Raw genomic sequence first — 72,089 nt, forward strand, 5'->3', positions numbered from 1 at the left:
ACTTAAATCTATCAGGAATTACCCGTTTAAACCTGGGAGGAATAACATCAAGAAAGCGTTCAAACCCTCAAAAACATGAGAAGTCAACAGACCTTTTGTTCTCAACATGTCCATCCTTTACGGCACGATTGCTTACATTGTGAATTTATCTGTTATTCATCCCCAATGATTCTCTGCATGGCCAATCATATTCGGCTATGAGGCTTTATTGCACATGCTAAAGACATTAACTTAATCTAAAAAGCTAATGTTTTACTTTAGTTATTAACACAGTTTCCTTGATCAGGTATGAAGCTGAAAGCATTTTTCACAATCAAAGTGTAGTTTTTATTCCAAAAAGCAGCATTTGTGAGCTGAAGCTTTACACATCCTATTCTCAACAACAGAAAAAAAGAGTTTCATCCTCCATAATTTAAACAATTATTTCACAAAAATAACATCCATTCAATTAGTCTCAAACAGGTAACAAAAGGCTACAAAAAGACTGGAGACATCTGCACAGAAATAAAAACATAGAAAAGTCAGTGTGGCTGGACTGTACACATAGGTTGTCCTCATTCTGTCCCATGTCCTCCTCTTCTTTATGCTTCACTGCTGCACCATCAAGTGAACTTATATGTGTGACTGTCAAGGAAACTGACTAAACACAGTAACACAACACCACACCACCATCCGGTCACTCTACATCACACAGCAATCACCAAAACATTTCTCGATGGGTTCAAACGCAGCTGCAGTTTCTGGCCTCTATCTGGTAATAATATCCACATTAGTATTACCAGACAGGGGAGGGGGCTCCACGCCGCTTTGGAAAATACCCCGATGGCGTACTTTTATTGATGCCAAACGATCGACACGTGTGCATTAGTTCATAGATAACATGACAATAAGTGAAGACCTGTGCAATCTAAGGCAGACTTATTAGCAGTTTGGCCTTTAACTCATGATGAATCCACAAATCTCCCAATAGTGTGTTTAGTCCGCACTGCAGTGAAGATGACATGTCACTAATGCGTTTGTTTCCCACTGACTACATGATTCCTGCCTGGAAGAACAACTCTACAGCTTTAATTTGGGATCATTTTGGGTTTAAAGACTGAAAGTGAAAAACTGTTGTATCATTCAGCCAGACAACATGTCAGCAAACTAAAGTAGTTACTGTGAGACTGTGTCACTGGGTGTAAAGGATATGATTCATAGTCAAGTTTCTGGGTGAGAACTCCAGTCAGAATGAACTCAGCATTGTGGACATCTGGAAAACAGAGAGACCACAAGAGTGCTAATGAAACACAATGTCAACTTTATGAAGATATGCTGTAAAAAAAATAATAAAATAAAATAAAATCAGGATAAATACAAATGGGCTTTGGGAGAGCATCTTACCAATGTTTTTCAAGAAGTATTCCCTACAGAGGTGAAGGTCATTGTCACAGGAAATTAATATGATCTCCGGAAGGTTCTGCAACCAAATGCCAACATGTGGTTACTAATTTATAGAGAAAAAATGTAATAAAAGACTTCTGTCAAATATATAAATGTCTGTTTCTTTTATTTTGTACTTGAAAATGAAAATACATGAAAATAAAGGCTATTTCTGCCATATTGTCACACAAGAACCTACCACCTCTGTGGTAGGGTATAAATGGGACATTTATGAGTGCATAGAGACATGAAAGAGTTGCAGCAACGTTGAGCACCTTATTCTGATTGTGCTCCATGATCTTTCTGTATGAGGGCTGCTTGGTTAGCAGCTTTCCTGCAGCGCTCTCCAGAATGGACTTCATTGTGCTGAGGCTTGGACAGATCCCTGGTGTGAGGTAGAAGTACTTCCCCTGCATCACCGTGTCACAGGAAATGGAAAAAGAGACTCAACCATTAATCATCAGAACAATTAGTACACTGGTATCCAGTTAGTCCAGCTCAGTTTAAATATACCAGTTCAGTCAACTGACCCACTATATATAAAGGCCTAATGTATTTAAATGTTGTTGTGTGATCATCAGCACGAGTGACTCGATATCAATGACTTTTTAATAGTTGAACAAAAAGGTAAAATGAGTTTAACACTTCTTGCATTTAGATGTTTCTTCTGAATAGGGCTGTGCAATATGACAAAATATATCAGATGACGATATGAAAACATCTGTCGTTTCAAATTATACGCTATCGTTCGTTTCATGGTGTTGCAAAACACACTGTGTACAGCAATATTTTTTCATCGGGGCACAGAGAATCCCAGCATGGCCAGTGAAGATGAGGCAGAAACAACTAGCTCCAAACAGAACGACCAGTCAAAACAAATTGAGGACCTTATTTCTAAACGAGGGGCTACTGCTGTAGCATGGACATGGTTTGGTTATGAAAAGTCTGACACAGACCAGAAAACTGTACTATGCAAATTATGCCGCAAACCGGTCCCCACCTCAGACTCAAACACGACAAACCTCTTCTACTACCTATGCAAGAATCACGTGAAAGAGGATGGAGAGAGTTTACGGATGAGAAACAATAAAAAAAGAGCCGTGAGGTGCTCAAAATAAACCTTAGACTCAAACACTTTTCCCCGCAGCACGGCATGTAATAAATACAAAATTACGAAATTAGCGGCCGTTACAACTTATATCTAAAAATATAGTTTCATGCATCGGTCAAAACACTCGACTCCAGGTACAGGACGCCGAGCTGAAAACACTTCACACAAGTCGGGTTCCCAGAATATATATTGTTATCAGGATATGAGATTTTGGTCACATCGCACAGCCCTACTTCTGAGTTCTCTAATTGGCATCAAGAAAAAACTGTTTTGTTTTGGTTTTTTGGGAGAATGAGTTGTCATGAACAGAGCAATTATGTTGTCAGAGGACCTTAAAGAGAGGTGCACTTTGGGCTCTCTTTAGCGACTCCTCCAGGCTGAAGCCAAACAGCACCTCCGCTTCTGCATCCCTCAGAGTGTAACTCTGCTCATCTGTAACACACACAAACAGGTTTGCTCCTGTTAATAAAACATATACAGGTAAAAGCGTACAGCGCAAGACCAATTTTAATCTCTACAAAACACAGTTAGGTAAGAAAAAGGAGGGGTGGGACGCAAACATACCCACAAACTTCTGACTCCTCCAGCTTTCCTCCAGCCACTCTGGGGTGACTATGTGTTTGACCACAGACATGGCAGTGAGGAACTTGACGGTGCGAGTCACCTTACTGGCCACAAGGTGAGTGACTTTCTGACTGCTGTCTGCAAGCTCACCACCTAAAGCATGTAACCTCTGCAGGAGGAAAGAAGGGGACAAATTCAAATAGCAGGTGAGGCTGCAGATGTGCTTTAAGAGTAACTTCAGCGTTCTCACTAAGTCGAGCTCCAGTCTCTAACAACACATTGAATGTTTGAGCGTGGGAAGGCTGCTTTTACCTTGGTGTACTGCTGTACTTGCATAGGCTCAAAGCCTGTGAACATGACCCGAGGAGTGGACTCTGGAGGAAGCTTCTTACTCGGGGACTGGATCTCTTCCAGTCTTCAGAGACAGAGACAGAAATGCAAAGTATCTTTAGAACATGGCAGTCTGGAGGGTGTGCGGTCCAGCTCTGTTCTCGTGCAGAGAAGTGACAGGCTAGACCCTAACCTGCTATACCGACCTGGCCTTCTTGTTTGCAGGTGGGTTTGCTGAGTCGCTGATCTTCTGCTTCTGCAGCAGCTGGAGGCTCTAAACACCAAACAGACACAACAAAAGCACATTTAGACGAGACTGTACACTGTTCATCTGTTGCTTCTCTCTCTTCTATGAGTGATTCAACTTTTAAAGGACAAACGCACTAAAAAAACAAATCACATTCACACAGATATTTTCCTGTGAATAACTGCCCCCAACAACTGCATAGGTGTGTGAGGTATTGTGGTTAAAGCTAGAAATGTGTGGCTGAGATGATCTTATTAGTAATATCCTTTGACGTAATGTCAATCCAAGAGTCGGAAAACTGTCTGGAGCAGAGGATTCAGAGCAGGCTGATTTCAGTTATCAATGGATGACAATTAACTACACTGAGAAGGTTCTTGACATTCCAAACAAAAAAAATGTGAAGAACATGGTGACACAAAAACTCACCGCCAAAGCTTCAGAAGAGACTTTGATTGGTGTTCTCCAAGCAGCTACAGAGAAATGCACAAGGTAATCAGGACAGTATCTTACACTCACACCAAAGTGTGGCCATTCCGAGTGATAAAACATCAAAACCAGAGGGCTCTTCACTCTCCTTACAAAGCAAAAGGAGCCACACAAAATCAGAGCTCTTTGTGACTCCAATCAGGTTAGACTATCTAAGCATACCCCACAGAAGAGAGGGGTAGTAAGAGATAGTAAGAGATATTAGGTAATATCTTTAAGCCTTCATGTAATTGCTCACTACGTAACAACTCTTTTACAGTGACGGCGTACATACCAAGCAGGTTCTGGACCAGCTGTGGATTAGGCACCAGTGGTTCAGGATGTGTGTAGATGGAGTATCGGCTGTGCTGGATTTGTCTCAGTGCTTCAAAGTTGCCCAGCAGTATATCACACAGCCACTGGGCATTCACACAAGGGATCTTCCACTCCTTGGCCTTCTCATATTTAAGCCCACTGGGTCTAAAGTGATATTAGCAAGACAACCATAAAACTGAAAGTGTGCTTGAGAAGTGAAGGTTCTCAAGCACACTGAAGGTTCAACCTTCACACAAGAAGGTTCGACTGAAAAATGTTTAAAAGAAAATGAGACATTTCAAACAAGTTGCAACAAAGTTGGGAAATAAAAGAGTGAAAATGCTGGACTAACAAAACAAACCATCTAATCTGACTAAAAAAGGTTAATACTTAGGATAAAGAGTCTTGAAGATAGTCCTTCACACATACAAATAAGGAGTACACTCCAAGAACGACATAAAACCAAAAGTAAGATTGTTCTTGTATAGTTTGAGTTCTATGGATATACTGCATGCAGTACAAAAGAATACCCAAAGAAGAACTCATCTACCCAACCCCAACTCTTACTCTTTGCAAATGAGAACAGTGTTACTGCGACAAAGATATCCGGTGTATCTGGCACCAGCCAGGTAGGCCATCAGTTTTAGATCATCTCTGTCAGCATCCATAAAACCAGTCACTGATATGATCTGAGGAAAGACGGCAACAAACAGAGAGCTGGAGTAAAGCTCTGACAAGCAGAAATACTTCCTGCCAATTGGAGTGCAGTATTTTGAAGTTCATTAAGTTCACCAAGTACAAAGATTGTAGAAAAGCTACTGTTAAAAGAAAAGGCAGACATACGTGCTGAGAGCAGGGTTTGGCTCCAGGAGGGAAGGCAAAAGGCAGATGTAACGTCCGGTGAGGAGGAACCATCCTCTTCTTCTTCAGCACAGTGTTAAGCCAGTGGGCGGTTACACAGCGTTTCCCCTCTCTGAGTGCCTGGCAGAGGAAACGTGCTTTTGGTTCAACTTCAACCAGCAGAAGCTCAGTATTTATCACAACATTCAGTCATACGCTTTCTCCTCTAGCCTTTGAAGCGGGTAATATCTATTCAAGGGTTTGTCTCATTCCATCACAACAAAGCATCAACATTTAGGTGATACTAAATGTTGCACTCCAGTTAAAGGCCAATAATGAATGAGTATGAAAACATTTATGATAGTCACACTGGGATTCCACACTCCATAAACTCTGTGTCTGTTCTCATGGGAGACATCCTTACCTGTACGTACATGCTGCTGACCTGACTTTCACACAGGAGATGTGTGCAGCGGCTGGTTAGGGTTGGATCAACTGAGCCTCCACATGCCTGAATGACCTGACGAAGGAGATCGGTAAACAAACACTGATCTCTCTGATGCTCAGCATTGTTTCCTGTCTTTCACCCTACTTGGGTATTCACACTCTCTCTCAGTGACTTACCCTCTTCCATGTAGCAAGGAGCTGTTTGTCAGCCATCTGTTCTGGATAGTCGGCAATACCAAACACACAGCCCAGGAGGAAGCCATCCTGTGGGACTGGGGAAAGAAAGAAATTACTGTCACTGAATCACAGACTGAAGATAGTGCAGGACTGACAGCAGTTTCAATCCTGCAGTTATAAAAGACCCAGCCTTCTATAGAAATTCATCATCTCAATCAGCAAGTGTTCTTTTCTTCTTAATTAGACTTAAAAGACTTGGACAGGTTCAGTCTGTGGTCACACAGACTTTGTGTGACTTGTGTTTTAGTGCGTTGTGTGATCTAAACTCATCCATTAAAGCACAAGTCACGCAATAACACAAAAAAATATCAACGAGCAACAGATAATCAGTCACTCTGTATTACTTGGAGTCTCCCATGTTGGAAAGAGCGGCGTGACAGCAGGCAGGTGGTGAAAACAGCTGCTGTCCTCTCAGCCATCAAAGCTGGCTCTTTCTCCTGTCTACGACCTGTGCTGCTGCTGACCGTGAGCACAGCAGCACATCAGTTTCTGTGTGGCCATTACACCACCTATTAGTTTTTAACCCAGTGACTATAAATGACCTTTCACCTCTGCTGGATAAAATGAAAATCACCACTTGTCTAAATGACATACTACCTGCTGGGCTGTTTAAAAATGTTCTCTCTGCCATTGGCTCCTCTACTGTAGAGATATGCAACGCCTCTCTTTTAACAGGTGTGGTCCCGAGGCCCTTTAAGCATGCTGTTGTTTTTCCGATATTAAAAAAGAGCAGTTTGGATCCAACAGAGTTTAAGGTCCATCTCCAAGCTCCCGTTATTGTCTAAAATTCTGGAAAAAGGAGTTTCAGATGAACTTGTGGCCTTTTTAGAAAAACACGAGATATATGTCAAATTTCAGTCTGGTTGCCACTCAAAGGAAACCACATTACTTAAAGCCTCTAGTGACAGAGTCACGGTTATGGTTTTGCAGGACTTTGAAACCGTCGATAATACCAGCCTGATAAACGGGCTCCGGGATGTAGTCGATGTGTCCGGTCTGGATCTGGAGTGGTTTCAGTCATACCTTTCCAACAGATCTTTTAGCATTTTTGCAAATCAGTTTATGTCACACTCTAAGAACCTGACTTGTGGGGTACCACAGGGTTCAGTTCTCAGACCAATTTTTTTTCTCCTGTACACGTCACCTCTAGGACTTATAATTAGGCAGTTCCCTGATGTGTCTTATCACTTCTACGCTGATGATATTCAGCTCCAAAAGTTGTTCTCTTTAATTAAATGCTTTGTTTAGCTTCCATTGAACAGTGGCTTGCAGGTAGGGCTGCCACTAGGGCTGCACGATTTTGCATTAAATGAGAATCACGATTTTTTTGCTTAGAATTGAGATCACGATTCTCTCACGATTTTCTTTTCCAATATAAATATTTATTGCACTTATTAACTGCACATCAGCTTCGTAACAGTTGAGACTGAACATAAAAACAATAAATAAACATAAAAACAATAAATGCCTCACATTTTGTGGTTGCCGCAAAATGTTGTACTGCTTGAAATTCCGTCTCTTTCTATGTAAAATATAACAGGATACTGGAGTAAATTCTCTACCATCTCACACTTCTGTTTTATCAGTTCACTGACATTTATTCAGCTGTATGAAAACTATAACTTTAATCTCAGCCAAACCAATTTACCGAGGAACAAATAAAACAAAAAAAAGCCAAACAATAACATCTTTAAATTATCTGAGTGACTTATATATCATGTTTAACCTGAGTAGCGAAAGACCGCGGTGGGTTTGAAAACGATGTGCCGGGAGTTCGCTGTTCTTGCCGGCTCTAGTGAGCCTTGAACCCTCTTAGCTATCCGGAAACAGACCACTTTTGCAAATATGTGATGTCTTGATAAACCGAGCAGATATTTGAAGTTTACACAGCTACATTCTCGCCTGAAAATATGTTAAAAGATTATTTTGTGACCCAGAAAGAGTAATAAGAGTAATATTAAATCTAAGTAGCTGCCGCCATTGTTGAAAACTGGAATTGGCTGGGCCGCGCTATGAATTCTGGGATAGGTTGGGCCACGAAGGATACGCCCCACCCATCCTTCAAATCTGGGGAAATGAAGGATGCATTTTTCGGCCGCGTTTGGGGGAGTCTTCGAATTTGGACAGGCTTCGCTGCATCGCTGTAACGTAATTGGTCTACAAATGCGGTCTCCGAAGGATGCGGCCGCTAAATTTGGACACTGCTATGAAACCGGACACTGCTTCTTCTTCTTTGGGGTTCGGGGTCCAGCTGGCATCCCTGGACATGCAGTGCTGCCATCTTCTGTTTCAGTCCGTTATTACACTCTTAAATCCTACTACTTATTCCTGCATCTTTCGGGATCTTACAAAGCTTCAAACGACGCGTCGACTATTAATCGTCGACGTAATTGTGACTAGTCGACTAATCGTGGCAGCCCTACTTGCAGGTCAACTCAGAGAAGTCCGAAACAGTAATTATTGCTCCCGACAGCTAAATATCTGTAATCAAACAGCATCTTGGTTCTCTTGGCTCCTCTGTTCAGCCGAGCCTCAGGTACCTCAGTGTTACTTTTGAGTCTACCACATCCCTAGAGCAGTGGTTCCCAAACTTTTTCCAGCCACGTACCCCTTGAGACATGTCAGTCTCAGCCGCATACCCGCTGCTACCAACGACTCTCAGTGTCTATAAATACATTGCAATACCGCATGCATAAAATTAAATACTGCAGTAGATTATTTCTCACCACCAAATGAATTTATTAATATATTTTAGTAATGACAGAATTTAGTGTGTGTATAGTGTATCAAAAGATTTATTAGAATTCACCGTTTTGTCGAGAGCATAAAGGCCAGATATGAACTTTCATTAAACAGAACTTTATTTAATGTGATGATGTGCTTGAGCAGAGGCACACAGCTCTTCAATGTTTGGCTCAATTTGGAAAAGGCTGAGTCTTAAATCGTTTTCCACACAAAGTCTTGCTCTGTATTTTGTTTTCATGTTTGTTAAAGCAGAAAATCCCCTTTTGCATAAGTATGTGGTGGCAAAAGGCATCAGAGTCTTGACAGCGCGCTTAGCCAGCACAGGCTGTTCAGTGCGCAGTCCTATCCAGAAATCCGCCAGGGTCTTTTGAGCGTGTTCAACTTTTAGAGATCCATCTGTGGCGATCTCAATTAGGCTCTCCTGGTCAGACGGTAATAACAAGGTAGGCACGGGGAACGGGTGACGTATCCAATCATTTGAGCCGTCCGTCTCTGGGAAGTATCGGCGTAACTGTGCCGCCAGCTCCTTAAGGTGCGCATTACATTCACGCTTTACACTTTTTGATAGTGTGAGATCATTTGAGCACAGAAAATCATGCAGCACGGGAAAGACTTCAGTGTTGTTTGTGTCCATGCAGTTCTTCCAAAGGTTTAACTTCTTTATCATGGCCTCAACTTTATCTTGAACATTGAATATAGTTGCAGAAACGCCTTGCAATCCGAGATTGAGCTCATTCAGACGAGAAAATATATCACACAGATAAGCCAGGCACGTAAGGTACTCTTCATCATGCAAATGTTCAGACAGCTCAAAGGGATGGTTACTGAAGAAAACTTTAAGTTCATCCCTCAGCTCAAAGAAACGGGTCAGCACGTTCCCTCTAGATAGCCAGCGAACCTCTGTGTGGAGTAATAATGTCTCATGCTCGCTGCCCATCTCTTTGCACAACGCAGCAAATAAGTGGGAGTTCAGCGGCCTGGCTTTCACAAAGTTAACCATTTTTACACTCGTGTCCAAAACATGTTTCAAACGGACAGGTATTCCCTTTGTAGCAAGAGCCTCTCGGTAGATGCTGCAGTGTACCCAAGAGGCATCTGGCGTGACTGCTTGCACACGCGAAACCACACCTCCGTGTCTCCCAGTCATGGCCCGTGCACCATCAGTACAGATGGTGACACATCTTTCCCACACGAGTCCGTGTGTTCACGAATGTGTCCAGCTTTTGAAAAATATCTGTGTCAGTTGTCCTTTCTTCCAGCGGTTTACAGAACAGCATGTCCTCCTTGATAGTTCCTTCATGAATGTAGCGCACATTTACGAGGAGATGCGCCAGGCCAGCCACATCCGTGGAGTCATCCAGCTGTATTGCATAAAATTCACTGTGGAGTATGCGCAGAAGTAGCTGCTGTAAAACATTTTCTGACATAGCATTGATGCGCCGTGAGACAGTATTGTTTGATGATGGAATGGAATGGACTGTATCGTTTTTTTGCCTTTTCCCCCCAACATTGTCCCCACCATATTTAATGCAGCAGGGAGAATGAGGTCCTCCACAATAGTGTGGTGTTTGTTGGTTTTAGCCACTCTGTAACTGACCATGTAAGATGCTTGTAGTCTGTTTTTATTCATAAGATCTGGCACTTGAATGCAGGTTTTAGTTGTTGAAAGTGATTTTAGCTGTCCCTCAAAATATTCTCTTGGTTTATTTTTCAAATGGGGATGATTCGTCTCTAAATGTCTGCGCAAAAGTGAAGGTTTCATTGAGTTCTGAGACAATACTTTTGCACATTGTGGCCAGGAAAATCCACCAATATTTATACACGTGAACCCCAGCGAAATATAATTGTCATTATATTTGCGCTTCTTTCATGAGGTTGTATTACAGTCCAAGCTGTCATGTCTCCCACTTTGATGCTCCGCATCAGACACTTCACCACTTTCCACATGACTGGCTCCAGCTATGCTAGCCACTTGGCTAGGAACCACAGATACATCCGTGCTAGCATCCAAATCTGACGAACACATTGTTGTTGAACAATCACCTGTGCGGTCACTGGAAAATGCATCTTCAGATATGAGCTGATTGGTTGTTGTGGCCGGTGTCTCTGTGGTAGGGCCTTTTTTTCTTTTTAACCACTTGTCCATTTTCGCGCTGCACTGAATGCTTGGAGGCAACTTCAACTGTTAGGTGTCAGTCATTTAGGCAAGTCACGCCCATGTATTTTGTCAGAGCTATGTTTTTGCTGAACACCAGAGGGTGGTATATAGTCATGTATTTAATAGCTACACAAAACTGCATTAGCGCAAATTTCAGCTTTTTAAATTTGTGATCCCCACTCCAACCCCGACCCTCGCGTACCCCCTACAGCCACTTGCGTACCCCCGAGGGTACGCGTACGCTAGTTTGGGAACTACTGTGGTAGAGCATGCAGCTACTTTATTGAGGGCCCAATAAAATTATATTTGGCTCATTCCATTTCAAGTCATGACATCGAAATAAAAACTTTATGGGCCAAAGTTTGGGTATAGACAATGATTGTACTAAAATTTTAGCTTCAAATAGCACAGTGGTGCAGTTGTTCCCTCACAGCAAGAAGGTTCCGAGTTTGAATCCACTACTGAATCTGTGTGGGTTCTTTCCAGGTACTCCAGCTTCCTCCCACAGTCCTGAGATGTGCACCTGAAGGCCCTTCACATCAAATACGGCATGCGCTGTGCTCACCAATAACTGCGCTCTGCTTGTACTTGATGCTGAAATACCAGCTCGTGTACGTATTACTTCTAGGGTGGGCTATTGTAATTCATTATTATTGGGCTGTCCCAAAACCTCCAATGAAAAGCCTTCAAGCTGATCCAAAATACTGTAGTTAAAGTACTGAGAAGGACTAGAAAGAGAGATTATGTTTCTCACATACTGGCTTTTCTTCACCAGCTCCCAGTTAAATCCAGTATCTAATTTAAAATAGTTTTCATCACATACAAGGTCTTGAATAATCAGGCCCCATCTGATCTTAAAGACCTCAAAGTATCACACCACCCCAATAAAGCACTTTGCTCTCAGACTGCTGTTTTACTTGGATTTGGAATGGTCTGGTTCTGTGTCTGCTCTACTGGAGCACTCAAAGTGCTTTAGTAGAGCATATAGCGTATATAGCGTATATCTCCAGTACGTAGTTCCCAACTGCCCTGCTGAAATGACACAAGGCCTTCCCTGAAATAGCCTCAAACTGTTATATACCTTTCAGCATTCATAGTTTTAGCCATTTTTGGCCCCCCATGACATCTTACTTGGGAACTGTAGCAAGCAGTAGGGCTGTGCGATATGACCAAAATCTCATATCCCGATATAAGAATTCTATCGTCCCGATAACAATATAAATCACAAAAATGTAACATTTTCTGTAAATTATGTGAATCTCGGGCAGCTCGACTTGCGGGAAGTGTTTCCAGCTGCGCGTCATGTAGCTGGAGTCAAGTATTTTAACAGATGCATAAAACTATACATTTTTAGACATAAGTTGTAACGGCTGCCGTTTTCTTTGTGAGTATTTATTACACGGCGTGCTGCGGGGAAAAGCCTGTTCTAACGTTTGAGTCTAAGGTTTGTTTTTTAGCACCTGGGGGCTCTTGTTTTGCTTCTCATCCGTAAATAATCTGCTCTTTCACGTGATTGAGTTTATTTTGAAAAGTTTCAACAGGATCTTGAGCTTTATTGTGAAGGGTTTATGTGGAACATAAACAAGCGGACACGCGATGGTGTTACCGTCGTTGTTGCTAACCGCAACGCATAAAAACAAGCGCTTGTCCGTCCGTAGTGTGGTTAAATTAAATATAAGAGAGGGAGAGAAATTACGAAATTAATATAGCCGCTACAGTGACCATCAAAACGATGAAAAAAATATTGCTGTAAACAGTTTATTTTGCGACACCACGAAACAAACGATAGCGTAAAATGAAATGATAAACGTTTTTATATCGTCATCCGATATATATCGTTATATCGAACAGCCCTAGCAAGCAGCATATTTAAAAGGAGCTCATTTATTGGATGAAGGTGTACAATTTCTCAGTTTAAACTTTTGTTATGTTATTTATGTTTTGTTGTGAATAAAAAAAATGGCTCATGTGATTTCAAAATCTTTCGAATTAAAAGAAAGTCCCAACTTTTCTGGAATTTGGGTTGTATTCATTTTTAATAAACTCTGGCTCTCCTCCATAATGTGTCTTTTGTCTTGGGTTTCCCCCCTCACCCCCAGCCGGTTGTGGCAGATACCTGCCCCTCTCTGAGCCTAGTTCTGCCAGAATTTTCTTTCTGTTCAAAACGATTTCTTCCTTCCCACTGTTGCCAAGTGCTGGCTTAAAAGGTGCTCTTTAACTGTTGGGTCTTTTCTCTGTATTATTGTAGGGTCTTTACAATATAAAGTGCCTTGACGCAACTGCACAATATAAATTAAATTCAACTGAATTGAACTAAACTGAAAAAAGATAAATTTCTTTAATAAAATAGCCCATTCACCCCCCTTAAGAACCTGAAATTTTCTCTTACCATAGAAATGAATCAGGATCTGTAATTTGTGAAAGATGCATCAAAAATCAAAAGTCTGAGTAAAAATTATTTTTTTAAAAAACAAACTAAAACTAAACTGTCGTGTACAAACTTAATATGATTAAAAGTGCAAACAACAATTAGTGAATATCTGAATGGTATATTGTGGTAAATGGACGGATTCTTATATAGTGCTTTTCTACTCCCGGAGCACTTTATACAACATGCCACATTCACCCAATAACACCCATTCACACAAGCACTTCCTTCTATGCTTTTGTTTACTAACTAACATTGAAACAACATCCCTGGGGAGCCAGGGATCGAACCACTAACCTTCCGATCAGTAGATGACCTGCTCTACCTCCCGAGCTACAGCCACCCCAGTTGTGTCACACAATGATGCAACATTAGACACATAGAATTTCACATCAAAGTTTTCTAAGTCACAAAAATGAACAAAATGCTATTTTAACTCTTATTATAACTTGGAAAACATATGTATACTTTTCATATTCAAGGCCCACGTTTTAGACGTGCACATTGCCCTGCAGCAGTCTTACAACTGAGTTAAACGTTAAAATGTACTAACTGGTATTAAAAACTTAACAATCTAGCATATTCATAAAATTATTAAAATTCTTGCACTATTACTACTAATCCCTTTTTCATTGCTCTTAATTGTTTGACATTTCTTTTTATGACAAAAAATTATTCCCGTACTTTTAAATGTTTTGATCTTTTAAACTTTAACTTCAGACTCAGACTCCTACAGGGCAGTAGGTCTAAACAAAATTATTTTTTCTCTGTTGTAATTTCTCAGTCATTTAATTTTCACACTTTTCAATGTGTGGAAAAAAGGCCTGAACATGGATGGTTGGGTCGAAAATGATTTTTTTTTTAAAAATGTGATCATTTAAATACAATGAGTGAAGTTTCACTCTGGCCTTCTTTAGTTCTAGCAGCATAAATGTGACCCTAGCCCACAGTAATCAAGACTTAACTCACTTTCTTGGCCCGGCTCGTGTCCAAACAGCTGGGAGACGTGAGGAGGCTGCTGGAGCTGTGGCTGCAGCATAGCTGTCTGCTGCTGCTGCACGGCCTGCTGGTTCTGATGCTGGTTCTGCAAATGCTGCTTTTGTTGCATCTGATGGTGCTGTTGCATGAAGTGCTGCTGCTGCTGTTGTAGATGCTGTTGGTGCATCTGCTGTTGATTCTGCTGTAACATCTGCATTCTTTGCTGCTGCTGCAACTGCTGCAGCTGTTGTTGCAGCAGCTGTTGCTGCTGCAACTGCTGTAGTCCAGGCCGTAAGGGCTGCTGGGGTCGCAGCTGCTGCTGGGAGAACACATGCTGCTGCTGTTGCTGGGAAAACATCTGCTGTTGCTGCATTTGTTGCTGCTGCTGCTGTTGTAGGAACTGCTGCTGCTGTAGAGGCAACTGTGGGAACCCCTGTTGTTGAGCAGCCTGTGGCTGTTGTTGTTGGTGGTGTTGTAGCTGCATCATCTGTTGTTGCTGCTGAAGGTGCATCATGGGGTGCTGTGGTTGCTGTGATAACTGCTGATGTTGCTGAGCGGCCTGGTTTGACTGCTGCTGTTGTAGTAATTGCTGCTGCTCGGCTGTCAGGGGCTGACTGGTCAGTTTGGCCTGATTGAAGAGAAGAACATTGGTGCTGTTCAGGGTCTGAGCATGACTCTGATTCGTCTGCTGCTCCAGTGGCTTTGTTTGATTAGCAGGCTGGATAATCTAGAAAAGAGATGATCAAATGAAATGAGAAAATGAGAATTTGCTGGGGGAACAGCAAATTGAAGATGTTTTCAAAAAGAAAGCCATGAGGAGCACATCTGGAAACATGCCCACTGTAAGAGACAACTCAAGGAGCATGACCCCCTAGTGTCAGGTTGTCTAGAGTCAGACTTTCCACTAGTGATGGGTAGATGGGGTCTCGTGAAGCGTTTCAGCACATTCCCCAAACTGTATCGACACTGTGTCGACACAGTTTTGCTGTTTTGCTCCATACTGACACCTGCTGGACCTTAAATATCATTGCAGGCAACTTACTTGAGACTCACAACAGACACTGATTCAATGACCTAGTCATACTTGTACACTGTAAGGTATTGTACTTTCCATGGAATCATTTTATATCTTTTATGTTGCAAATATTGTAGACATCTTTAAAATATATTGTGAATGACATTAAGTGAAAATTAAAATGAAAGTATTGTGAATGTAATATTACCCATTTGACTCAGTTTATTATAAATTTCTATTCAGAAAAATAGGTTTATCCAATGTTTTTGCATTCAGTCTATTGTGGGGTTTTTTTTTTTTTGTTTGTTTTTTTTTTGGACACCATTTCCCCAGCTTTGGAAAACTCACAGGCACAGATGAAGCTGGGGTACACAAAAGCTGTAAAGCCAGGTGGAAAAGGTTCTGATAAGATGTCTTCCTATTCCCCCAGTACGTTAAAGGATCCTCTGATCTTGGAATGTTCCTCTCCGACACTCTCCACAATACTAAGGGGTTGGCAGTCCTCTATAATAAAATTCAGGACTGCCTGGTCCAGAGCAGTCTTCCTAGATGCTTGATTTGAAAATAATAAAACACATATTACTAAAAAAAATGATGATAAAGCTGTTCAGTGTCTATATAGGCCTACCAGTGTTCATTCTCGGTGTGTTTGTCTCCTCATTTTCATGTTTGGCTCTGTAATGCCTAAACATGGAGGAGGTGCTTTTGTTTGTGTAAGAAAGCAGAACAGATGCGACATTTGACCTGCATAAAATGAAATAAAAATTTACACTTCAAGTCACATTGCTGTTTTTCCTATTCTGATAGATTACACTGAAACAAAGACAGACAAACTATTATCTTATTTGCAGTTAAAAGATCAAAATGATCCCACACAGCAGAAACATTTCTTTTTCTTTCAGGCTCCATTTTATTATAGAGAGACGTGTATAATTTTTTTTTTTTTTTTTTTTAAATCTTTGCAAGTAATTTTGTGGGGTTTTTTGGTGGCGACTCATTCCATTGGCAGATGCGGATGCGGTACCTTTTAAACACAGTTTGGTGCGTTGGCAATGAGCGATACAGCAGCTGTATCGATCACGTGACTTTTTCTTAAAGCGACGCACGCACCGATACAGGCGTCGCTAGGTGAGCTTGATACATGCGTCGGTGCGTCAGTGTTGCAGGACCCATCACTACTTTCCACACAATTTTGTGTTCTCCAGCAGCCCGTCAGTCACTGATAGTCTCTTGGACAAACTGGTGACTGTGTTTGTCTGACACAGATCAAAACATTTATTTCAATTTTATTTAAACAACGCCAAATCACAACAGCAGTCACCTCCAGAAAAACGAGGTGAAATACCAAAATCTTGGCTGACCTGCTTGCTGCTTATCCGAGACAGCTCAGATCTCCTATTGTTCCTGTGTCTTTATGTTTTGTTTGGTCCCAAAACTTGGAATTATTTCCAAAAATCTTGTTTATTTTTATTCTCCGATTTAAATACAGTTGTATGAGATTAAATCTCTTCTTTTTACTTTGTCTTGATGATAACATAACCAGTGTTGGGCAAGTTACTTTGAAAACGTAATTATTTATAGTTATTAGTTACTTCTTCAAAAAAGTAACTGAGTTACAAGATTCTAAAAGTAATTAATTACTTGAAAAGTAACTATTGTGTTACTTTAAAAAAAAAAAAATGTTTAGCCCTTTGGGGTCCAGGGTGTAATTGGCCATTTTAACCACTTTTGATTTTCCCTCTACATTTCACCTTTAAAAACTATTTACTTTGCCTTGTTTGGTATCATTCTTTTCAGCACAACCTCACGTGTCTGAATTTACAGTCATGTTTTCATTTTGATAAACTGTATTAACACAATTGATCTAAAATCCAAGTAGTAAAAGTTATATTTTTTACTGTAACAACCACAAACATGTTTGTGGAATCATATTTCATAACTTTAAATGCAAATATAAATTGTCAATTTAAAAATCATATGCACAGGTTTTGTAAACAACAAAGTTATTTGCAGCCATTTATCTTATACCCTTTTTTTATGACCATTTCAAACTATTTACATAACAATCAGGTGTTCTGCATTCAATAAGATGCCACACAAATTATTTGTACCACTCCAAATATTTCTGTCCACTATAAAGGAGAACATCACAGCCTGATACCTGCAGGTCTGACAGCAGCAGCTGTATCACTGCTGTTTTCTACCTGGAGACAGCAGTCGCCTCATTGTTCTGACACACAAAAACTATCCACAAGACAACACACTAACTACACAAGACAACACATTAACTACACACTCCAAACACGCTAAACGTCACAAATCTCTCACATCTCAAAACTCTCTCTCTCTCTCTTTTTCTGCTGTCTTTCTTTCACTCTCTCTCTCTCTCTCTCGCCGTCACTCCTAAAACTTCCCCCTCTTCCTAAATAACCAAATGGCATGTTGCCATATAATTTTTGATTGGTCGACATGGTGCATTTTTCCACCAACATGAAAGAGCTGTTTTTTGTTTTGTTTTTTAATTTTTTGCTCATAAGCAGAGCTTGCGCTTGCTAGCGCTGTCCTTAGACAGTAAACATGACGAAACTATTGAGGAAAAAACGCCGCATATATATTGTTTATCATGACTCTGGTTTTACGTGGCCTATCAGCACAAATTAAAAACTGGTATATATCACCTTGTTGCTTTGTCATCTTGAAGTGGTCATGTGATTGGCTTACCACGACTACTTTATTCTTCCTCAGTCAAACAGCAGCACTCATGCGATTGTTTTGCCCCCTAGCTCCAGGTGTTGTGCCAAAAAGTGATCGTCTGTCCGTGGGAGCGCGTGCAGCTGTTTTAAACCTGTAGCGCCCAGATTACTTACAGCTACTTCCGTGCAACTGATATAACGTGTGGTAAGCTAAAGACAGCTTCAACTGTCTGTTTGTTAAAAAATAGTAACGCGACCCCACTGCATTTTCTTGTTAGTAACGGTAACGGCGCTGTAACGATAGAAATAGTAATTAGTTAGATTACTCGTTACTGAAAAAAGTAATGCCGTTATTCCCATCACTGAGCATAACTATTTATACATGTACATGACATCATTACAGCCTCTATATAAAAAGACTTGGTCACCATTCCCCAGTGGTTTGTAAGCCTTATGTCACCGTAACTTTTTTCAAACCAGATATTAGTTGCAGCAGAAGATCTGAATGAAAAACTAATAAAGCAGGATTTATGGTCCAGCAGAGGTTGAGTTTGTAGTCTGCTCTGCTGTTGCTGGAGGCAGTGTACAATACATGCGTTCCAGCCAGTCTGTGGACAACTCTTGCTTGCGTTGTAGTTAGTCTGTCAGCCAGCCACAAAGAACAGTGAAGTTCTAAAATCCAAAGAGTTGAAGTGAAACTGAATGTTAGAAAAAAAAGAAATTTGTCACTGCAACCTAACTGCGCACTTCATGCTTGATTTTTTAAATGTTTTAAGCCTGTTTGTTTTTTTGGAGTTCCCGTTCCCAGTGAACTCCACTGTCACTTCCTGCTTTGTTGTGACCCACAACTAATCAACTATTACCACTCTTACATTATTTGCTTCTAGTGATGCGCAGTCAGAACCATGGAGAGCTGCAACAGAGAATGTCTGCAGTGGGTCAAAAGCCCCTCTCCCCCCTCTGTCCAATCGTAATTGTGTACATGGATGGACACATTTGCTAAACTATAAATCCCCTTTAACACTGCATGCTCCTAACTGTTCTGTCCATTCAAGACCTGAAGTCTTTATTGGATCATAAGGTGATTGTGGGGGACAAAGAAGAAGCTGCCTTTCTACTGATTTCTACACCAACGGGTGCGTTGCAACCCGAAAGTGTGTTTTTTATATTGTCATACTGCGATATTATGTTCTGCTATCTCAGATTCAAACTGCACAATATTTTCATTCACCAAATTTCAGAATCTGAAAATTTGGGTCACGGCTTATCGTTAAGAGGTGATGATGGTGCGTCCTGAAGCCAGACAAGTTGAGAACCACCGTTTTATACAATCGGATTTGGAAGCCAAGTTCAACTTATACATACACAATATGGTCAGAATTTGTAGCGTGTTACCTGTATTGGCCACTAGTAAAAATGCCTACAGCCAGCATAGAAACCCCATTAACCTAATGTGCATGTAGATTAGAAGACGTACCCAGAGAGAAGCCACACAGGCTCTTCTTCTGATTTTTGTTTCCGTCTGTATTTTAATGTAGTGCTACTCATTCGGACTCCATCCAGGAAACTTCAAGCTAAGCGGGCAGGAACAGCTGTGACTGGGTATGCTATGTGTAGCTGTGTTGTTGGGCAGGATTTAGGGAGTGCTAGATTTGCTTCTCATTCTATTTGATGGAACATGCATTTTTTTGTATTGGCTGATCAGATTAACCGTCCGAAGTCAAAATCACGATTGAGATTCAAATGTGAGTTGACGTGTGCAGTCTCATGGAGCATCCATCCACTCAGCATAAATCACCACCCAAGACACAGTGAATATCTCAATGAAATCTTCTATGCACCCTGTGCTCCCACTTTGCAGTACTATCCAAATATTCCATCTATGCTGTTCTAACATCTGTACAACTCTTAAGGTTTACGACCCTGTCTGTAATAGCTACTGCCCCCTGTCTTACTTTCTTCAACAGCACGTGTGTCACTGTCATAGTGCAAAAGTAATGATTCAAAATGTAAAATAAAACCAATAAACACAGAAAACAAATAAACACTCAAAGCACACTCCTTTAGCATTGTTTCCTTTCTAGCCAATGTAAGAGTGTTGGTGAGAAGTGCTGGTGCTCAGTGGAAGCAGGCTGTGTTTCTTACATGAACGCTGGCTGCTCGATTGGCAGGCTGTATGTCGGAGTTGTTGGTGATGTTGCGGAGCGTTCTAACAGCCGGGCTCCACCCTGACATGCTCTCTGGAACAGATACACCTGAAGAGGTGAGAGAAGTAGCATCTTCATTGACAGGATATTGCATCAGGAGTAACAAAACAGAAATCATACAATTTAATACATTGTGCTCAAAGAAAAACAGAAAAAAAAAATATTAATGATATTTACTTTTTTAAACATCATTAGAATGTTCTGGGCATTTTTCACTTTTATTGGACAGTGCAGAACTGAAGAGTAGACTGGAAAGTAAGTGTGTGTGTGTGTGTGTGTGTGTGTGTGTGTGTGTGTGTGTGTGTGTGTGTGTGTGTTCCTGTCTAGCTATCTTTGTGAGGACCGAAATCTGCCTTCTACTATACTTGTGAGAACCAACAGTAACTTGTGAGGACACACAACCCAGTCCTCACAAATTTGAAGGCCTTTTTGAGGCTCAAAATGTGGTTTTAGTGTCACGGTTACAAGTAGGTTATGGTTAGGTTTAGGGTAAGGGGCTAAGGAAACCATTATGTCAATGAAGGTCCTCACTAAGATAGCTGAATGGGCTTGTGTGTGTGTGTGTGTGTGTGTGTGTGTGTGTGTGTGTGTGTGTGTGTGTGTGTGTGCGCGCGTGTGTGTGTACATGTAAACAAAATCTAAACAACACTGAGTTTGGCTCTGCTGGCTGCTCTCCCACCGCACTAAATCCTGTGAGCTCACCCTACTCACCTCAGCATCAGGGAATTTTCTATGGCATGTTTTCAGACATAAATGTCTAAGTTTTATTTAGAGAAATACTCAATGACTGACCGCAGTTTTCTTGGCTAATTCCGACTTGCAATTTTTCTCTCCAAAAAGTAGCTATGTTAATGCTGAAACAAGCAAGAAAACAAGGTAAAATATTCCCTCCAAACAAAACGTACAAATTCTAAAAGCGCAAATCAGTCCGTGCATGATTACATTGCTCTGCCCATCAAAAAGCCACCTGCATGAATATGGTTCGATCCCTGGCTGCTCGAGTCTACATGCCAAATATACTAACTCCGAGTTGCTCTCTGATGCATCCACTGGACTGTGAATGTTAGATAGAAAGCGCTTACATGGTAAAATCATAGAAAAAGTTCTTGTGTGAATGGGTGAATGAGGCAAGTTGCATGAGTGATTTGAGTGCTCAAGTAAAGTAGAAAAGTGATATATAAGAACCAGTCCATTTACAAACAAACAAAATCAACTTTTCTTCAATGCAAAAAATTATTTTCATAATAAAAGAAATTCTTACACTTTAAAATTTCCCACAAACTGCACTCATTTCAGGGCTCTAGACTAACTTTTTGACATGGGCGCACCGGTACGCCTAACTTTAAAAATTTAGGTGTACCGGCACAAAAGTTAGGCGCACTCAAATTTTTCAACCGCATCGCTTAACACCGGAGTTTTACATGTGCACTTTCTTTGGGGGGGGGGGGTCCATACAGACAATATTCATTTCTGAATTATTAACTAACAAACTTGTGCTTAAATTGCTTTGTCAATATTGTAGAAAATGTTAAACTTAATCATCATCTTGGCTCCTCTGACGACCTGTTTGCTGCTGCCTGCAGCTGAAAGGCAGTGGGGAGAGGGGACACTTGGGCAGTGCATTTATTGAAGCATATAATGTGTTTTCTGGATACACTGCTGTTTTTTCAGCATTCAAAGATTGATGGCACCGTGCCAGAGCTGGCTATGAATTTCAGATGGATCAGTCCTTAACACAAAAGTTATCAATAGTTCTTTTCATCTTTTCTTATTACCCACAGCTACATCCACTTCTGTCAGGCTTAGGCTGCTCACTAGGGCTGAGTATCATCACTGATTTCTATAATCCATTCGATTCCGGTTCTCAAAGTCCTGATTCGATTCAATTTAGCCTCAGACAGTCAGAAATATTATAATTCTGATCATTTATCAGCACTGATACATGTGAGACTTGATCAGAATTGTGAACATCACAGCAGATGCCTTTGTGTCAAAGTAACTGAGAATAAAACACAGAAAAACATGAAGGAGATTTTCCTGGTCTGGCGTTTTATAGCAGATAACCTTAAAAATATTCTGCAATATTCTGCAATTTTGCATAATTTTAAGAAGTTTAAATTTCTTCAGTATTGAACAGCAGAAATTAGGCTTTCTTGTCCGAGGTCATTTAAGTGAAAAAAAGAAAAAGAAAAGAAAAAGACCGCGGCCGACAGCGCTGTAAACTGGGTAGACTGGTGGGTAATAAGCTAATGAATAATGCAGAAAACAGAGATTTGAGACAGCAGCTCAGAATCTAGCGCAAAAAAGACGGAAACACAGCGCGGACCCGACGCATCAGAATCGCTAAGCTCCGACAGCGTGTCCGTGTTCGGGCCGTGGGGTGAGAAAGCCGAGAAAGACAAAGCTGATTCTAATGCGTCGGGTCCGCTCCGTGTTTACGTCTTTGTGTGGAATCCGTTAATGAATTGATATCGCTTTATTCAAGCTACTCACCTCTCTCTTCCACCTGCACTTTCAACTGGACCACGGCCAATCAGAGAGGTCCCGCCCCTGACTATCTCTGATTGGTTTAGTCCACGATAGGGGCATAATGTGTGTCTGTTGTTGACCACACGGAGAGTTGCAGAGATTTTTTTTTTTGTTACCCGAAAATATTTGGTCGCACCGGTGCGACCAAATATTTTTTTTTTTAGTCGCACCACTGAAAAATTTGGTCGCATTTGCAACCAAATTGGTCGCACTCTAGAGCCCTGCATTTACAGGACCTATTCTCAATGAAGCAACTGAAAACGCAGTGCTTCGGGCAGCACCGTATACCTCTCTGCAACCAATTTCCTGCTAATGATTGGCTACAACTGTTCACAGAATATGCACTTTTCCCCATCAACATGTGGTTGCCGGGAATCGCTGACGGGTCCAGAACCAATGGAGTTTTAGGAATCGATTCCATAGCGGCTATCACCAGTTTCCAACAACCACTAACTGACTTGTCAGGGAGGACTGATTTTCCTTGTGACTGGTGGTTACCAGGTCATCACAAAGCAAATTTTTAGGCCCAAATCATTAATTGCTGCCTTGAGGAGACTGTTGTTGTGATTTGGTGTTACATAAATGAAACTGAATTAACCTGATTTATATGAGCCAGAGGTCTCTCACTTTATAACTGTTTATGTTGGCAAAGGATGTGAAGCTGCACAAATCCAATGCTCTCTCTGTTGCGCACATGATGCATTACAGTGGCTTAACAGTGTTGCATTAATTTTTATTTCCACAAATACTTCCCATACTATCTGACATTTCTCAACACACAGTGTGCAAGAGAATCTAATGCAGGCCTGAGCTGAAAATGAAGCTTTTAAAAACCTACCTTGCTGTACGGAGTGAGCGATGGCGGCAGCAGCAGAGCGAGCCTCTGCAGGCACGGCACCGCCACTACCGGGCACAGGAGGCACATTCGCACATAAGTTGATCAGCCCACTGCCTGTGGACGACACTGGGTCTTTGATGCCGGGTGGCCCACTCCGACGCCTGGCTGTACCAGTTGTAATAGGGGGAGCTGGGGTGACCACTTCAGCTGGCGTCCAGTTGAGGTTGGTGCCCTCCTTCTCTGTGGAAGAGTCGTCGTCGGAATCATCAAACATCCGTTCGCTGCGGCGCTCGGGTTTGCGTGGAGAGGTCGGGGAGACAGAATTCAGTCTTTTGGGTCCCGGTCGTCTGCGGGGGCTGGACTCCTCATCTGATGAGCCACCACTGGACAGCCGGGATCGCTGGGGGCTGTAGCTTCCATCAGAATGATGGTTGTATGACTCTGATTCACTCTCCTCCTCTTCCTCTGGCTCCACATATGTGAGTCTGGGGTGATAGAGTGCCTCCTCCTTCCTGGCTTTATCTTTAAATGGTGAAGAGAGGGACAGGTTATTACAGATCTTCTGACTGACTTATAATGGCTCACAGTGATTACTAGCACCTCCATTATTGGTCAGAATTTATAGATTATTAAAGTTGAATAAAGCTGGGCATACACTGTGCGATTTTTTCAGTCGCGTTATTCAGCTTCTGCTCAAACAGCACGATTGACTCGCAGGGGTTATAAGTTCGCAGGTCACGATTCAGGGTCTCACACTATACGGCCCGATGCTCTGATGCGACCTGAGTGCTCACACTGTGCGTCCATAAAAATGAAGGTTATAACAGAAAATCTGTCGCTCGCTCTCCCTCTCTGTCTTTCACTCACACAGACACGCACACCACCACCATCAACTTTGCTAAATAGCTAATGAAAAACATTGATCAGGCAGCTGTGATTGAGCAGCAATGTAAATCCAACTGTTTTCATGGTTGTTGTGGTCGTGATAATTTTGTGAGGCCACATCGAAAAGGCTCGGATGAGCTTTCCAAAGTTCTACAAGTGCCTCCATCGCTTGTGTCCAGATCACAAGCTGCACTGCTGTGCTACTCCGTCTTTTTCACCGACATTTATGTGTTTGCGTGTGCGCAGTGTGAGCGGCTGCGGTGACACCCTCACGACGGTCGTGAGGATTTCAAACAGGTTTGAAATCCTCCCGACCAAGCGATTGATGATCGGGAGCTGGTCGTGAGGTGTTAATCGCTTCTCGTTACCCCACGTATACTACACGATGCACGACACACGATGAAGGCGAAACTCGGGCCGATCAACAAAACGGTCGCACGACTCAAAAATCGGCTCAAAATGGGCCAAAAATCGCACAGTGTATGCCCAGCATAAGGAAAATGAACTGATACAGGAATAAACTTTCTTTTTCCAACAAAAGTAGTGAAAATGCCCCGTTTCTCAGCAATTTAGTCTTTAAAGCCTTTAAAAGAACAACTTGATAAAACGCATCATTAGACTGCCTGCACTGATGTTACCTTTAACAGAATCTGTGATCCAGTCAGGGGTGACAATCTTGATGCCGGAGTGCTTCAGAGCACACTCAAATTTAGCCTGGAGACAAAAATACATACACACACACACACACACACACATATATATATATATATATATATATATATATATATATATATATATATATATATATACATGCAATCAAATACCATCTGTAGTGAAAATAAATAAGTGAACCTATGAAAAAGTCAGATATGACTTTTGTCAAGAAGAAAGTAGCAGCTAACACCATATCAGCACCGATGGTAAAGAATGAACTGTGGCACCAAGCTAGTTTAGATTCAGCTCAATGGAGCGCACACTCACCCCTTTTGGTTCCTTCAATACTAAATGAGTGACCTTCTTGTTTAGGTTAAGCTGGCATTCTCCTCCATAAAAGGTTATGTAAGCCCACAGGGCATTGAGATCATCAGGAAGCTGTGTACAAACACAACAAACAAGCTTCACATTTTTCAAAGTGAGTACAATACCACCGAACATATACAGTGCATGTCTACACACCTGATAGTGACCCTTCTCATTTTCTCTCTCTCTCACACACACACACACACACACACACACACACACTTACTCTGGGAAGACAAGCTGTGACACCAAAAAATATCTGCCCCGATTCTGGCGAGAAGCCAGTAACTCTGTGATGTTCTTGGTTATGGAAAAAGTAAGAAAGGGAGAAGCCACTCTTATTTGACAATTTGAGGTAACAAGTCCATTCCTGTGAATTCATATTTGCCTGTTATTACCAATATGGTTACGTTAGTCTCTAGGAACAGACTGATGTTTAAAAAAAGGATTTGACCAGTAGCTGATGCTCACATTGTTGTGAACTGTTTTTGTTTTTCATAGGTCTAGTTATTACCCTTCAGTACCAATCAATGAATTAATATTGATTTATGTATTGGCAAACAGCAGTCTGAGCTGTGCTGGTCTGGACAACGGAAGGATACGGTAACAGGTCTCCACATCGGACTGACAGAATGACCCAGGATGGCTGAAAAACAGAAGTCAAGCAGAACTGTAAGTCAAAGGCTGACAGCGTGTCTGTAAGCTGCTGGTACAGACTCAACCAGAATGCATAAATGATCAGGCAGAAAAAATACTGCTGTATGACAATTTTATGGCAGAGGAGCTAGAGCTGTCTCAAAAGTTATGTTGTTACACAATCAAGTGAGAAACAGAAAAACTTGGAGTAGTGAGTATGTTGTAACACAACCCTTACCTTGACAACAGGAAGGTCAAAAACCTCTCTTGACTCGCCCACCTCAGGGTTGTCCCCATCCTCTGCAATGATGTGAGTGGCCAGTGCATTGTAGGACACCTCCTTTGCTTTTCCTGCTTTTAGCAGCTGCACCACCTAGAGTACGAGCAGAGAATTCCATCAAGTCCCACATCAGCTTGGGGACTATACATTATGAAGTTACATCAATTTAACTAACTAACACAGACACTGTGGGAGCCACAACTTCACAAAGTTATTTCGAACTAAATAGGTCAGAAGGATAAGTGTGGGTAAATACAGATACAAATACTGATATTCTTAATAAACTGTAGATGCTCTGAGCACAGTGTTTCCAACACAAAGTCTTGTGGAAGTATATTTTGTGATTTCTTTATCATCCATGTGAGAGTATCAGTGATTATGAAAGCTCAGTTGCTGCTAACCAGAGAGCTTTGATCTAGTGTTTCTCTACAGGCAGGCTGCTGTTGTTGGCTTTCTCAGTGTCAGTCAGCAGTCTCAGCTCACTCTCAGTCAGACAGGTGGCAACTCCTACGTTTCTGACTGCAAAGAGGTGGACACTTGGTTTTATTGTAGCTCACCAATGTTGCTTAGGAGAACAAGGACTACCAGCTAAAGTCCAAGACCTTAAAGTCTATCCACACCAACTTTGGACAACATCCACATTATGAAAACTGAAGACTAATAGTCATCACCTTTTGGAGGAGGAGCACAGAGTCTGAGAGACAACTTCAAACTACCTTCACCCAGGCACCGATTCAGGGCAACCTCCAACATTTTAATGAGGAAATCTTATTGGCAAAGGAGCATTGTTTAAGCTGACGCCTGTGGCAACTATCTGGCAGTGTGAGCACTTATCTAAGAAGGCCCATCCCTGACAAACAAAATTGTGACTAGTGGATTTCAAAGGCTGTAACGCTTCAATTAAACTTTGCATCAAAGATTTGACACATTTCATTTATATCTTGATGCCTATTTTTATCACTGGAACTATTTCCACACATTCTGATCTTGGACATGATCCCTTAAGAGACAGCAGTGTCAGATCTGTTGCTGGCAGACCAAAAACCTTGCTGGTTTAGGGTGTAAATGTCAGCATATTATCGTGACTGTAAATATGTGCAAAAATATATTTGTTCAATGCAATCTTCAAGACTAAACCGCCATTAAAGCTAGAGCTGGGCGATAAAACGATAACGATATGTATTGCGAAATAACTTTTTCTCGATAGAAAAATTAAACTATTGCGATAGACCTCATCTCTCTTGTCCTCTTAAAAAAAAAAGAAAAGAACAGCCAATCCAAATTAAGTAGCGCAGAGCCGAACCAATCACAGCCGCAGCGTCACGTCACATGACTTGTTACGTACAGCACAAGCGCCAAGGCGCACATGTGTATTTGTTTTTGCAGCCGGGCCGCCCAGGTAATGAAGGAAATGAGTTTGCCGACTAGAGAAAAATCAACCGAGAGCGTGAGCGAAGGTTACCGAAGAAAAAACAGATGATAGTTCCAATGCTGGAGAGCTTGTCGAACGGAAGGGCCACAGAAGTTCCGTAGTGTGAAGGTATTTCGGCTATTTCAAGTCTGACAAAAAACAGAGTAGCGCGCACTGTAAATTGTGCCGAAAGCAAGTCTGGAAATACAATAAAGCGGTGCATGCTCAGTCTCTGACTGAAAGCGCTAATTCGTCATTCGGCTTTTGTCAGACTAAAGTAACTGTTAAAACTGTTTGAAAAGCTAAGCTGTACAACAAGGAGAGATTGATGCTACGTCCACACGTACCCGGGTATTTTTGAAAACGCAGATTTTTCTATGCGTTTGCACCTTTCGTCCACACGTAAACGGCGTTTTCAGTCACTGAAAACGGAGATTTCTAAAAACGCCTGCCAGGGTGGATATTTTCGAAAACTCCGTTTTTGCATTTACGTGTGGACAAGAAAAACGGAGAAAACGCAGCGTCAAAGGTGTGCGCCTTTTTTGACGTCACACTGTGCGCCACGTTATTGTTTGGGTGAAATGAATTTCTACAATACTGTTACTGTTAATTGTACTCTCTGCAGTGTTTAAATGCTTACATATACACACATAGTTACTGTCCCTCCACACATACGACTCGGTTCTGTTTCTATGCCCCATCTTTGTTTACTATTTCCTACCGAGGCTTCTAGACTTCTGATTGGCCAACATTTCTACACGGTTAGGAATATATCGCCACCTGTTGCTTTGGCATGTTCCTAGCAGTGTTTTCCTTCATTTCTGCGTTTACGTGTGGACGGGATTATTTTTTAAAACGAAAACGGAAAATCTCCGTTTTCAAAAATACCTGTGTACGTGTGGACGTAGCCTGAGAATTTCCTTTTAGTTCTCAGTTTATTTGATATTGACAAAAGTTAGTCAATTTTGTCTGTTCTTCTGTAAAACGACCTAAGATTTATTTTTAGAATTAAAATTTTGTTTCTAAGTGGAATCGACAATTTAGTGGTCTGTTTTGTTTGTTCTATTTTGAAACTTAAACGCTTTAGCGGCTGCCTTTTGTGTAGTTTACAATATTTGCCTTTATCTGAAACTGAAGTCTCATGTTCCTTAAGTACATCTACCCTGTTGAACTTATTATGGGAAATAAATATTTTAATTAAAACAAGCTGCTAATTATTTCACATTTTACTTGTGAGCAACGGCACATTTAAATCTTACAAATATAGTTATTTGGCTTATATCGTGATATATATCGTTATCGCCTGAAATGAAAAAAACATATCGTGATATGAAAAAATCTTATATCGCCCAGCTCTAATTAAAGCCCCTTCGCACTGGCTGAAAATTGGTCTGTCACATCCCTTAACATGGACTGCATGAAGCACTAACAACCGATCATTTAAGAAATGAAAAAGATGAGAAGCCCTGTGCTCCACCCAAATCTAGTGTTAATATTAACATGTTTGATAATAATATTACAATTATTACCTGTGTGCCATAATAAACAAAGACGGAGCTGGTTACTGTAATTTTTCAGTGAATGATACTGATATAAGAAAAACTGAAATACTTTTTTTGATAAATTTTTTATCTCTCCTACCGTGCACAACTTCATTCTAAAGGAAGACACGGCACTGTCCACCACACCTCTCTGCTCTGAATAAGTGTAACTGAGCCTTTAACCGCAGCCAGACTTCAACACGACCCACTAGATTTTAGAATGTGAGGTTTTGCTTGGAGCAATCCCAATAAGACATCAATCCATGAGAAGACCGTAAAAGATAATTGTATTGTTTGTTCTCGGTGCAGATTCAAAGCGTCTGGATAGTGCCATTTGACAGGAAGGACAGCTCTTTACCACAGGTGTTCAGTACCAACGAGTGGAATTGCGGACACATGCGCAGTAATGGGCGAATAACAGAGGAAGATGCTGACAGTCATAGGTTGATGAAAAGTAACACAATACACTGGCAGTGCAGCGTTTCACTGCTTATCAAAAGTGCCAAGCAATATTACTGAGGCTAATCGTTTAGAAAAAAAATGCTAACAAGCGGCAACAGCAAGCCTGAGCCTCACAAACCGCAAGCTAGAAGCTAGCAGCTAACATGCAAAACTCGCAGCTAGTGCTAAAGGGCTGCGTGAAAGTGCAGTTTGAAGGAGCTTCTGCACAAAGTATTCAGTGAGCGAGCGTCACTTGAAAGTCTCAAGCACCGTTACGTGGGCTCACAGAGGTCAGCTAAAGACAGCTCAAATACTTAGCTACTACTTAGCTTCTCTTGCATCACCTGCTTTACAGTCAATGACTCTAGCTAGTTAGCACAGGCTACCAACTTGGCTAAAGCTGCTAACGTCCAGAACCTCACCTTTTGATCAATATCCCCAACCACGTAGAATTTGACATCTTTGAAAAGCTCATCGGAAACCTTGATCTCTTCTTCAGACATGACTGGCCATGAAGGTCGCGGCACTGTATGATTCAAAAACAGCCAGAAGCTCAAAGTGTAAAGTGCCTGCGCTGCAGCAGCTGATTACAGAACACCGGACACACACTAGCGCCAAATCGCTTAGCGCGCCTTGGACTGCAGCATTATGTGCTTGCTGAGGGGGGTCTGTCGCAAATCAACACTTCTGTATTCAGTCGCTTTGGTTTTTATATCTCTCTAAACATTGCATCGCTAAATGTAATTTATCGTAAATATTACTGGGGTAAAAGAACTCATATAACAGAATAACGGCGACGGGAATTTACAAATATGTTTTCAAATAGACACATAACCCCCCTGTGACGTAAAGGTTATTGTTTTGATCTAAACGTGAAACCAGATTATCTCAAACAGACTGAGCTGGGTTGACTTTAGGACAAATGCAATAGAATGCTTCGAAAAACGACAAACACACACACAAAAAAGCCTGACCGTGGAAAGCCGTTGAGAACCAAATAAAAGCATTCATTTCATCCTATATTTAATACTACCAACAGAATAAACTGTCATATCAAAAATATTGATATAAATATTGTGGCGAGCTCAGTCACGAAGGAGACAAAGGTGTATTTGGGAGCACCCGTTTATTTTATAACCGGCCCAGAACACTGCCGCTACCACCCTCCTCAGCGCGGCAACAACATAAACAACAAAAAAAGGCGCTCTCTCACCGGAAACACAGTGCCGAGAGAGCGGTCACTCGTCACCATAACAACATGACAACAAACACATAACTGTAATAACAGAACAAACCCCGAACAGCCCTGGCCTGCTACATAGCCCCCACCTAAGGGGTCAGTCGTCCCCAACAGCCCCATTACCCCACACAAAGTCCTGTAAGTGTCCGGGTGCCTTCTTCTGGCGCAAGTCACTCAGATCAGAACCTGGGGTGTCACCAGCATCCCCTGCCCCGGCGTCTGCCGGAGCGAGCGGTCGGTACGGTGAAAGCCTGTCCCGGTGCAACACCACCATGCGCCCGGGCCCGGCATGCGGATACGGTACACCACTTCCGTTAGCCGCTCCACGACCTCCGCCGGCCCTTGCCAGTGACTGCACAGTTTGGGGACACTCCTCTCTTGCGAACCGGGCAGTACACCCAAACCTTGTCGCCAGGCACAAAAGCCTCCCCCCGGCACTTGGTGTTGTAGGCCCTTTTCTGTCGTACTCCGGCGCTGGCCTGGGCCTGGCGGGTATAGTCGTGAACCACCTGCAGCCGCTCCCTCAGCCTCCTGTAGTAGTCCATCTCTGGCCCACCGTCAATCTCCGGCTCGGGGGGGACCCAAACACCAGATCCACAGGCGTCCGGAGCTCCCGCCCAAACATCAAAGCGGCAGGCGTGCACTGGCTGGACTCCTGAACCACAGTCCGATACGACCAAAGGACCAGGGGCAGATGTCGGTCCCAATCCCGCTGGTGGCGGCTGGTGAAAATGGCGAGCTGGGTAGCCAGTGTGCGGTTAAAACGCTCAACCAAGCCGTCGCTTTGCGGGTGGAGCGGTGTGGTTCTTGTCTTCTCCACCCCCAGCCACCGGCAAATCTCCCCGAACACCTTCGATTCGAAGTTGCGCCCCTGGTCACTGTGGAGCTCAGCCGGGACCCCAAAACGGGCGAACATCTCCTCCACCAGCCTCTCTGCCGTCGTCGTCGCACTCTGGTCCGGCACCGCGTAGGCCTCCGGCCACTTTGTGAAATAGTCCATCGCCACCAGCACGTACCGGTTCCCTGACTCCGTGACGGGGAAAGGCCCTAGGACGTCCACTCCCACTCGCTCCATCGGGGCCCCCACCAAGTACTGCTGAAGGGGGGCAGTGGAGCGTTGAGTGGGGCCCTTCTGCGCCGTGCAGGTGTCACAGCAGTGCACGTGAAGTTCCACATCCCGTCGACAGCCAGGCCAGTAGAACCGTCCCCTGAGGCGGCGGAGAGTTTTGGCGTTCCCATAGTGGCCTGCCCCCACCGAGCCGTGGACAAGCTCAAGCACCTGCCACCGCAGCGACTGAGGCACCAACAGCTGCAGGAGATCTCTGCCCTGACCGGGGGCCCGCCATCTCTGGTACAGGAGGCCGTCGTGGGTCTCCAGGTTGTTGTGCTGGGAGTAGTAGGCCTTCACCTCGGGCTCCTGACCCGACACCCCCATCCAGTCTGGGCGTTGCGCCGCCTCCAGCCAGGCCCCCACCTGACCCAACGTCGCGTCGGCCTCCTGCTCCCGCTTCAGCTGCTGCGTTGTCAGTGGGAGCCACCCCCTCCGCTGGCTGTGGCCTGAGCAGTAGCCACCCCCAGGGCCTCCTGAGCCCGCTCCTCCTGTCGCAGACAGTAGCGGCACTCAACGGCCATGCAGGGCCGTCTGGAGAGGGCATCAGCGTTGCCATGCTGCCGACCTGCCCGATGCTGGATCTCGAAGTCGTAGCCCTGAAGGACCTCCAGCCAGCGGGCCACCTGACCTTCTGGGTGTTTGAAGTTCAGGAGCCAGGTCAGAGATGCATGGTCAGTGCGCAGGAGGAACCGGCAACTGTGCAGTTATGGCCAGAAGTGCCGCACCGCTAGCACTACGGCCAGCAGCTCCCGCCGGGTCACGCAGTAGTTCCTCTCGGCTCGCCCCAGAGCACGGCTGAAGTATGCCACCACTCGTTCTCCGGCCTCGCCCTGCTGGGAAAGGACCGCCCCGACTCCTACATTGCTAGTGTCAGTGTCCACAATGAAAGGTTGCCGGGCGTCGGGGTAGGCCAGAACTGGGGCTCTGGTGAGGGCCTCCTTCAGCTGTGCAAAAGCCGCAGCACAGGCATCACCCCAGCCAAACGGCTGGCCCTTGTCAGTCAGGTGGTGGAGGGGGCTGGCTATCGTCGCGAACCCCTTGATGAACCGACGGCAGTAGGAGGCTAGGCCCAGGAAGCTCCGCAGTTCTTTGACGTTCGAGGGAGTCGGCCAGTCCCAGACCGCAGCCACCTTTGCGGAATCGGTGGCGATACTTTGAGCGCTGATCACATGGCCCAAGAACGTAGTCTCTCTCGCCAACAGCTGGCACTTCGCAGGGTTGAGCCGCAGCCCAGCTCAACGGATGGCGCTGAAGACCTCGCTCAGGTGAGACAGTGCACTGTCGAAGTCGCCACCGTGCACCAACAGGTCATCCAGGTACACAACACAGCGGCTACGAGGGATGTTCACGAGCACCCTCTCCATCAGCCTCTCAAACGTCGCTGGCGCATTGCAGAGCCCAAATGGCATGACCCTGAACTGCCACAGCCCCTGTCCAATGGTGAATGCAGTCTTAGGCCTTGCTTCGGGGGCTAGCTCCACCTGCCAGTAGCTGCTGCGTAGGTCGAGGGAGCTGAACCAGCTGGAGCCGGTAACGTAATCCAGGGCCTCGTCGATCCGTGGAAGCGGGTACGAGTCCTTCTCGGTGACTGCATTGAGACGGCGAAAATCCACGCAGAACCTCGGGCTGCCATCCTTCTTCCCCACCAGGACCACGGGTGCCGCCCATGGGCTGTTGGACGGCTCGATCACCCCAGCCGCAGCCATCTCATGGATCTTTTCCTGTGCCACCTGCCGTTTGGAGAGGGGCAGCCGGTGTGGGCGCAGACGGATGGGTTGAGCAGAGCCTGTGTCGATGGTGTGCTGGACCAGGCCCATCTGCCTGCAGTCTTTGTCACTGGCGGCACAGATGTCCACATTCTCGTCCAGGAGGCACCTCAACCGCTGGCACTGGTCAACGTTGAGACCTACGCTGCTGCGCTGCCACAGGTCACCAACAGCCTCGGTTGTCTCGGTCGAGGGAGATTTGTTGGGCTGAGAGGCCGGGGCTGAGGTGCGTAGAGATGACCCGGAGCCACCGGCACCCGAAATCTGCTGAGCGGCAGCCGCCCGACGCCTGTCTCGTCTGGCTCGGGTTCCCTCCGCTCGCTGCTTTTGACCGCACTGGAGGGCAAGAGTCTCTGTGCCAAGAGTGATATCCCGCTTTGCGGTGTTGACGCAGGCCCCCCAGCGGGTCAGCAGATCAAGGCCGATGATGCACTGGTCTTGAATGTCAGCAAGCCAGAAGTCGTGCACCAGCTCCAGGTCCTTCACTCGGACCCGCAACGGTTTCTTCCCCCGCATATCAGCCCTCTCACCCGTCACCGTCATCAGCTGGGTGTCGGTGGGCGACCAACCCTTCACCAATGGCCCGGACGTTCCAGGGAGCACGCCAGGTCGTATCAGGGAAATGGTGGACCCCGTGTCCACCAGGGCCTGGCATGGCAGGTCCTCAACACAGCAGCTCAGGTAGAGTCACTTGAGGTGCCCAACTCGGCCCACCACCGTGCATCGTCCTTGGAGGGGGGCAGGAAGCTGGAGCGGTGGTCCCCTCACTACACCGCTCCCTCCCTGTTTCCCTGAGGCTGCGTAGTCCTGGTCTTCGGGGCAGGTGCTGGGCAGTCACGCGCCACGTGGCCAGGCTCATCGCACTGGTAGCAGCGGTCGGTCGGTCGACGGGGACGCCTCCGGGGCACCGAGGGTTGCAACTGGCATATCTCGACGACCTCCCCTCCCCGTCGCAGTCTGCGACTCTGATTTGGGGGCAGTTTGGGGGGGCACCTGCTGGTTAGGTTGCGAGGTGAACACCAGCTCGGCCCTCTCAGCCTCAAGGAGCGCCTCACGGAGAATTTGAGGCATGGCCAGGCGGACGTGTTGACGTAGTCGCTCTGGAAAAAGTCCTCGCAGAAAAGCATGCAGGCTAAGCTCCTCACGGGCTGCTGCTGGGAACTCTGGGTAGCCACGACGAGCATGCAGCAACACGTCCGCTGCAAAGGTGCCCAGGCTCTCCCCCGGCCGACGGCTCCGGTTGGTCAGCTGCTCTCTGCTCTGATCAGTGGAGTGCCGCTGCCCGAATCGCCTCTCGAGTGCTATGGTGAGGGTCTAGAGCTCATGCTGCTCTGACGGGGCTAGGTCAAGGAGTACCTGCAGTGCATCTCCTTCCAATGCTAGCGCTAAGTGTGTAGCAGCCTCTTCGTCGCTCCAGCCATTATGCCTCGCGGCTAGCCATACTTGTGAGAGGTAGGGCTCTAGCGGGGTTAGCCCGTTGTATTTCGGTACCTTAGCTGGCGTTGCAGGCGTCACTGCTCGCTGTCGGGGGCTCGGTGTGTCGGTCGACAGAGGCAGCCCATGAAGCATTGCCCTAGCGTCTGTCGCGATGGGCCGCCACCGCGGTGCGCTCGCACCGTCGGGACCTGTCGGGGGACTTACATGGCCGCTCGCTTCCTCTCTCCTCGATCGCCAGCTTCCCAAGCAGCGGATGCTCTCCTCGACAGCTTGCTCCAGCCTCCGATTGTCTCTCTCCATTATGGCGAGGGTGAGCAATCCCACTTCTGACACCAATGTGGCGAGCTCAGTCACGGAGGAGACAAAGGTTTCTTTGGGAGCACCCGTTTATTTTATAACCGGCCCAGAACACTGCCGCTACCACCCTCCTCAGCGCGGCAACAACATAAACAACAAAAAAAAGGCGCTCTCTCACCGGAAACACAGTCGCCGAGAGAGCGCGTCACTCGTCACCATAACAACATGACAACAAACACAGAACAAACCCCGAACAACCCTGGCCTGCTACAATATTATTAAATAAACACTGTTAGTGGAATGTTTGGGGATTGGCACATGGAAGACCAAGAACCAGTTGGGAGATGTCAAATCCGAGAAATCTTTTAGGAAAGAATAACTCAACCTAAAAACAGAAAATTCAGCAAGCTCCAATGCTTTTAATCGAGGACAGATGTCCTGTTTCAGTAAGCAACATTAGTAAAATTAGAATATGTGACAGCTCGGCAGCCACATAAAAGTTAAATTTTTGTATTGGATATTTATTTATTTATGTTTTTATTTTTTACAGACTGTATCAAACATATCCATGACCCTATCTGTTATGGTGTTAGGCACTGTAAGATGTTCTAGTCCAATATACCCACCTCCACACACCCCAAGTCTTGCTCTTTGTGTCTTTTGAATTGTAGTTCAGCTAGACTGGTAGTATGGGCATGTGTGCGTAATCAGTCTACACGCACATATAATGATATACCATTGCAGAGATGGTATATCAGAGATGCCCAATGACATGGAAGGTGATTGCTGTGTTTGGAAAAAATGACATGTTCTGCAGGAAACTTTGACAAAAAATCTTTATGTTGGTTTGTCTAGTGTTTTGGCTCCTTATTGGTATTGCAGCGCTGACAGCGTTTTTTTCTGAGTGGTGATACAGTTTAGGAGTAGAGCGCCCACAGTCCAAGTATTAAATGTTCTGTCTTGACAAACAGTCCATATGTTTGAGTTTCATGCCAGAAAGGCTGAGTCAATTGCTGGCACAAAGCTTGCCACCTTGGAGGAGGTGGTCGGTGACAGAATGCTGGTAAGACTACTAGCAATCAAGGATGACTCCCACCCCCTCCATAACACACGGACAATCTGAACCTTTTTTCAGTTTTTATTAGATAGGTACAGTGAAGACTTGACAGGAAAGTGGAGGAGAGGAAGACGTGCGGCAAAGGGCCATGGCCGGCTGCTCTCAGTCACACGGCATATGATCACCCGCTCATCCCACTGAGCTAAACCGGTGTGTTAATATTATATATTATAATATCTCATTACCCAGTTGAATCCATCTCCCCATTAAAGTGGAGTAATGAATGGTTAGTCAGGCACAGCTATGGGTATATGGTCAGCAATAGTCCTGATGAGTATTAATGGATCAGATTTTAAGTTTACCCATTACTCTTTGAAATAGGTCGCAGTTACATGATATAAAAGAACAACGAAGCATAACACAAAACCATTACTTCCTGTTTGCACGCACTGTTCTTTGTATGTAGTTTTGACTGTTTACTGTGTTTTTAATTTCAATTCAATTCAATTCAATTTTATTTATATAGTGCCAAATCACAACAAAAGTCACCTCAAGGTTTTATTTATATTGTACAGTAGATAGCACAATAATAAATACAGAGAAAAACCCAACAATCATATGACCCCCTATGAGTAAGCACTTTGGCGACAGTGGGAAGGAAAAACTCCCTTTTAACAGGAAGAAACCTCCGGCAGAACCAGGCTCAGGGAGGGGCGGGGCCATCTGCTGCAACCGGTTGGGGTGAGAGAAGGAAGACAGGATAAAGACATGCTGTGGAAGAGAGACAGAGATTAATAACAGATATGATTCGATGCCGAGAGGTCTATTAACACATAGTGAGTGAGAAAGGTGACTGGAAAGGAAAAACTCAGTGCATCATGGGAATCCCCGGCAGCCTACGTCTATTGCAGCATAACTAAGGGAGGATTCAGGGTCACCTGATCCAGCCCTAACTATATGCTTTAGCAAAAAGGAAAGTTTTTGAGTACTGATTTTGGAATATGGCTTATGGACTATGACTATGGCTGATGTTAACTTAACAGTTGGGTTAACACATCCACTTTGTATTGTCTTTGTCCTCTCTTTGTTTATCGTACCGTTAGCATTGTATAGTTATCATTATAGTATTGTATAGTAAGTAATTAGTACCTTTTTATCCCTTAATTTTACTGAAATTTAGCATGTTATTTATTTGTAATTCCTAGTTTTATATCTCTTGGAGATATATCTTTTATATACTTATAAATGCACCATGGGGGGCTTGGGGTGAAACAGCATTTCGGTACACTGTATACTGTGTATACTGCTGTATTGACAATAAAGCTCTTGAATCTTTCTTGTAATAATTTGGAACAACAAAGCCAGCTAGCAGTGGTTCTCTAAGGTAACACTACAAGAGTTTGATTCATTAAGGGACCAAGGGATGTGATGACCGCTGCTGCTAAACTGCAACAGAAAGAGTGCATTCCATTTTCTAACACCAGAATTTATGGCCCTGTTTTGATGTAGAAGTGTCAGGCTTTTTTCTTTTTTTTTTAATTTAATTGTTATTGACATTTAGGAATCACTGTACAGTATCATGCGCATCAGCTTCAATATTTGATATCCATCTACATGTCTTTTTCTTTTTTTTTAACAACAAAAACATCCATACAAAAGCAGAAAAAAGAAGAAAGTAATAAGAAAAAAAACCAAACACATAAACACTTAGGGAGTGAGATTTAATTACCAGTAATATAAATAATATATTATCTAAGGTTAACAAAGTCAGAATCTGGCCTCTGTGTTATTATGTAGTCCATCCATTTCTTCCAATGTGATACACACAGGTCCGTCTTGTAGTTCACCTTCATCTGCTGTCATTTTCTCCATCCTGTAAATGTCCATTGTGACGTCCATCAACATGTTCATAGTTGGGCTCTCACATGAAAGCCATTTTTTGTGAGGGCTTTTTTGCCTGCCACCAATAAAATATTAAACAAATATTTTTCGTTCTTTGTCCATCCTTCTGGCATATTGTTGTCCACTCTTCCTGCGTTATATCTATTCCTCCCTCCATTGCCCATTTTGTTTTAATATATAGGGTCGAGTGTGATTTCATGTTTTATAACCCATTATACAAGCCAGAGATAATGTTTCTATCTTTATTTGAGCTGTATGTCCTTTCAAATAAGTCCAACAGCTGTTTGCTTAATTCAGCCTTAGATTTTATCTTTTTGCTGACAAAATGCCTCATCTGTAGGTATCTATGAAAATCTTGTTTCTAATGAATATTTTTCTTTAATCTTTTCAAAACTAAGTAGTCTACCTTCCTCCATTACAATACATAAAGTCGTTAATCATTTATTTGTCCAATCTTTGAAACTAGAATCCAGCTATCTAGAATCTAGTGTCAGCCTTAAAGTTTTGCAGCTTCTGGTGCCATCTCTAGTGCAGGTAGACCATCCCCCTCAAATTCCCCCGAGGAGAGGTACCGAGAGTTTGCAATGACCTCCAGGCTGGGCAGAGAGCAGCCAGTGATCTTCTGGGCTGTGTTGATGACCCTCTGCAGTACTTTCCTGTCTGCAGCTGAGCACCCTGCATACCATGTTGTTATGCCGTACATTAGGATGCTCTCTATGGTGGCTCTGTAGAATGTCACCAGCAGCCTCACCTCCAGGTTGTTCCTCCTGAGCACTCTCAGAAAGTTGAGACGCTGCTGGGCCTTTTTTTTTTTACCACCGCTGTGGTATTTGCAGTCCAGGAGAGATCATCAGAGATCTGCACGCCCAGAAACCTCATGGAGTGTACCCTCTCCACACAGTTCCCGTGAATGTAAAGTGGGGCCGGGTCTGCTCTGCCCTTCCTGAAGTCCAAGATAAGTTCTTTAGTTTTCGTGGTGTTCAGTTGGAGGTTGTTAACTGAACACCACTCAGTCAGTCTGTTGACTTCATCTCTGTAGTCCGACTCATCCCCCCTTGAGATGAGTCCAACCACTGTGGTGTCATCCGCGAACTTTATGATGGTGTTTGAGAGATGGGTAGGGGAGCAGTCGGATGTGTAGAGTGTAAACAGGAGGGGACTCAGAACACATCCTTGTGGAGACCCGGTGCTGAGTGTGATGGTGCTGGACAGGTGGGGGCCGAGTCTAACAGACTGTGGTCTATTTGTCAGGAAGTCCTTGATCCAGAGGCAGATGGGGGTGGAGAGTCCCAGGTGAGACAGTTTCTGGACCAGGATCTCCGGGATGATGTGATTGAATCCTGAGCTGAAGTCCAGGAAGAGCATTCTCACATAGCTTCCTCGGTGCTCCTGGTACCATGCATCTATAACTTTAATTGCTAAAAAGGGGAAGGATCCAGGAGAGTGTGCATCATACAGGCCAAATTACTCCTGACCGCTGACTTTAAAATTTTAGCTAACGTGCTGGCCCATAGGCTGGAAAAGGTCATGCCAGCAGCCTACTACAGTGGTCAACCTTGAACACAACTCCGGTCGGTTGAATTAATTCCATTAAAATGAACATTCTTTTTAAGTTTGTACATTTTTTCAATTAAGGGTCTGAAAGAAAGATTTGTCTTTATCCTTAAATCTTTCTTTGAGACCCTTGATTATTGAATTACTCCCCACATCTGGAAGGGTAAACGACCTTGAGTAGCTAAATTGCATTTACAGAAACCTAAAATAGCTGGCACTCCCCAACTATTGTTTTTACTCTCGGGCTGCCAATATTTGTTCCCTGACCTAAAATCTGGGGAGGATGTAGGCGCCAATACTTGGCTGGCAATGGAGTTAGACCTGACTCTGTATTTCTCTCCCCTCCTTTCTGGGTTCTTCTCTCTCTTTATATATTGATAACTTCACATCTAACATAGTAATTTGGCACTCCCTCAAGGTTTGAGGGAGCCTCTAGGCTCAGTTCAGAAGACATTTTAATCTTAAAAACTCACTCAAAAGCCCCATTCTATCAAATCACATATTCCTCCCTTCAACTTTAGATAACATGTTTCAGCGCTGGTATTATCTACTTTAAAGATCTCCTTATACACAACAAACTAGCAACATTTGTGCAGGTGTCTGCAAAATACGCTCTTCCCAAAACTAACTTTTTTAGATACTTGCAACTCAGACATTTCTTGCAATTCCACCTCTCCAGCTTTCCAGAAGCTCCAGCTGCTAATTTACTGGATGAGCTACTTAGTTTGCAACTATCAGGCAAAGGTATCTCCTGCATTTACAATAAACAATGCAGTGCAACTTCAGGTCTCTCCGAGGGCCTCAAATCCACATGGAAAAAAAAGAGTTGGATCTCTCTATCAGATGATGTTTGGGATTGAGTCCTCACTTTGGCAAATTCCACTAGTCTCTGTTGCAGCTGCCTTGCTGACTGTCTGCAGATGCTGCTTATTTCCCTACCTGAGAAAATTGTTCTAGAGACTGATCGACACTGCTCCAACCAAGACCACCTACATGTATCACCAGATAGGGAAGAAAGAGAATGGTAAAAAGATGGCCTACAGCCCTATGATGACACCACAGCTATCTGTGGTGTCATCGTTTAGTACTGAAGTGTAATACAATAATGGCAGTTATGTTAAAAGCCCAGACAGGAGAGAGATAAGCCTGATGTATTAGCAGAAAAACACAGTACACTGTGTTTTGTAAATGTTATATAGGACTGTAGCATCAACAGGAGGGAAATGATAGAAAAATGATTAAAGTCATGCAACACTATTTAACAGTAAGCTGAAGGGAAGTGTCTCTCTCTGTCCTCTTCTCAGGCCTTGTTGTGGCTCCTATGCTATCTACTATCCAAAGCACAATTAGATTCATGTACTTGTCATGGTTTGCGAGGGAAACCGTGTGGAGATGAGGAGTGTGGACCCACCGCAGAATTAGATGCAGGAAGTAAGTTTTATTTAACATAAACGAAGTACAAAACAGAAGCGAGTATGGCATGAACAAAACTAAGGAAAACCTAAACTGGGAAAACTACAAACCAAACCTGAACGTGAGGAGACCGAGGCTGAGAAAAACACAGGGGAAGACCAACAGGAATGAGACGCTTATGAAGTACTGGTGAGACGCAGACGCTCTGACAAAGAACAGAGGCAAACACAAACTAATATACACACAAAGAAACAAGGAAATAGCACACAGGAGGGAGACACAGCTGATTCTAATTAGACGAGACTGGGAGGAGGTGAACCAGAAAACATTACCATAGAACCAAAAACATTAGACAAAACACAACGGAGGCACAGGAGAACACTAAACACTGGGAATAATCACAAATAACCCAAAATAAACAAAACCACAGAATATTAATAAACCTAAAACATAAACACAGATTCTGGACCATGACAGGTGTAATCTTTAAAAAAAAAAAAAAAGGGGGGGGGGGGGGGGGGGGGGCAGTTATTGTACCCCAAAAAGGACAAAATTATTACAAACATTCAAAATGACAAAAACAAACTATTTCAACAACCAAGTGGGCCCATAAAAGAGGTCAGCTTAACAAAACATAACTCAGCAAGCTGACTTCCCCAAATAAGAGACAGGGGTCCGTTCTTCATACCTCGCTTACTACATCCAAGATCAAATCATCGCGCCAACTTTGAGCTCGCTAATCCGGTTCTCCGAACACACCTGTTGTTGACGATTAGTATAGCTGGATGAAGTAATCTGAGATCACTGGGTGGCTTAAAAGGGGCTACGCATCGATAGTAGAAACATTGATTGGCAACCCTGTGATTGGTCGGCGAAGATGTCGAAGGAGCGCGCTCAGTATTTCACGGCAGCAGACCAAGAACTCTTGATTGAGGGATATCAGGAGTTTCAGAGTCTAATTAAAACGCAGGGGAACACTGCAAAGGCTGCAAAAGCAAGGAGAGAGGGCTGGCAGAAAGTTGCTGACAAATTAAACTCGTAAGTGATCCATGATATTACATTATATCATGTGATATTATATTATACCACATTATATTATATTACATCATATCCTCTTTCACATTAGAGCCACAACAGGACCCACTAGAACATGGGGACAAGTAAAAGTGAAATATAAGAATATTCTACTGAATGGTAATATTTATCACTTATATTGCTTTTAGTCTCTTGAAAAGAGACCCTGAAATAATCTGTTTGTTTGTTCATAACAGCAACCAAGAAAAGGGCAGAGCAAATAAAGACAGGTGGTGGTCCTGCACCCACTCGTCACACCCCGGCTTTTTGTACTGTGACATTTATTGACATTGTGGGTTTTTTTGTGTGTAGTTTTACATAACACTCCATCACTTTTACCTGTTCCCATGCAAGGGGTGACTGAAGCATGCACAGTAAGTTGGGAGATATATATATATCTATATATCTAGAGAGAGAGAGAGAGAGAGAAAGAAAGTAAATAATACCCTCACGGGAAAATCGATATCTCTCTATGAGCACACTGTCGCGCTGAGCTAAAGGATCCTGTCTATCCCGCAATATACGCTAAATTCTGAAAACTCTCCTTATCAGTCTTGCACCTTCCGCAATGGGTTGCTCGCGTACAAACGGACAGGATATGGCTGCGACAGACTTCCCAAATGCACCTTCGCTTTTATAGCCGTGGTCTCTCATCTTGATTACACGAAGTAATTATGTGTGCCTATGACAAGAGGCACACATATTACTATTCCTCGGATTTATTATTCTTATTATTATTATTATTATTATTATTATTCTCCATCTTCCGCCTAAATTTCGGCACGTATCACGCCCCGCAGTTTTGAGAAAAGCTTCATATATGTTACCTCATTTTGTGCGGCTGGATCTGGAATGGTGTGCTATGACTTTTGGTGTTTATGACTATTATAGTTTTTAAAATATTAATATTTTAGTGAAAATTTTCCCGCGCTCCTCTGCCAAACAGTTTTGACAATAGGGGTACATATGTTACATCATTTTGTGCGGCTGGAGCTGGGCTAGTATGGTGTGACTTTTGGTGTTCATAACTTTTATAGTTTTTGAAATATTTAGATTTTAGTGCAACTTTAGGCCAATTTCTAGGCTCCTGAGAAAGATTCTGCTTTTGGCACCATAGAAACAGACTTCATTTGTGGTGGGTTGGCTCTCTCTAGTGGTATACCGGGAGTAGTACGGCCTAAAGGGTGCCATGCTTGGTGAAAACTACATATCCCACAATTCATAGCATGCCTCTACCGAGTCAAACAATGGCGGACACCACTTCGTTTTATATGTCTTTTATTCGTGTTTCTAGGTCACAAAATACACTTTTAAGATATTTTCAGGCGAGAATGTAGGTGTGTAAACTTCAAATATCTGCTCGTTTTATCAAGACATCCCATATTAGCGACAATTCTTTTAAGTGTTGCTGATAGCCGGCTAGCTAGCTAGCGCCGCTAGCTTAGCTAGCTAGCGCCCCTTCGTGAAAAACCACCCAGGCTTGGCTGATAGTGAGGTGGGTAAAATTTGTTTAATCGCCCGATCGCTCGGCAAGGGTCTGTGTCTTAGCTGGACTTATTTTTCGTTTATATGGGCCGATGATGCTGGTCGATGTGGAAAAAATAACTGAGTTGTTTGGTGGTGGAGCTACAACAGAGGGCAGCTACCCACCGGTGTGTGACAGAAAGGACATGCCGCCAACGAGACACATGAGGCCGGGCAGGCGATTGCTAACGCGGTGGTCAATCATGGATCAGGGAAAGCGAAGGCAGGAGCGTGAGGTGAACTGAATTTCAGGTAAGAAGTTATGACCTGCACTCTATTTGGGTCAGATATAAACCGAGTTTAGGTGTAGTTTATTTAGCAGCAGTTCTCTTATGTGTTGCTGATAGCCGGCTAGCTAGCTAGTGCCGCTAGCATAGTTAGCTAGCACCGCTAGCGACCCTTCGTGAAAAAGCACCCAGGCTTGGCTTATATTGAGGCGGGTGAAACTCGTGTCAGCACCCGGTCGCTCGCCGACAGTATGTGTTTTAGCTGGACTTATTTTTCGTTTATATGGACCGATGATTTATTTATTTATTCATTTTAGTAACGGTATAAACAGTGAAAGGTGGTGGATTGGCCAGATGTAAACTTCAAATATCTGCTCGTGTTACCAAGACATCCCATATTAGCTCTGATGTTTTCGGTGCCTGCAAAGAGCTAGACAGGTAGCTAGCTAACCCGAGCTGGCTGTCTTTTGACTCAGGGTCATAGCTGGACTTATTTTTCGTTTTTATGAGCCGATGAGGGTTTTTTTTTAGTAACGGTACAAACAGTGAAAGGCAGTGGATTGTCCAGATGCTGGTCGATGTGGAAAAAATAACTGAGTTGTTTGGTAGTCGCTGACGCGGAGCTACAACCGAGGGCAGCTATCCACCGGTGTGTGTCAGAAAGAACATGTGGGGAACGAGGCGGCGAGGCGACCGCCGATCAACAGGTGGTAGATCGTGGATCAGGGAAACCGAAGGCAGGAGAAGCAGGCGGCTGCCGGTCGGAGCGTGAGGTGAACTGAATTTCAGGTAAGAAGTTATGACCTGCACTCTATTTGGGTCAGATATAAACCGAGTTTAGGTGTAGTTTATTTTTGTTGTGCTGACTTTTTACAATCAGTTACAATAACTCGTACTGCGTTCTAGCTAGCACGACAGAGTTTCTATACAGCTGTGTGCGCATGGTGAACTTTATGACAGCCTCCCCTGTCATTCTCTCGCCTGTTGAAACTTCAGTCATGAAACTGATCAATGATCGGCGTTTCTCTCTTGTTTGTTTATCGCGCAAAACAACAGCAGCACCTTTAAGCTTGATCAGCTGTTGTTAGAATTCATTTGCTTTTAATTTCTGGTATCAGCTGATGTTTGCTGGAGCTACAGCTGTAAAAACGGCAGATGTCCTTACTGAATCATCAGAGCTGAACTGGTGATGGAGAAACAGGTTTACCCTTTAGGTGACATGAATAAGTTGAAGGGAAGTTATGAACTATTTTTGAGAGACAAATACAGGGAGTGCAGAATTATTAGGCAAGTTGTATTTTTGAGGAATAATTTTATTATTGAACAACAACCATGTTCTCAATGAACCCAAAAAACTCATTAATACCAAAGCTGAATGTTTTCGGAAGTAGTTTTTAGTTTGTGTTTAGTTTTAGCTATTTTAGGGGGATATCTGTGTGTGCAGGTGACTATTACTGTGCATAATTATTAGGCAACTTAACAAAAAACAAATATATACCCATTTCAATTATTTATTTTTACCAGTGAAACCAATATAACATCTCCACATTCACAAATATACATTTCTGACATTCAAAAACAAAACAAAAACAAATCAGCGACCAATATAGCCACCTTTCTTTGCAAGGACACTCAAAAGCCTGCCATCCATGGATTCTGTCAGTGTTTTGATCTGTTCACCATCAACATTGCGTGCAGCAGCAACCACAGCCTCCCAGACACTGTTCAGAGAGGTGTACTGTTTTCCCTCCTTGTAAATCTCACATTTGATGATGGACCACAGGTTCTCAATGGGGTTCAGATCAGGTGAACAAGGAGGCCATGTCATTAGTTTTTCTTCTTTTAAACCCTTTCTTGCCAGCCACGCTGTGGAGTACTTGGACGCGTGTGATGGAGCATTGTCCTGCATGAAAATCATGTTTTTCTTGAAGGATGCAGACTTCTTCCTGTACCACTGCTTGAAGAAGGTGTCTTCCAGAAACTTGCAGTAGGACTGGGAGTTGAGCTTGACTCCATCCTCAACCCGAAAAGGCCCCACAAGCTCACCTTTGATGATACCAGCCCAAACCAGTACTCCACCTCCACCTTGCAGGCGTCTGAGTGGGACTGGAGCTCTCTGCCCTTTACCAATCCAGCCACGGGCCCATCCATCTGGCCCATCAAGACTCACTCTCATTTCATAAGTCCATAAAACCTTAGAAAAATCAGTCTTGAGATATTTCTTGGCCCAGTCTTGACGTTTCAGCTTGTGTGTCTTGTTCAGTGGTGGTCGTCTTTCAGCCTTTCTTACCTTGGCCATGTCTCTGAGTATTGCACACCTTGTGCTTTTGGGCACTCCAGTGATGTTGCAGCTCTGAAATATGGCCAAACTGGTGGCAAGTGGCATCTTGGCAGCTGCACGCTTGACTTTTCTCAGTTCATGGGCAGTTATTTTGCGCCTTCGTTTTTCCACACGCTTCTTGCGACCCTGTTGACTATTTTGAATGAAACGCTTGATTGTCCGATGATCACGCTTCAGAAGCTTTGCAATTTTAAGACTGCTGCATCCCTCTGCAAGATATCTCACTATTTTTGACTTTTCTGAGCCTGTCAAGTCCTTCTTTTGACCCATTTTGCCAAAGGAAAGGAAGTTGCCTAATAATTATGCACACCTGATATAGGGTGTTGATGTCATTAGACCATACCCCTTCTCATTACAGAGATGCACATCACCTAATATGCTTAATTGGTAGTAGGCTTTCGAGCCTATACAGCTTGGAGTAAGACAACATGCATGAAGGGGATGATGTGGACAAAATACTCATTTGCCTAATAATTCTGCACTCCCTGTATAAAATATTTAGCTTTTATTAAATAGTTATCTGAATCTTACAACCAAAGTTTGTATAATAATACACAAGATTGGCTGTAGACCATTGTTCATCATTCAGAACACTGTGTAAAAATAACAAAAAACAAAAAGTGAATGCAAAAGTGCATAAATATTTATTTTACGTGTTTGATATGTGTGTGGCGGGGCGTGGTCTGCAGTGCCGCTGCAGGGGAGGTGGACCCACCTGAGGGGCATCTGCAATCACACCTCTCGGGCGTAGTCTGTGCTCTCTCGGCTGTTTTTTGGGTGTGTGTCGGGCTGTGAGTTGAAAAGCTACAGCTGGCTGGGAGGGTACACCAACCATGTGTGAAAAGTGGTCCATAACGTACTGGTTCAAAGTGTGTTCGTGCAAACATTGTCGGGGTCTGCCGTGGTACAGAGGGACTTCTGCTTATGAACCTGTGTGCACAGCGTCTGCAAATCGGGGCTGTACAAAGTGACCTCATCTTTACCCAAAACTGTAAGCTGTCATCTGTGAGGCGCGAGCGGTGTTTGTTTTTACCATAATTCATGGTGGAGAATGGCTGCTCTTCTGAGTTTTGCTGTCTGTAGCCGTATGAATGGAAAACTACACAGATTAGCAGCGGCATAGGCACACATAAAATTTCTTCTGAAATTTTCGCTTTCTAGTTTACTATTACTACTCTAAAATATGAATTACATCTGACATAATCACATACATGACATAGCATGATTAATAGTACATTTCCCTTTTTTTAGGAAATGACCTGTATGTATCTGTATGAAATCAATAAAAGAATCAAATACTGCATTATCTTTAGTTACATTGATAATATTTATTTATGGAAAAACAGTGGAGAAATATCGCTGTTGCTTCGTATAAATGAAGCGGACATACCTGAGTGGCCGCGATCTAATCCTGTTTACATGAAGTAAGCCTGCTCCCAAGCAGGTTTACGCCTACGGATCTGTTGCTATGGCAGCAAGTCCCGGATGAGCTTCGGAGAACCGAACGATCCAAGATCACGCGAAATCGTCAACAATCAAATCCAGCTAACTTAGCGAGGTACGAAGAACAGGCCCCAGCTCCAGTTATAAAGCAAGCAAAACAAAACCCCATTGTATACTCCAAAGGTGAAAACCACAGAGATGATAGCTAACCATAATTCAAGGAGAACCCCATTCCCCCCTGCATGGTCACAACAGATGGTTAAGTCCAATTTATTGGCTTCTGCATTTAAACCAGCTCCACCCTCAGCCTCCTCTTTCGGCGGTTGGCATAAACTGGTGTGCGACTGGACTGGAATGGCAACACAGGTAGAAGACGATGATGACATGGATTTAGGAGATTGGACGCCGGTTCATAGTGGGAAAGGGGCAAGGAGAGGGAGAAGAGGAAGAGAGGATGAAAGTATGGTAGGAACTAAGGGCAGCAAACGAAGTTTGGAAAGGAATAGTTTGGATGACGGGAGTGTAATTCGGAAAAGGATTGTCAGAGAAGAGTTTAAAATAATATTGAAATTTAGGCCGGAGGATGAAGGGGTGCAACTTAGCCCAATAGTTTTGTCAAGAGAGCTGAAAAAGATGTTTGGAGAGGTAACATTAGCTAAAGTACTTAGAGATGAAAATTTGTTGATAACCGTTAATACGGAAGAACAGAAAAATAAAGTGTTAAATACTGAGAGCATCTGCAAAAAGACAGTGAGAGAGGGAAAGGTGTTGGGGGAGTTTAAAGTGGTGCGAGGAGTAATCACAGGCATCCCAATAGAGGAAGATTTAGAAAAAATTAGACGCAGTATTTCTGGCGGTGAGGTCAGCAGGATCAAAAGACAGCAGGATGAGAACGGTCAATGGGGAAAGAGTTGACAGTGTGACTGTAATGCTGGAATTCCAAGAACCAGTACTTCCTGGGAGAGTAAGGCCGTATATTCCCCCTCCTCTCAGATGTTATAAATGCCAGAGGTATGGGCACGTCGCAGCGGTGTGCAAGGGGAACCAGAGGTGCCCAAGTGTGGGGGTGAACACAGGTATGATGAATGTGACAGTGTACAGGATAAATGTTGTAACTGTGATGGGCAACACAGGGTGACATACGGGGGATGTGCAGTTTGGAATTCCAGCTGTGGAAATAGAGCAAGTCAAACCAGTACAAAACATAAGTTATGCAGAAGCTGTCAAAAAAAGTGAACAAGGCAAAAGATAGTAAAGGACCGGTTCAACAATCTTCAACAGCTGACCGACGACAGCTTGACGAAACCCATTAAGAATCTTAGAAAGAAACCACATATTATCTGTATTCAGGAAACCTGGCTCAGACCAAGTTTGGATTTTGTTATTAAAGGGTGTGAGAGCATTTGGAGGGATAGAAGGGAGGGTAGAGGGGGAGGGTGTGTTATATTTATGAAACAATGAGTTTAGTATAGAGTGTTGGGAGAAGATTCACAGCTGGAGTATATTGTAGTTGAAACTTGGACAAAAAATGGAAGCATAAGCGTAGTAAATTTTTTTCGAAGAACTTGGGCAGCACTGGGGGGGGGGGGGGGGGGGGGAGGAGGAGTAATTTTGTGTGGGGATTTCAATGCTCATAGCACATTATGGGGAGATTACAATGACCAAAATGGAGCAGTAATTGAAGAATTAATGGAAGTTAAAAACTTGGTGTGCCTAAATGATGGAAGCAGGACAAGGATCAATAGTAGGGACAGAATCATCAATTGATCTCACATTAGTGTCAGATTCTTTGGCGGGTGTTTGTTCATGGCGAGTAGTTAAAGAGACAATGGTGGGGACCATTATCCGGTACAGATAGAACTGAATGTAGAGAGGTATGGTACAGGGGGAGTACACAAATGGTGTTTTGGATCTGCAGATTGGGAGAGGTTTGAACATGTTAGTGATCTGGAGATGCAGCAAATTGATATGAATGTTAGTGTTGATGATCTAAATTCATCTGTGTGTGGTGCAATTCTGGTAGCAGGAAACCAGACTATAAAGCTGAAAGGAGGCAGAAACAGGAAGATTGTAACCTGGTGGACAAAGGAATGTGATGCAGCAATTAGGTGCAGGAATAAAGCTTTTAGGATGTTAAAAAGGAATCAGAATTATCAGAATTTTGTTGAATATAAAACATAACAAGCTATCGTGAGAAGAACCATTAAAACTGCAAAGAGGGACAGTTGGAGGAGCTTTTGTAATTCTGTGGGGAGAGAGACAAACATTGGTAAGGTGTGGTCAATGATCAGAAGGAGGAATGGCATTACAAGTAAATATGGGTATCCAGTATTAAGTGAAGGGGAAGTCACAGCGGTGAAAGAAGAAGACAAGGCAGATATACTGGCAAAAGCTTTTGTTAAAATCCATAGCTCAAGTAATATTAGTGAAGAAGGTCAAAGGGGAAGGGAAATTACACTAGCAGAGAACAGCGAGATACTGCAGCAAGTTGACGACACAAATGATTAATTGAATATGCCATTTACAAAGACAGAATTCAAACGGTCACTTAGGAAATGTAAACTTTCAGCACCTGGGAAGGATCAGATTTATTACATAATGATAAGTCACTTGAGAGACTCAGCTGAAGACATTTTATTAGAACTGTATAATAGAGTTTGGGAGGGAGGGAAGTTGCCACAAAGCTGGAAGGAGGCAGTGATTATACCGATACGTAAACCAGGGAAGGATGATACAAAGCCAGGAAACTACAGACCAATAGCTTTAACACCCAACATCTGCAAAATAATGGAGAGAATGATAAATGAAAGATTAGTGTTTTATGTAGAAAAGAGAGGATATTTGGCTCAGTATCAGAGTGGCTTTAGAGGAGGGGGGTACAATGGATCCAGCGTTATGTTTAGAACATGAGATAAGGAAGGCCCAAGTGAATAAGGAGAGTGTGCTGGCGGGCTTTTTTGATATAGAGAAAGCATATGATATGATGTGGAGGGAAGGTCTATTAATTAAAATTAGGGAAATTAGTATAAATGGTCGAATGTTCAGATGGATTAGGAATTTTTTGGAAGGAAGACTGGTAAGGATTGGGAGGAGGTATTCGGAGAGTTTGCCAATAGAAAATGGAACACCACAAGGAAGTATAGTTAGCCCGTTATTATTTTCATTGCTGATAAATGATGTGTTTAAGAACATAGAGGGTGGGATGGGGTTTTCACTTTTTGCAGACGATGGGGCAATGTGGGCCAAGGAAGAAGGTCAGATCTTTTGGTAAAGAAAGTACAAGGGGCAAATAGAACAGTGGTCATATAAATGGGGGTTTAAATTCTAAGTTGATAAGACTAAAATAATGTTTTTTACAAGGAAAAGAAGAATTGGAAAGGGTAAAACAATTTAAATTTTTGGGGTTGTGGTTTGATGAAAGGGTGACATGGACTATACATATTCAGAAAATAATAGACAAATGCAAGAAAGTGTTAAATATAATGAGGTGCTTAGTGGGAATTGACTGGGGCGCTGATAGGAACTCTTTAACAGCTATATATACTGGGTTAATTAGATCAGTATTGGACTATGGGTGTATAGTATATAATTTTGCTGCTGGAACAAGTCTTCGTAAGTTAGATAGTAAGACTTTGCTCAGGTGCATTCAAAACAACATCTGCAGCAGCAGGTAGAAATGGGAAAAATGCCATTAGAAATAAGAAGAGAACAACTGATACTGAATAACAAAAACTATTTTCCAACCATGCTGGGGAAATAAGAAAAGTGAATTGAAGAGCTTTGGGTGGACAGTGGGACAGAAAGCAGCTGACCTTAATCTGGACAAGATCAACATAAGTCAAACAGTACCATTGCCTACAATACCACCATGTATGCTCCCTGATGCAGTAGTAGAAAAAGAACAAGGAGAGGGGTTTTATCTGAAATTCACATACAGCGTGGGAATATATTAATCAGTATTATAGTTATGTCAAAATCTACACAGATGCATCAAAGAATACAGCCAACCAAAGCGGGATAGCATTTATTGTTCCTGAGTTTAATATCAAGGTCGGGAAAAGGATCAGTGACGATTTATCAGTGTACACAGGAGAAATGGTTTCAATATTGTTAGCTGTCCAGTGGACTGAAGAAACCAGACCACTAAGATCTGTGATACGCTCGGACTCGAACTCATCACTGGCTGGTTTGCAAGGCAATCACTCAGAATGCAGACCTGACATTCTGATAGAGATCCAGCAAACATTATTCAGAACTGTTATGATGGGGCTTATGGTCACATTCTTATGAGTATCAGCAGAAATGAAACAGCAGATAGGACAGCAAAAGAAGCAACAAGGAGACCAATGATGGATATGGTTATTAGTGTTAGTAGGACAGAGATCAAGAGTAGAATACGATACAAAATGAAGGAAAGGTGGCAAAAGCAATGGGAGGAAGAGAGGAAAGGCCGATGGTTTTACAAAATCCAAAGGAAAGTAGGAGAAATGAGATGTACAGGAAGAAACAGGAGAGAGGAGACGGTTGTATCTCGACTTAGATTCGGACACACTGGTTTGAATAGCACATTACTTTTAATAGGAAAACACTGTACAGGGGAGTGTGACTGCAGTAGGGAACAGGAAACAATAGAACGTTTTGTTGCATTGTCAAAGTATGATGTTGAAAGAAGACACCTCAAAAAGAACAGAAACTAATTAATATAGCATATACCCATATTACCATAACAAACAATACAAAACAGATTCTATGCCATCATTTGGACTGTAGCTTACTGCTGTCATGTATTACAAACCAACTCAAAATTTTGAATTGGTAAACTTATAATCACTGGAGCTTTACAGCACAATATAAAAATAAGACAGAAAGGTAAACACAAGTATTACCTGAGTATTTCAGTTGTGTGGTTGCATGTAGCCATCACAGAGCGTCTCACACATGTCTGTTCCTGGGATAACGTTGAAAGAAGTGTATAAATGAAAGTCGCAGGATTGCCCTGGCGGGCAATTGCATAGACGCCCACTGTGTATGCTGTTGCTTCCATGCAAATAGCGTTGGAACTCACTATTCTATGTGTTACTTCATAAGAGATTTTTTCTAACATTCTCCCACAAAAAAAACTACATCCAGAAGAATAGAATCAACTTTCAGGGATTTCTTTACTTGGATGCAGACATCAAGATAACAGGTGATTACCTCATTACCTGTTCAGTTTTGTGTTATGTTCACAAAACTAAACATAAAACACATGAGACAAGAGACTATCAAAATAAAACTGGAACTAACATATACACTGAGACCCAGACTAAGACATGCAAACTTGATACATAGACAGGAGTTAAACAAACACAAAAAAAGAATAGAGGGAACAGAAAGAGGAAACCAGACAACTACAGAGACATGAAAGAAAGACAAGGCAGACTGGCATTATTCAGGTATGTAAAAACGAGTACTAAAGTAAAATATTAAATACAAATAAATAATTCAATTCGATTTTATTTATACAGTGCCAAATCACAACAACAGTCGCCTTAAGGTGCTTTATATTGTAAGGTAGATCCTACAATAATACATTCAGCGAAAAAACCCAACAATCATATGACCCCCTATGAGCAAGCACTTTGGCGACAGTGGGAAGGAAAAACTCCCTTTTAACAGGAAGAAACCTCCGGCAGAACCAGGCTCAGGGAGGGGCGGGGCCATCTGCTGCGACCGGTTGGGGTGAGAGAAGGAAGACAGGATAAAGACATGCTGTGGAAGAGAGACAGAGATTAATAACAGATATGTTTCAATGCAGAGAGGTCTATTAACACATAATAGCTGTGTCCAAATTCATGGGCTGCATTCTCCTGAGGACCCGGCCTTCGCGGTCTACGTGGGCCGGGTCCTCAGAAGGTCGGGTAGGCCGGAAGTAAACAGCTGTGAAATTGGACGGTCTAGCCTTCTGATTAGCGTCACCGCTGTCTCGGTGGAGTTTAATAAACTCGGCCGTCTGCTCCTTGCTATCTAAATTATAACAGGACACTGGCGTAAACTCTCGACCAGCTCACACTTTTGTTTAATTGGTTTTCTGTTTGACGTTTATTCAGCTGTGTGAAAACCAAGGAGGAACCCACCCGGGGGATTAATAAAGTTTTATTTTATCTAATCTAATCTAATAACTTTAATCTCAGCCAAACCGATTTACTCACGAACAAATAAAACACTGAAAAAAGCCAAACAATATCATTTTTAGGTTGTCTAAGTGACTTATATATTACGTTTAACCTGAGTAGTGAAAGTCCGCGGTGATCTGAAAATGATGTGCCGGGAGTTGTGCCATTCTCGGCGGCTTCAGTGACCCTCGAGCTCTCGGCTAGCTATCGAGCTGGTGGGTAACAGACGTCTCCGAAAACGTCGAAGCACTTTTGCAAATATGCGATACCTTGATAAACCAAGCAGATATTTGAAGTTTACACAGCTACATTCTCGCCTGAAAATATGTTAAAAGTTTATTTTGTGACCCCGAAAGATTAATAAAAGTAATTTTAAAACTTAGTAGCAGCCGCCATTGCCGGAAACTGGAGTTTGGCTGGGCCGCGCTATGAATTCTGGGATATGGTGGGCCACGAAGGACACAACCGACCCACCCTTCAAATTCGGGGAAAAGGAGGACGCATTTGTCGGCTGCATTCGGAGGAGTCTATGAATTTGGACAGCCTTTGGCGCGTCGCTGTGACGTAATCGGTCTACAAATGCGGCCTCAGGAGGATGCAGCCCATGAATTTGGACACAGCTAGTGAGTGAGAAAGGTGACTGGAAAGGAAATGCATCATGGGAAACCCCCTTAACAGTCCACAAATAATAACCACAATATTAAAGAAATATTGGATATATTCAAGAACAGTTATTTAAACCTGTTCTGGACAACAACGTTATCCTCAATATTTATTGAAAATGACATCATCAACAATTTTGTTGATGTGGTCAATAGTTTTAGTGTTAGACCAAGTCTGGAATGAAAACTTAAGAACAATAAGAAAGATTAACAATTCAATGTTCCTTACAGCAGTGGAGGACAAATTGATAACTAATACTGCAAATAAATGCAGGTCCATCCACAAAACATCCAAATATTACTCCAAGATTCCTCAAGGTGTTGCTGGAGAGCAAGGTAATGGCATCCAGACTAAGTACAAATAACCTGTTTTATCTGAATTGAGAAACAGGAAAGTAGAGGTCATATCTAGGTCTTTAAGACATTCTTCCGGTTTAACAACTTGGTGTGTATTATCTGGGTTCATGGATAGAAAAAGCGAGGGATCATCTGCATAGCAGTGAAAATGTATGCTATGCTTTCAATTGATACTGACTAGAGGAAGCGTGTATAATGTAAACAGAATTGGTCCTTACTTGGAATGCTGTGGAACTCCATAATTAACCTTAGTGTGTGTATAGGACTCCTCATTTACATGGACAATTTGGAGTCGATTAGATATTAGATGTTTTCCTCCAGCGAAAAGGTGAAAACCACTGCTGGCAAAAAAAAAAAAGGCTCATCTCACATCTGCCAAAAAACATTGTGATGATTCCTGAGACTTTTAGGGAAATATTCTGTGGACTTGTGGACTGTGGATAAAAGTTCAACTTTTTGGAAGGTTTAACTCAATTCAATTCAATTCAATTCAATTCTAATATAGTGCCAAATCACAACAACAGTTGCCTCAAGGCGCTTTATATTTCAAGGGAAAGACTGTACAATAATACAAAGAAAACAAAGAAGCTCCAACCATCATATGACCTCCTATGAGCAAGTGTTTTAGCGAAAGTGGGAAGGAAAAACTCCCTTTTAACAGGAAGAAACATCCAGCTAGGACAATGTTCCCAAACACACCAGCAAGTCCACCTCTGAATGACTCCAAAATCCAAAATGAAGGTTCTGAAATGGCCTAGTCAAAGTTGAGACTTAGAACAGACTGACATGCTCTTGCATAACCGTAAACAGGCAGTCATGCTTGAAAGCAATTACTTTTTCAAATAGGGCCAACTAGCTTATTTGTCTTTGTATAATATAATATGAAAGAAAAATGTAAAAAAGAAATCAGCGAGGGGGCAAATAAGTTTTCACCATACTGTAATAGCTTTTAGTCCAACAGCTGCAGCTCTGGCTAGATTTTAACCAGACCCTGGCTGTTTTCCTAAATGTGCTTTAAACTGGGAGTCCCAGAAGTCTGTGTAATTTGTGTCTTAGAGTGCAGTTTATGCAGAGAAAGTTTTGTAGTATCTAATTCTGTGAATTTAATCTGATATGTACCCAGTTTAAATCCAGGTGTAAAATTATTTAAAGAGTGTAGAGGTTGTTGATGAAGATATGGGAACCTAAGTGCCAGATTTATTTATTTTCTAATATTTTAATAATAAAATTGCAAATTCTTGGCCAAATCTTAGAAACAAGTGTGATTTGTAAGTCCTTCGTCATGAGGATAATATTTTAGGCTCTTTATCATAATAAAAAGCCATAACAATTGCTGTGAAGTTAGGCTAATGACCTAAACTGAATATGAGATATACATGTTTCATTCCAAATTTTCTCACTCAAGCATTTGTAACAACTTACACATGTTTTGTTGTATGCCATTCTGGTGATCATATGATTTAAAAGTACCTCTGTGTACTGTGGACCATGTCAGTCAGTGTTGGCAGCTGACATGTTGAGAAGTGGGCCTGTACTCTGTCACAACCACCATTCGAAACCTTGTGCTTTCCTACTGAAGGATGTGTAATTCTGATTTTCCACGATGTCATTCCGTCTTCAGTTTGCTCCTCTGCTGATCAGTTACTTCATTCATTAGTAGGTGCCTAAGCAGCTGTCAAGTACAAACGCTCAAGTAGTTCTATTGGTTTGCAGACACACATGCTGCATGGTGAATCACGGATGCATCAGTGCTAAGAAACCTTGACAAACTGAGTCGCAACCAATTCAGGGCAATAATTAGAGGCAGCTACATTAATGATGTAGAATTTTGCCTTTTGACCTTGCTGCTACAAAATGTAGACATTACTTTAGACACACCGCCTGTCATTACACGATGCTGGTTTCAGGTTTTACTCCCACCCGTCACCTTCAGTTCTGATCAAACTGAAACACAGCAATGGGAACAGTGACTGGATGAGCCATTTGACAGCTGCATTATTGCTTATCACCTGAGGATCATACACAGTCAAGCCCATAATTATTCATACCCCTGGCAAATTTTGTCTTAAAGCTACTTTTATTCAACCAGCAAGTTTTGTTTGTTTTTTTATACAGGAAATGATGCAGGCATCTTCCAAAAGATAACAAGACAAGAGGCATCATTGTGTGAATTTTTTTTTTTTAGCTTTTATTTGCATTTGAGCAAAAAACCTGAATATGTTCTCTGGAACATATTCAGGTTCTTCAGAATGTTGCAGCAAAGCTTTTGACTAAATCTTCTCAGTGCTCTCATGTCACACTGTTGCTGATCCAGTTGTACTGTCTCCCCATTGAATTCATGAATAGTACATGGCAATTCACTGTAATTTTAAGACAATACATAGAAGAGTATGGCCATTGTGATGGCTGGAGGTTACATCAGATGATCGAGAACACACTTCTCTCAACTCCATCATTCCTCACTGAGAATTCTTTTTCCTAACCAGCAACTGTCTTCATCTAGAATAATTCAGAAACAAAATTCCACTCAAGAGCGGTTAATGACCACGCTCCTGTCTCTTTTAAGCTTCATGACAAACTTAAACAAAAATAATCCACCTGATGGCGTTTTAAAACATTTCTGCTAACTTCAATCATTTTTTCAAGAGGGAGTAGACATCGTCCATAGATATAAGCTATTTTCCAAATGCCTGCCCAGTCTTACTCTAGGAAAGCTGTTTTAATGGGCAGGATCATTTTATGCTCATCCTACCAAAAGAAGAAAGACACAGAATTTAAAAATATTTTGCAAGAGAAAATAAAATCACTAGAAATAATCTATGCAACCTGAAATTATTCTAAGTGATTTAGGAAAATGTGCTAAAGGCACAATTTCTTCTACAGCACCTGAGACATGACAAATTTGAATACAATAACAAACCTCGTAAATATCTGACAAAACAAAGAAAAAACTACAATCCCAATAATCAAGGACTCAGCAGGGAAGCCTTTGCCTAATTCTACATATATATACATATATATATTAGAATTGTATTTTGTATATGTAGAAGTGATATGTAGTTTTATATTAACTTAAACACCTCTTAAAAGATAAGAGGTATTCAAAGATATTCAAAGATATTCATCAGTACTACATTTTTCCTAAATTAACACAAGCTAGGATGTTAGATAAACCAATCTTCAAATTTCCAAAAACCCAAATCTCAAGGAAGTCTAGAAGCACCAAACATCATCTAGCTAATCAACTAAGTGACTAACTAAACAGCCTTATTAAATGGTTGAGTAACACTCAGTCTGATTCATTCTGGTTGCAAACTCAATAAGCACTATGCCAAGACATACTTTTTTCAGACCTCCCATTTATCAGTCAGACAATTAAGAAACACCGCTCTTTTCACAGCTTATCCGTAACATCAGCTCTTGTCAGCATGTTGGAAAACATGACAGATTACCAACTCGACAGCTTCCCTGTCTTCACTCCCAAATTTGGAATAACTCAGACTTCATGATCAACAATAAAACATAAGACTTCACATCTTGGAAAATCAAAAGAAGTTGCACATCTTCTACGTGTTATTCAAAATAAAAATTGTATTAATTTTCATAATGTAATCCCAATTTTTGGCATTGATGCTTCACAATTTTGTCCTGTTTCTTGGTCACAGTATTGTCAGTTCATTGTAATTTTATGAGTGTTTTGGTATTATTAGAATTAAGGTTTAACTAGTTAGTACTGAGTTCATTCTTACTATGTCTCTGAGCTTGCTTACAATGAGTTTAGTTTGTTGTCTATTAGGCTCCCCTTGTGTCTTTGTCAGCAGAGGGACACAGGCAGGAATCAAACTTGTGACTCTCCATTCCAAATGCATGTAGTCTTACCACTACCCTATCCAGCTGCTTTACCTATGGAATCTTCGATACCCAACATCCACATTGACGGCAAAACCACTAGTAGCTCAGTGTTCCAACATTCGAAAGAAGGGACTGCTCTCACTGCTAGAGATTGACGAGGTACAACACGAATACTACCGGCAAGGGGGAGCCAGGACGCCAGGTCAGGGGGGAGATATCATCACCCCCATGCGAGATTGGTTACCAAGCCCCAAGTGCGATAGAAGAAGGATCGTTGAGTGCGAGAGGAACTGACCTGAAAGATAGGATCATGGAGAAGCTTGAAACCTGGATCTCCCGTAGCCGGTTACCAAGACTATGTGCAGTACCCTCAGAAGATCTACTAGATGATGTTAATGCGCCACTAGGGATGATACCTACAGCCACCATTACCGAGACTAACAAGCTGATCTACACCACGGCAGCAGTGATCAGTGAGATGCTTGGCTACAAGTTGAACAGCCAAAAGGAGCAATACCCTACTTGGAGAAGGAGACTAGAGGCTAAGATCAAGGTAGCACGGAGGGAGGTTAGCCAAATTTTGGAGCTGCAGAAAGGTGCAACAAAGTAGGTGCCTAAGAAGTACAGCAAGGTGTCCATACCTGAGGCCTTGGAAACTGCCAAGCAACGACTCACAGCCTTGGCCAGCCGCTTGAGGAGGTACACCAGAGAGACCAAAGGCAGGAGAGTAAACCAGCTGTTCTCCACAGAACCAGCCAAGGTGTACTCTCAGTGGCAAGGGAACAATATGAGAACAGCACCACCAAGGCTGGAGACAGAGCAATACTGGAAGAGCATATGGGAGAAGGACGCAACCAATAACAGCAATGCTAAGTGGCTAGTGGATCTGAGGGCAGACCACAGCAACCTCCCTGAACAGGGTCCAGTAACCATCACAGTGGCAGACATCCATGAAAGGGTCTCCAGTATGAAGAGTTGGACAGCACCAGGCCCCGACATGGTTCACGCCTACTGGCTGAAGAAGCTGACTGCACTCCACGAGTGTCTGGCAGCACAAATAAACCACCTAGGTGGGGGAACCTAAAACTGGTTGTAATGGCTCAGCATGGGGAAAAGAATAATAACTCACAATCATTTCTATGGAGAGCTCCAGTAGATTTTCTTAATGTACAGGCTGTGATCAGCTGATCAGATGTACACAACTGGTTGAATGCAGTTGTTTTATGAGTTGCTCTGGGGATTTCCATCCTCTATATTTATACTGTCTTTTTTCTAGATGGTATAAAGGTGGTATGAAGGTGGAATTCAGTCAGTGGATCTAAGTATCATCAAGTAAAATTCTGAGGGGGTTAGGGTTAGGGAGTTAGGCTAACCCTACCCTAACCCATTCAGACAGAGAAATATTCTGTATTTTTCTGGATTGATGGAATATCTTTCATCTTTCATACTATTGTAGCAAACTTTGATAAAAATGTGTACAAACCTAACAAAGTGCTGCCATTTTTTTCCCCACAATAATAAACAGATTGATTAATCCGCCTTGGTGTGCCCTAGGAAAAGCTGAGGGAGGTGGATCTGTACGGGCATCTATGCATAGAGTGCTGCTCCCACAATCCGGACCTAGATATAAGGAGATGGATGGTTCAGAATAAATTTAAATTGTTTTAAACATAGAGAAATGTTATTAATCTGTTTTCTTGCAGTGAGCTCAATGAGAACACTGATACCAGTCTTGTGTCTTTTTGTTAAGTGAAGCTGTATCAGTTAAAGTGAAACACCTGGCGTGTTACTGTGTAGTTGTATGGAAAGTCTCAAGAAAGAAAAAAAAATCACCAATCTTTAACTCTAACTTAGTAATGAACTAAAGATAGGTATAATTCCTCTGAAAGGCTTACTCTGAGACTTGTGCAGCATAATTGGAAAACTCTAAAACCAGTTTTAATGTTTAACACTGTTGCCTCACAGCAAGAAAATTTGGGGTTCACTCTAACCTGGGGCCTTTCTGTGTGGAGTCTGAATCACTCTGTCACACATTGCCAGGAAGGTTTGTTTTTTCTTTCCCTTAATAATAAACAGCCTCATTTAGAAACTGCATTTTGTGTTTACTTGTGTTATCTTTGTCTAATATTTAAATTTGTGTGATGATCTGAAACATGCAAGTGTGACAAACATTCAAAAAAAGAAGAAATCAGGAAGGGGGCAAACACTTTTTCCCACTGCTGTACCTGTGTGAAGGAAATGTAGACCTCTCATGTGTTGTAAAGGAGACTCATATCCATCCAGACCTCCTCTATCCACTTTGTATTCTCTGTAGATTAAATGTTGTCAGACCATAATGGAGAAACAGTACATTTTAATATAATGATGTTAATTGAAAAAGAGAAAATGACCTCTAAGATCCAAAGAAGAGAGAAAGAAGCAAGAGATTGTCTAATAGAAAACTTCCCCAGGGTTTTACAGAAAGTGGTACTTACTGCCACCTAGATTCAATCAGCAGAATCAGATTAAAGATATGGAGTAACACAGTTTTAATTAGGGCATTTTCAAGTATGATATTTTGTTGGAATAATAATTGCCTTTGAGTGATGTTTGGTAGAAAGCTGACAGAATGTGGACAGAAATGGTTGTTCATCGGTCAAGGTCATATCACAAATGTGCAGCGGTTCTCTTTTTGTTCTTTCATTGTGAGGTAAATGTCTTGCATTAAAGCCTTCTGCTTCACTGTCATTAATAATTCAATTCCACTTTCAATTCAATTTTATTTATTTAAGTGGTCATGGCAGAGGACCACCCCTCCCTGAGCCTGGTTCTGCTGGGGTTTCTTCCTGTTAAAAGCAAGTTTTTGCCCTCCCACTTTTTGGGGTTTTTGGGGTGGCTGTAGCTCAGGTGGCAGAGCAAGTCGCCTACTAATCGGAAGGTTGGTGGTTCAATCCTGCCTGCCCCAGTCTCCGTGGGCAAGATACTACCCCAAGATGCTCTCTGATGCATTCATTAGAGTATGAATGCATGTGAATGTTGGATAGAAAGCGCATAGAAAAACATGCTTGTGTGAATGAGACAAGTTCTGTAGAGTAGAAAGTGATCTATAAGAACTACTCCATTTACCACTATCCCCAGCTGCTTGCTCTAGGGGGTCATCTGATAGTTGGAGTTTACTCTGTGTTATTGTAGAAGGTCTTTAGCTTACAATATAAAACACCTTAAGGCAACTGTTTTTGTGATGTGGTGCTATATAAATAAATTAGAATTGAACTGAACTGAAGAGTGACTAATTTCACTACACGTTAATGAGTTTAATGAGGTTCCCTCTGCACTTCTTTAGTCATTTCCTAAAGTCTGAAGTCTTTTCTGTTATACTCTGCCACATAAGATAAGGAATATATGTGTGAGGAACTCTGGATTCACACAGGCAAAACTTTCTCCTTGTCCTTTAGAACACATTAACAATAGGTAGATGTTTCAGCTCATGCTTTTGTCCCTGGTTTGTGTCTTTCCACAGAACTCAGTGTGTGCTGCGTGCTTTTTCTTCTGCAGAGGAGCCCTTAAAATTAAAAGAGCAACAGAGCAAGACCATCCTTTGTCAGTCAGCACTGCTGTGAACTCATGCAGGACCAAGCAACTGTCTAAGATGCCAAGCTCCCCTAGAGCTCAGGAGGCCCATCAGTCTGGCCTGTGGGCTTCTTTCACACTGGTTTTATCCATGGCACAATGATCAGGAGGATTAAAGTGGTAAATGATAGCAAAAAGCCTGCTCACAGCTTTTGAGGATGCTGTCAGAGGCCAAAGGGGAAGACACAGAGCTAAGTAGAGCTGGACGAGCTGAGCGGAGGATGAGGAGAGTGTCCAGGTATGGCTCTTATTCTTCAAAAGGAGGCTGAAGATTTCTGGCTTTCTCTGTTTCTGACCTTTAATAGGAAAATGATTATTACACTATGTGTTGTCCTGATGACTGCTGAGTCATTTGTATCAAACACATTCTTGCCTCGCCTAAGTGCCTTTTAAATTGTATTATTATTTTATTCCACAATAAAAAGTGTGGTTTACAGGGAAACAGGGGCTTGAATCTCAGCTAAAACTGTGTAAGTAATATTGTCTGCATCCAGGATGCAGATAAATACAAACCCACTGAGCCATTAGACAAAGATGCAGGCTCTTATTTAAAGCAGACCTCTTCAGGTAAATGCATTTAAAAAACAGATTTGACTTTTGAATGATTTTATTTTTGTGTTCTAAAAATCACATAAATCCAGCATTATTTATGCTACCTTTGAGCTACATATACACTGTACTGAAGCCATAAACAGTAGTTTGGGCATGTAGGTTATGTCCATTGCTGTGGGAGTCAGATCTGCAGTGACAAAGAAATACATGTGAATTTTATTTTCTTTTTTTGCCAAAAGATCATCAGAATTCCATAACTTCCCACTCTAAGTGCAGTTTGCTACACTTAACAGCTCTGTGACATGTCATCTGATACATGAACGATTTTTCTGCTCTGTGGGGCTAACAAAAGTAAATCTCAGAACATGGACTGTGCTTAAATCTCAGCCAGCATGCAGCATCCTAGAAAGATTGAAGTTTTCACAGTGAGGAGTGTTTTTCAAAGCCCAGTGTGACCAATTTAGCTTCACATCAGTTGGAGCAGTTGCTGAATTTGTTGATATGTTGTCCTTTCTTTTTTTAGTTGTGATGCATTTACTAATGTTAATATTCACGTCTCAGCCTTGCCTTTGTAATTCTCATCTTCGGCGTTCAGTAAGTAGGAAGAATGGCCAGAGAGCTTCTGACGATGACTTGATGCTTTAATGGTTTATTTCATATTTGTTTAAAAACGGTTTTTGTCCAAAAATCAAGAAATCCACAATTCGGTGTGATCTGTGACAGATATCAGTGACATCATAACACCCTGTACATGCTAGACTGAAACAAAAGCTTTGAGCTTTTCTGCCTCATGATAATGGACGTCACAGTTCAGCTAGCTTTTTCATTCCCAGCTAGCGATAAGTTATAGTCAAAGTGTGAGTGATTATTGTAGCCCACCACCACCACCCTCCACCACCTACTTAAAAAAAAAAAAAAAGCGGCTAGGGAGGAATCGGAAGTGTCCTCTAACCTTAGAGCTCCCCTCACTCCTTTCCCCCCTCCAGGAGGCTTTTGAAAAGGCAGACAAGAAGCCGATGGTCCTGACTGACCTCTGCTTTGTCTTCTGGCTCATCTGGGCACAAACACAGTTTCATAAAGCCTGCCGCTCAACTTTAAGAAATCCAAAAGCTGGGACAGATAAATTATTGTAGAAATGCTGCTGCTGATCAGTGAGATGGACCAGTTTAGCTGGTATTTTATTTTTGATATTAGAGCTCTGATTCCCACACACTTATCAAAGTTCTTTAGCTTTTGCCTGGCATTAGTTTGTATCTTTTATTTAAAAAATCTGGGGATCTGAGGTGAAACAAGGAGTTTTTGAGGCTGGGATATGTATCAAGGAGTCCTTGTACTCACCAACGGATCACAGATAAAGAATGAAGGGGAAAAAATAATACCACAAACTTTATGCTCATATTTTACAAGCATTCAATTTCCACTTGTGATTTAATATCACTCCAGGGAAAATTCCAAATAGTACATTATAACTTGGAGTTTGCAGGATTGTTATCCAATATTTTGTACATTATATTGGTATACAAAACAGAGGGATATTAGAAATATTCCAATTCAAATGATACCACTTATTATGAACTCAGTGATAAAACAGGATTCTGTCTATCAAAAAATTAATCAAATGAAAAAAACAAAAACAAAGGCACCACTGATCAGTGCAAGATTCTGAAACGCATATGATTTTTACCTCTTTGCATGTTTATGTGTGAGGTCATCAGGGTGACGTCTTTAAGTCGTCATAGATGAGGCTCAAGACACTGGAGTAAAGCTGCCAGCAGGTGACTATCAGACAGAGCTCTGTCCACAGGAAACTGATTCATTTCTGTATTCAATAACATCTGTTTATGTTAACAAGATGCCGAATTTGTTCCAGACGGCAACGAAAATATGATAACTCATAACTATCTATAGAAAACGGGTTAGTGCATTTTTAATGGGAGCAGAAATGACATCAAAAGCAGAGTCAAACCCTGTTACACTGTAACTCAGTCTGTTAACATGTTTCAAATATGAAAACACAAAGTTAAAGAATAGAAACACAGCGACCTGCAGGTGTCTGTGTGTGTGACTAACCTCATGTGACCAACGCTAAAAGCCCAGCATGCTCTACTCTCCGCCCAGCTAACTGAGGCCTCTTACTTCACTACGTCATATCCCGCACTGAGTTTAATGTTTTTATTTCAACTGAAGACAGAAAATTATTACTTTGACTACTCAAGACCATTGCTTCACAAGACCTTTGAAGAAATCAGTACATAATTAAAAAAGAATTTCTCACGTGTTGTAAAATTCCCACAGTGCACTTGGATTCTGTGTCAGTCCTGCTCACCTTATTAAGCTGCTAAATATTCGAACTGCGTGTGACTACAGCGCATGTGCGTGTGTCCGCGTTCACATTTCTCGCTTTCAACTTTTCTTCAGTGGATCACTTTCTCACTTCCACCTTATTTGTTCCTTTATTGTATTAAGCTACAATTTCTCTTTCTTTCTTTTTGAACCAACTTTCGCACACTAGAAAATTCCTGTAGCAGTTGGATCGGAATGAACTGAGCGTGCTTCCAATCGCTTTGTAATTACTTTGAAATATGCTTACATTTAAATCAGTGAAAACACAGACTCATCGGACTGTCAGAGATTATTGATGAATGATCGCAGCTATAGTGCTGGCTTTACATTAGAACTCCGTGTGTTTGGTCATGTTTATGAACTGGGAGCTCTTCTGCTGAATAGCACGTGGATATTAAAGTTAGTGACAGTATGTATTGATGTATTTATATGAGTGACTTTTACACGCTTTATTCCACTACATTGTTGAAAATTTCAACAAAATGAGCCCCGCTCCCACAGGGCACAGAGACATGCGTCCCTGCACGACTTTGCGCGTATATTTACGCAGGATGGCAAAACAGAAAAGACTAATGGATCGGAACAGTAAAAAATCGCTTGGGAATATTTTTCCAAAGACTTGAAAAAGAAACACAAAAAAACAACCTTTTTGGTTCCATTTCACTGAAAAATATCCCAAAGATGAAAATATATCCCTATATTCTGTTTTACTGTATCTTCACCCAGGTGGGAGGAAGATCGGCCCTCAGGCCCCTTTAAACAATGTTATGCGGGGGTAAAGTACGCACCATGAACAAGAAACTATCATAAAACACACACACACACACACACACACACACACACACACACACACACACACAATTGAGGTATTAAAGCTTGCTGTAAAGGCACATTTTATCATTAATTTATTATTATTATTATTATTGTTGTTGTTAATAATAATGATAATAATAATAATAATAATGATAATAATAATAATAATAATAATAATAATATCATTCAGGCAGTCAGAATGCGGACTGTCTCTCGGACCTCCAACACCGCCGGCAGCCCCACAGGCCTACCCAACCCCGACCCACGCTTTGGTCCCGGTAATCGGTGTTAAGCTGTTTGTGTTTAGGTGTTGATGCTAACCTGTGCTGCATTCAGGCTCTGTGAGAGGAGCTAAAATGAGCCCGCGAGTCACCAAAACTTTGCGCGGCATTTCCATTACAGGTCATGGCAGTGAGCAGTCGGCCTTCAGCCGGTTAGGATTCTGTAGGATATTGCAAATGAATTATTTTTTCCAAGATGACAGCCAAAGAGGTGTGCTCATAACCTTTTGAGAGCAAACAGCCGGCCCCGCTCATCACTATGTGTGAGCAGGAAACTAACCCAGTCAGTGGAAGCCTAGCCTCTCGATCCGTCGTGGAAATGGAGCTGCTGAGCTCCGTGTTTTCCATTGGGATGTTTGATCTGAATTGGTAGCGCGTGGAAGATCAAAGCTTTCTTTCTTCGTGTCTGTCCACGTTATCTGTTTGTCTTGTAGTTGTTATGAGATAATAAGGAGGTGTGTGGAACTGAAATAATGTCATCACCAATTTCTGAGTATTGTTTCTGCTATTGTGTCTCCAGAGGTCAAACGGAACCTGCAAACATTCAGAGAAGTGGAATTTTCCGCTGGAGCCTGAATGCACCGTAAAGTGACTGAGTGGATTGGATTAATTTGCGCCTCCCGGGAATTCCGGAACCTCACATGACACCAACTCTCTGTCTCTATTGGTCGGAGGCACGTGTCTGAACGATCCGTAGTACAACGTCATCGCAGTGTCTCGCAGCCAATCAGAAATGAAAACCAAAAATCAGTAGTGAAAGTATTTGAGCGGCGTCTTGATGAGCGCACTTGGAGCTGCTGGAGCGTCAGTAATTGTGTGCAGGGAGCAAGAAAATCAAAAGAGTGATTTAACAAAGCAAACAAACGAAATGGAGTTTTATGAGATTCAAAGTGACGCAGGTGAGCTGCAGGTCGAGGAGTGAGGAGCACAAACTGAAGCATGTTTTTTTTTTTTCCTTTGTCATATTCCCCACAGGAGTGTTTGCACAGAAAACAATACAAACTACTGCGCCACGCTCCAACTCGCTCTTCTCGCTGCGGCGACAAATATAGATATTAACTGATAATAAAGTGATATTGGAGTCACTACGCTGTGGAAGGGAGCAGGTGCTGAAGCTGGTCAGGCTTCATCAGAATGGAAAGAAATGCTCGCCGAGACCCAGAGCGCCCACGGGACTCCGGGGAGCAGTCCAACCGGGCCATCCTGCCCCTCTTGCAGCCACCTGGCAACCAACAGTCTCACAGGATCACTAACTTTTACATCGACAACATTTTAAGGCCGGACTTCGGCCTGAAGAGGAAGGATGGAGCTCCGGATCGGCAGGGAGACGCTCTTGGAGTGCTCATACAAAGAGAGGAGCTGACAGGGAGAAAGCCTCCCAAAAGTGCTAACCCTCGGCAGGGTGGAGCCGGAGGCAAAGAAGAGGAGAACCCGGGAGAGAATGAAGACCAGCATCCGGACACTGACGCCAGGAGGCCCGGCGTGGTGGCCCGTGATGTGGCGGCTAATGACCGCTGCCGCAGCCCTCAGGCCAGCACTGCCACAGCGGCCAAGCCGATGCTGTGGCCAGCTTGGGTGTATTGTACTCGCTACTCGGACCGTCCGTCATCAGGTTAGTAAAAACATTCCTCATCCAGGTCCAGTTCATGAAAAGCAAAAGAAGGGAAAGACAGCTCCTCTTTGCAATTCAGAGTCACTTTGAAGGGTGAATTTCAGGAAGGAGCCAAAAAGCTGCTATTGCATCATTTTCTCAGCAGCTGCCGAAGTAATGGCCTCTACCCCCCACCTTCATATAATATACTCATCACTTGTAACAACTCATCATTAAATCAGCACAACTGATGTTAGAGTCATAATTTCATACTTTAAACCTGAAATGACAGGAGCAGTCTGAGCACAGATTTTACATGAATTTAGACGCATATTGGAAACTCGTTTCTATTCTGTACATAATTCAATCTGAATTTAGCTTTAAAATAAAGACAAAATCCACGAGACGGCTAGAAAGTGCTCTGAAAAAACGACGAAATTAAACATGAGTCGAAAGTAAAGTTAAATGATATTGAAGTGAAGTAAAACCAAGTTAACGCCATTGTTCCCCAGTCGTCTTTGTTAATATTCTATTAGCATATTTTTGACAATGGGGTAGTCTAAAAAGTGAAGGCTGTGTATCTAAAGTCTGTCGGTTCAATCTAAAATGCTTAAGAACACAGTTTCAAAGTTAATTTAATTTTATCTCACTTGTAATAATAATAATAATAATGATAATGATAATAATAATAATAAGAAGAAACCCCACATTTGCGTAGTAAATGTTTGCAAATGGAGCATTTCCCTCACGTTATGGTACATCGCGGTGAAGCCTATTTCCAGCCTGTCCCCCTCCCTCTGGGAGTTTTTAGGATCTAAAGTGGAAGTTTGCAGCGGGCTCGGCTCATTCAGTCAGCGGATGCGTGGAAACTTGGACTTTTCCTTTGTCACCATGTAGACTCAGTCAGCTGCTAAAACGATGCTACAGCACAGCAGCCGAGCACAGGAAGAGACCGTAGTCATGTATCGAAGACACGTTTGGAAGAGTTTTTATTTTTTTTATTTTTATTTATTCATAACAAAAATATTTATTTATTTATTTATTTATTTAAATCGATGAATCGAAAGAAAAAAAGCGTTCATCGAGTTCATGGAAAGCCTCCCTCGCATGATTCCGTTCCCGCACCGGTCCGGTTACCTGAACCCCGGCGCACGTTACAGCGTCCCGATGCACGTCAGAGTGGTCGCAGGCCTTCAGCGCAGCTGCTTCATGTGCACCTGTACTGATGGGCTGCTGCAGGTATGCCTACTGTCTTTTACACTGAGTTCAATCATTTCTCATGGATGGTCCACCTGATCCCACCACGGCAGAAACACCTCAATGTCAGTGCAGAGACAAAAGAAAAGTACTTTTAAAAAATAGAGTTCCTATGTTACAGAGAAGGAAAGAGGCGCCCAACGCCCCCATCCTTCCTCATCTCCAAACCCCACCCCCATCTGCACCCTCTCCTCCTCCAGCATTAAGCTGTGCTTAATGCCCAGTGTGGTCCATTTCATCCAGTTGGATGGAATTAAAGGTTGTGACCAATGTGTCCTTTAAAATAAGATTAGACTTACTAAAAACTAATCAACTTGATTAGCCCCATGTCGGTGACTTTCTTCTTCAGTCCGGATCTAAACAGCTTTGTCAGGAGGTCACGTGAGCCCTGGCCGTGAGGATAAATTTGGCTAATTTGGCGCAAATGTGAACAGAGACGTTTTCCACTCATAACTGAACCCGTTTCATTTTGTAAGTACAGCCGAGGTGTAAGAATATGACGTGTGAAAAGTCCACAGTACTGACTCTAACCACTCCCTGTCATTTGTTTCACTCCCGCTCCACTTCAGGGCCCAGATCTCGCAAACCAAAGAAAGCGCCGACCCCGAGTAAAGAGGACAAACGGCCCCGGACGGCCTTCACCGCGGAGCAGCTCCAGCGGTTAAAAACAGAGTTCCAGAACAACCGCTACCTGACCGAACAACGGAGGCAGAGCCTGGCCCGGGACCTCGGTCTCAACGAGTCTCAGATCAAAATCTGGTTTCAGAACAAGCGTGCCAAAATCAAGAAGGCCTCCGGGAATAAAAACTCTCTGGCGCTGCATCTCATGGCGCAGGGACTGTACAACCACTCGACAGCCAAGGACGCCAAGTCGGACAGCGACTAGAGGATGACAGTTGACTCTCTGAACATGCAATAAAATCACCAGCATTCATATTTCAATTCAACACACAGACACACAGCCACAATAACGTGACATTTGTCAGTCTTCTCTCTCTCCCTGTTTGTGAGAGAGATATTATGGGTGTATACTGTGTACTCAGGGCTGTAGATATGACGAGGCCCAGCTCAAGTCAAGATGGAGCCGCATTCATGTCACAGCCAAAATCTCCACCGTTTTCTCTCGTTGGAGCCTAAAACCGCGACCAATGTGGCATTCAGGGTCCAACGGAAATATCTGCGGACGACTGCGAACAAATAATATTAATGCTGCTCTGTTAAAATTGACCGAGAAGACATATAATAAATTTCAGTCTCATCGAAGTATGGGATAAAATATCTTTAGGTAGAATCAAAATAAATAAATAAACGACTTTAAGAACTACTTTTAAAACAGTTAAGTGTACTCCGCAGCTTGAATTAGTTTAAAGTCGCTGGCAGACCTCTGTTACTGTGACCTGGCTGCAGGCTGGGGATTCCACTCAGATGGAAACCCGGAACAAACAGGGTCAGAGGTGTTCGGACAACAGCTGAGGAGCCATGTTCCTGGTTTAGTAGGTGACAGCGTCATGTGACACATCCTACCTGCGTGCCTGCTACACTTCATCGTGCCCACATGAGATTTCGAATCGTGGATTTAAAAAAAAATAAAAATTAACAAACCATGTGTAACAGTGATCGCGCTGCAGTGTGGCCTAACTGCCCGCACAGAAAAAGCAGAGCCGATAGAACTTTGATATTGTGGGCCTGCAGAGGAGGAAAATGGCCCCAACTGCAGCCGAAACCACGACGGGCTCGAGAGAAGGTGATCACGCGATCAAGCATCACGCGCACTGCAGCCCCGTCTGAAAACTCTGAGCTAATATCCAAAGATTTCTTTCTGTTGCATTCCGGGAACTGTGGCGTGGACAAACGGTCAGCTGTGTTCTCCCTGTCTTACTGTACTTTCTGACCACGGTGCTCATTTTCTTCAGCGCCTCTTGCTTCCTCTTTGCTCTTGCTTTGTCATGCCGATACGGAATGTGAGAACTCATGCTATGTCTGGAATTAAAGGTGTGCTTTAAATCTGGTGACCAGTGTTTAGTAGCAAAATTGCTCTCAGATATCAGCCAGTAGATGCACACCAAAATGAACACAACCCGTTTTGAATTTTCTGATTTTAGCGATTATTATTATTATTATTATTATTATTATTATTATTATTATTATTATTATTATTTTAACTTTCTCCCGAAAGCCAACGACATTTCGAAAAATAAACTATCGCCTTAAAAAGCCAGTAGACCATAGTTAAAATTTCCATTCATATCAAACCGCATCATCCTGTGGCAGGCCTCCACGCAACCCGAGAATGTTCAAGAACACACTTCCTGTTGTTGTTAACGAAGATACTTTGTACTCTTATTTTTAAATGCAATAAACATTCAGCCGCGCGCTGGTGTTTACATAACTTATTTTTCCTGCAATAATTTTTCTGTTTGAACACCTTTGCCGACTCCGAACCAAATC

General features: G+C 42.7%; 2 protein-coding genes and 1 pseudogene across 7 annotated transcripts in view; 1 reads left to right on the forward strand and 2 right to left on the reverse strand.

Moving 5' to 3' along the window:
- Positions 1–303: 303 nt before the first annotated feature.
- Positions 304–30,415, reverse strand: paxip1 (PAX interacting (with transcription-activation domain) protein 1). Of its 4 annotated transcripts, none has more exons than XM_025900393.1 (23): positions 30,206–30,415; positions 26,349–26,483; positions 26,077–26,120; positions 25,701–25,764; positions 25,436–25,546; positions 25,093–25,168; positions 23,570–24,091; positions 20,141–20,235; positions 14,279–14,915; positions 5,919–6,013; positions 5,719–5,814; positions 5,298–5,435; positions 5,022–5,143; positions 4,435–4,619; positions 4,101–4,144; positions 3,634–3,701; positions 3,410–3,512; positions 3,098–3,266; positions 2,865–2,965; positions 1,698–1,832; positions 1,384–1,459; positions 1,192–1,252; positions 304–618 (listed from the first exon to the last, which is right to left on the reverse strand). In XM_025900393.1, exons 1-23 carry the CDS (start codon positions 30,284–30,286, stop codon positions 603–605), a joined length of 3,174 nt encoding a protein of 1,057 aa, XP_025756178.1. In that variant the 5' UTR covers positions 30,287–30,415; the 3' UTR covers positions 304–602. The 4 variants fall into 4 exon arrangements, with proteins under 4 accessions (XP_025756178.1, XP_019201644.1, XP_019201645.1 ...); XM_019346099.2 differs by having other exon boundaries at positions 14,279–15,014; positions 30,206–30,414; XM_019346100.2 differs by having other exon boundaries at positions 20,141–20,250; positions 30,206–30,414.
- A 989-nt stretch (positions 30,416–31,404) lies between these two features.
- LOC112842897 (uncharacterized) lies at positions 31,405–35,637 on the reverse strand (annotated as a pseudogene).
- A 12,865-nt stretch (positions 35,638–48,502) lies between these two features.
- Positions 48,503–72,089, forward strand: part of LOC100698717 (homeobox protein engrailed-2b) — a 25,879-nt gene continuing 2,292 nt past the window's right edge. Inside the window, exons 1-5 of one of the 3 annotated variants that reach the window (XM_025900659.1) lie at positions 48,518–48,535; positions 49,163–49,245; positions 62,695–63,042; positions 67,314–68,405; positions 70,211–72,089. The exon at positions 70,211–72,089 is cut by the window's right edge and continues 2,292 nt beyond it. In XM_025900659.1, coding sequence (XP_025756444.1) covers positions 67,928–68,405; positions 70,211–70,527 — 795 coding nt within the window. In that variant the 5' untranslated portion in view covers positions 48,518–48,535; positions 49,163–49,245; positions 62,695–63,042; positions 67,314–67,927 and the 3' untranslated portion in view covers positions 70,528–72,089. Of the gene's footprint in view, positions 48,635–49,162; positions 49,246–61,171; positions 61,240–62,694; positions 63,043–67,313; positions 68,406–70,210 lie in introns of those variants that run through there. The other 2 variants (XM_019345486.2, XM_019345489.2) reach the window with 2 other exon arrangements.

This window comes from Oreochromis niloticus, linkage group LG18 (assembly GCF_001858045.2).
Source record: "Oreochromis niloticus isolate F11D_XX linkage group LG18, O_niloticus_UMD_NMBU, whole genome shotgun sequence".
In the NCBI taxonomy this organism is placed as follows: domain Eukaryota; kingdom Metazoa; phylum Chordata; class Actinopteri; order Cichliformes; family Cichlidae; genus Oreochromis; species Oreochromis niloticus.

Coding starts and splice junctions, on each gene's coding strand:
- paxip1 (XM_019346098.2), bottom strand. CDS start 30,286: ATGTCTGAAGAAGAGATCAAGGTTTCCGATGAGCTTTTCAAAGATGTC. Junction 26,121..26,348: donor TTGACCTTCCTGTTGTCAAG/GTAAGGGTTGTG, acceptor TCTGTTTTTCAG/CCATCCTGGGTCATTCTGTC. Junction 1,253..1,383: donor ATACTTCTTGAAAAACATTG/GTAAGATGCTCT, acceptor TCTGTTTTCCAG/ATGTCCACAATGCTGAGTTC.